The sequence below is a fragment of the Malus sylvestris genome, chromosome 14, assembly GCF_916048215.2.
Source record: "Malus sylvestris chromosome 14, drMalSylv7.2, whole genome shotgun sequence".
Lineage (NCBI taxonomy): Eukaryota > Viridiplantae > Streptophyta > Magnoliopsida > Rosales > Rosaceae > Malus > Malus sylvestris.
The window spans coordinates 14,033,046-14,105,134 of record NC_062273.1 but is presented as its reverse complement, the minus strand read 5'-3'; the positions used below and the strand labels follow the sequence as shown (position 1 = coordinate 14,105,134).

General features: G+C 36.3%; 1 protein-coding gene and 2 long non-coding RNA genes across 3 annotated transcripts; 2 read left to right on the top strand and 1 right to left on the bottom strand.

The window, feature by feature from the left end:
- The first annotated feature begins 45,480 nt into the window (after positions 1–45,480).
- On the top strand, positions 45,481–49,646 carry LOC126599814 (remorin 1.4-like). Its single transcript, XM_050266265.1, has 5 exons — positions 45,481–45,773; positions 46,957–46,980; positions 47,111–47,180; positions 47,348–47,429; positions 49,198–49,646. The coding sequence occupies exons 1-5, from the start codon at positions 45,713–45,715 to the stop codon at positions 49,396–49,398; spliced, it is 438 nt and encodes a 145-aa protein (XP_050122222.1). The 5' UTR covers positions 45,481–45,712; the 3' UTR covers positions 49,399–49,646.
- A 971-nt stretch (positions 49,647–50,617) lies between these two features.
- On the top strand, positions 50,618–54,735 carry LOC126599816 (uncharacterized). The gene is made up of 3 exons (XR_007615241.1): positions 50,618–52,591; positions 52,758–53,898; positions 54,011–54,735. It is a non-coding gene; the product is annotated as an uncharacterized LOC126599816 (long non-coding RNA).
- A 6,337-nt stretch (positions 54,736–61,072) lies between these two features.
- On the bottom strand, positions 61,073–61,967 carry LOC126599818 (uncharacterized). Its single transcript, XR_007615243.1, has 3 exons — positions 61,762–61,967; positions 61,480–61,645; positions 61,073–61,384 (listed from the first exon to the last, which is right to left on the bottom strand). It is a non-coding gene; the product is annotated as an uncharacterized LOC126599818 (long non-coding RNA).
- Between the last annotated feature and the right edge of the window lie 10,122 nt (positions 61,968–72,089).

Sequence of the window (72,089 nt, the reverse complement as noted above, 5' to 3'; positions counted from 1 at the left end):
TGAGGAATGGAAGAAACAAAATCGAAGAACCATTAGAGTTATCTAGCAATGGCTTGATGATAATGTGTATCATCACGTTTTGAATGAGAGCAATGCACTTTTGTTGTGGAAGAAGCTTGAAAGCTTATATGAAGAAAGACAACGGGCAACAAAGTTTTTTTTTATGAAAAGACTTGTCAATTTAAAGCTTAAAGAAGGCCACTCCGTCAACAAACACTTGAACAAGATGCAAAACATCGTCAATCAGTTATTTTCAATGAATATGGTGTTAGATGATGAACTACAAGCTCTCCTGCTTCTCAGTTCTCTTCCAGACAGTTGAGAAACCTTGGCCATTTCTATCATCAACTTTACTCCATATGGAGTCTTCCCAATGAATCAAGTCATTGCTAGTTTGCTGAATGAAGAAATGAGAAGAAAACCCATAGATTCTTCGCACTCAGAAGCTTTGGTTGTAGAAAAGAGAGGAAGGAATAAAAATAGAAGTGCTTATCATCAATCTTATGGGAGGTCGAAAGCAAATCGAGGCCATGAAAGGACGTGGTATGTCATTATTGTGGTCTAAAAGGTCACTACGTAAGAGAATGCATAAAACTCAAGAAAGAGAAGAAGAATGAAGAAAAACACAAAGAGAAAAATACTGCTGCTATATCCTCATATGGTATATTATTATTCTCTTCAAGTGTGAAAAATCATGCTTGAATATGTCTTATGAAGATACCACTTGGACAGTAGACTCTGGAGCCTTTTTTCATGCTACTCATTCTTTTCATCATATAAAGCTAGTGATTTTGGCTTAGTGAAGATGGGAAATAAGGATACATCAAAAATTGCAGGGATTGGTGAAGTGATTCTAGAAACTGATCGGGGCAGCAAACTCATGCTCAAGAAGGTTAGATATGTGCCAGACTTACACCTAAATTTAATTTCTATCAGAAAGTTCGATGATGTTGGATATGAGAATAGGTTTTCAAATGGGAGATGGAAGCTCAAAAAGGGATCCCTCGTAATTGTAAGAGAAGAAAATGTTGCACTCTGTACATAACCCATGCTCAACTATGGAAATGGGAGATGAATGCAATGGAAAATGACTCTTCGGTCGATCTATGGCACAAGCAACTGGGCCATATAAGTGAGAAGGGTTTGCAGATTCTTGACAAGAGAGAAATCCTTCCTGAAATTAAAGGTACGCACATAAACAGTTGCATTCATTGTTGAATTGGCAAGCAGCATAAAGTTTCTTTTCAAAGAAATCATGAAAGAAAATCAAATATTTTAGACAGGTTTTATTTGGATGTGTGTGGCCCATTGAAAGTTAAATCCTTGGATGGTGCTTCTTATTTTGTCACTTTTATAGATGATTATTCACGAAAAGTTTGGGCATATACTTTAAAAATAAAAGACCAGGTGCTGTCAACATTAAAAACTTTCATGAAATGGGGGAAAGTGAGACAAGAGTGAAACTAAAATACATTCGCACCAACAATGGCGGTGAGTACTTGGGGCCATTTGATGAGTATTGTAAAATTCATGGCATTAGATAGGAGCAATCTATTCCAAAAGCTCCACAACACAATGGTGTTGCGGAAAGGATGAATCTCACCATTGTGGAAAAAATAAGATGTTTGTTGTCTCATGGGAAATTGCCCAAAACGTTTTGGGGGGATGTATGAGAGCATCATGTTATTCGATTAATTTGTCTCCTTCATCACCCTTAAATGGAGATATTCCAGGGAAGGTATGAAGTAAGAAATATGTCTCATATGGACACTTGAAGACATTTGGTTGCAGAGTATATGTGCATATACCTAAGAAAGAGAGATCAAAGCTTGATGACAAGGCCAAGCTGAAGGAATATTTTGTGAAAACATGTTCATTTAAGCAACATCTATAAGCATGCAATTAACAATTAAAGGCGGAATCATGCTTGCATGCACTTAAAAACAAAACTTTAACCATGAAATTCAAAGCCTAGTAGATTGGTGAACCAAAACTCAACTCAAAACATAGTGAGTTGAAATTTATACCTTTATAGATTCCTCTTTGCATAAGCAAAGGCTAATCACCCAAAGAGAGGGCCTTCATTCCTTGCATCTTAAATCTATGGATTTGGATGGAAGAATAGGTATCTCCAAGTTCCCAAAATTGAGAACCTCTAAGTCTCTTCACCAAGGAGAGATTGGAGAAGAAAAGAGTGACCTTGGAGTAGTGGGATTGCAAGATGCACCCCTCAAGGTGGCCGGCCTCTTTAGAGAGAAATGGAGAGACAAGTTCTCACCAATTTTCTCCAAAACAAACCCTTAATGAATTTTGGCTATAAAGTCATATTTATACCTTTATTCATTTGAGTGGCAGACTTGTAAATAAGTCCAAGTTCACTACCCTAAACAATATGGCCGGACATTAGGATATTTTGGACTACTTGGGCCTTTGTGAATCATTATTCATTAAGTTGTCATACAACTTAAGTTAATGGGCTTGACGTTCGAAGCCCATTGGGCCTTAAGGTCCAAAACTATCCCAAGGGCTTTCACGAACTTATTCGTTTGATTAATTAACATATTAATTAATCCTTGCCATAAATAAATGATTAAACCATTTAATCATTCTTACTCATCTTCATTGTTTCTTCAATCTCCTTACACGGTGTGCGATCCATTAGGTTCCTTTTAGCGAGGCAGTGGGCGATTAAAACCATTTTACATCGATTGTGAATTGAAACTTAATTTCAATTCTCCCTTTAGTGATTACACACGTTTAGGGCTTCCACAAACCATGAGTGACACCTTGCAGCATATCATGGTTACCCAAGCTAATCAGAAGAGGTAGAGAAAACCTATTCAGTTTGGGATTACAAATGCAATACGGTCTTTCTCTAATCTAATACTCCTGACCACATTGTTTGGTTTGATAGTTTATTTATTCATGTCTACTATCCAATGTGATTCGTGTGCTTATATGATTTCCTTGAATGTGATTTAGAACGACTTTTCTAAATCTCATTCATACTCTGGCCAGAGATTCTAAATCATATCATAAAGTATTCTCCCTCAAACGGTTTGAAGGTTAGAGATCCCTTGTTGCGCATTCACTTGCCTCCATGACTAAGTGGCTTAACCCCAACGATGTCGTGGACACCCCAATGGGGTGACTTTGACATAATCAAAGATCAAGGACTTAACCACAAGACAACTGTGATGCCTCAGGTCAAATGACTAATTTGCATTATCCCAAACATGAGTTCTCATGTGACATGAGTATGAGAACTCTTCGTTGATCGCGTTCAGTGAACTCATTCTCTACTGAGCACCTACGTACTTGTCTTGATGTCACACACACCAATGACTCGAGACTAGTCACTCTCCCTGAGAGAAGACATAGCACGTACCGATCTTGACGGACTGTCAATGCCCAATTGGCAATCCTATGATCAGGAACATTTAGGATGTGTCTACGAAAGAATGGTCTTATGAATCTAACTTCATTAGATTACATTCTTCCAATCACATATTCCTTGGACTTTATTGTTTAAGCATATAACATTTATATGAGACGGCTCAAACAATAATCTTTGCCCTTTATAGTTAAACTAGATTAGTTTAACATATAAATGTCCGTAAAGTATCATCATATGATTGGCTTTAGGGCACATTTCCAACAATCTCCCACTTGCACTAGAGCCAATCAGCTTAGTCATCAGTGATGATACCTCTTCTGTAGTCATTTCATAAATGGCTGAATAGTAGGCCTAGGCAATGGATATCTATATGTTATCCATAGAAGCAACCTTGAGAATAACGACGTCACCATTATACATGATTCTCAATCATGTGGTTCAGTCTCTCATATGAGTTCGGATCTTGATGAGACCTTGATTCCCAGGCTTGAGCTATCGCCCCATTAGTGTCATAGTGTCAGTACACTAGATACACTTTCTGGTTGGAACCGAATAGAGAGTTCACTAAATGAACTTTCCCATCCAAACAACATTGTTGCAAACTTCTATATGGCAATATATTTTGCATTCATAATGGAACACACTAAAGTCATTACTTTAATGTTTCCATCCAAATATCTCTTTAGTCATAATAAAGAGATATCTGTTTATCTCTTCATTCATAATGAAGAAACATCCAATGATGGATTAGATTCATAATCTAATACATTTACGCTTCCATTACGTTACTCTAATTCTTCCTCGATCTTTGAGGAATTTATCCTTTAGTATTTCTTAAATACTTAAGGACTCACTTGACAGTTGCCATGGTTCTGATCCTGGGCTTGCACTGATATCATCTTGTACCGTTCTAGGTACAACTCATATCAATGTTTTTCATACAATATGAAATACATAAATCACCTTTATGCGTATGCATAAAGGATTCTATTTACGCATTATTTCTTTGGGAGTCAAAGGGTACGTTCCCTTTGAGAAGGGCAACTTGCTAGTCACACTAGAGCCATCCTTCTAATTGAAGTTTATCATCATATGAGAAACTTCCTAGCAACTTTTGTCTATTATTAGGGATTGATATAATCAAATTATATCTTGAAATCTATCAATATAGATTTCCATCCCATGTATATAGACTATGTCTCCCATATACATTCTATCGTTATAGAATGCTTAAAGTCATAACTTTAACGAAGAAATATTCTTTTCTTTTCCAAAATTAATATATCATATATATATTCATATATATCACATATATATTTATATATATATATATATATACAAATTTAGGAATATGATTAACTCCCACTAATCTTTTGTAAACCTAGTAAACAAAAGATTCATTTACATCTTTATGAGAAATCAAACGATTTGACCTTTCTCTCATAAGACGCTTATAGCTCCCACTAGCTTGCTAAGATCCATGATGGATGGATCTATACAACTTACATGTCTTGTGATTCAAAGTTTTAGACATATATTATCAAGACTATCTTAATAATGGTTTCATAAAACCCATATTATGTCCAAACATTGAATCACCATTTAGTTGTAGCTAGCAATCTTTGAATTAATTGAAACCATGACTATCTCAAAGATGGTTTCTTCAAAGTCAACCATTCTCTTTGATTGTAGTGATCTTAAGCTACCAATTAGCTTATAAAGGTTTCATTATTTCGGGTCAAATGGTACTTTACCATTTCCTTGAGTATATATCATATATATACACTCAATGTAGTCATAAGGATTTTCATTCTCATTTCTTTCGAATTAAGAGGTGTAACTCTATGACATAGTCATAAAGTTCAAACCATTCAACTGAGACGGTTTATAAATCCTTCTCGACTACCTTGGAGCTTTTGGTATAGGAACTAGGTTGTTTATATTTGTTGATTACTTTCTTGTCTCTCTAAGAACACATTCTTTGAGTTCTATCTCTCGTTCATTTGCTTTTAGGCAAAACACATTGTAGGATTACAATGAACTACCCAACAAAACAACATTTGTTAGTTGGTATATAGAAGCGATATCCAAAAGTTAATTTAAGGATATCCTACAAGATTGTTATCAAACAAATATTGCTTATTAGCACACAACCCCAAATCTTAACATGTTTTAAGATTTGTTTTTCTTTCCAACTACATCTTATGGAGTCATGAAAAATTTGGAAGATCTTCTAATTGACAATCATATTGTTTTAGAAGTATATATCCTATATATGGGTAATAGATAACATCCAACGAACTAAATCTTATTCGAGTTCGTTCTTCTCCTAATGGAGAAATCCATCATCTTTTGATGCTATTTTCCTTGATATCTTTCAAGGAAACTCATCTAAAGTGTTACCTTTCCTTGGATCAAATCTAAGGAAGTAAATACTTTAGATGTCTTACTCATCAACTTACATTTCTTGAATTCTTTGAAACATTTTGCAAAGTATTCGGACTTGTGTTTATTCAAAATAAACTATAGTCCAACCGAGAGTGATCTTCGGTGAATGTCATCCAACATGAGTAGTATTATGTTGTGGACAAGTGCCACTAACATCTAAGTGAATTAACCTCAACAACTTTGTGATTCTTTCTTCTTTCCAAAAGAATAAAGATTCAAACATTTCGCCTCTATACAATTTTAACAAGAAGGTATTGGATCCGGATCTAACGATCCAAAGCGTCCATCTATGACCAACTCGTAATTTATGTTTTAGAGGTATCACAACTTTAGTTGGGATTAGTCACTACCTTGCAACCTTTTGGGTTTTAAGCATCATTATATTCTAAACAGTTAACACTACCATATCATCTCTACTATAGAGACAATCAATTAGATTACCATAATCCAATCATTGATTAATAAAGAACATTGTTTTGTCAAACAAAACATTTATCCATTTCACATAGTGACGGAATTTAGTTCCTTAAAATTGGAATATAAAGACAATCTATGTTTTTCCAATTTCTTTGGTAGTTCATATGAGGAAGTAAGTACCATCTGCTTTCGCAGAGATCTACATTTGATTCACGTTTCGAATGTGAAGTACTTTCTCTTCTCTCATTAATCTTCTACTTCTTATTAGTCACACTTTTACAACGATTGTAAAACATAGTTACTAATACAGAATCAAGCATTCAAGTAGAAGAACCAACTGTTTTGAACTATTCAAGAACAATTTACAACACCTTCGAAAGGTGTGTTCTTGACACTTACAAGACATTTCTTGTAAATACCCTTTCCAATGTCCATCCTTTCATAAAGAAAGTTTGTTCCCTTGGAGTTAATTCTTATCTTCTTCATTTGACTTTCACCTTTGACTACATTAGTCATGGTCCCTAAACTCCCACTATCTCTCTTGAAACTTATTTCAATTGTGTTGTACACATCAAACATTTTGGAGAGCATGTGGTTATTGTTCACTACATAGTTTACAATAAACTTAGTGAACCATTAGTGTAGGGAAACAAAGGTGAAGTCCTTGCCTAGTTTCCGTCTCGCTAAGTGGTTTATCACTTCAACACTCAATGATTCAAAATCATCATAAGTCCATGTTAATGGACTATTTTTGTCAACCAATCATTATGTTCTAAACATAATTACAAATTTTCAAGAGTTGTACAAGGCAACTCTCATTTCTTCATACAACAATTTGTAAGTGAAGAATCATAGCACTTAAAGTGTCCATGCCTTTGTGCTTTCTTCTCAAGTTCCTTGTTCATGTAACAAAGAAACAAGCACTAAGTGTTTGCATTGACTAAGAGTTGTTCAAAGCAACTCCTATTTCTTCATACAACAATTTGAAATTGAAGAATTATGACATTTAAAATTGTTGTCCTCTTTATGATAGACTTTTCTAACATATTCTTCTAATGATACATTATCAATAGGAAGATTGTGAGGATGAGACTACTTAGGTACATTTACAAGCCATTAAAGACAATCTATGGTTTTGTAGTACTAAGTCCGGAAACTAAACTTTCGGCTTTTATTTGTCAAGTGTTGGATAGCGTTTGCAAATATATTGGTAAACAAATACATAACGAATATAAATTGATTGATTTTAGGCCATTTGATTCGGGTCTTTAAATCAAATAGCACCACCCACTATTTTTGGCAAATTCCATATCCCTCATTGGAATTCGAGAGTTTTGGATGAAACTCCTAGTAGGTTATGGGAGGCTCACTATTACCAAGCCCACCTCACAATGATATGATATTGGCTAGCATTAATAATAATGAGAGAGTACGCTTACTCATTTGCAACTAATGCAAGTACCCATCTTATTTGGCCTCTAGAGAATGTAACCTCACAATGATATGATATTGGTTCCATTGCACTTAGTTAAGTCATTCCCACCATGCTTAGTTCATGAAGGGGTTCAAGAATAGCCTCACAATGATATGATATCGGCTATCCTCGTTGCCTACACCAACCTCATCATATGTTTATGGATTCCTCCTGAGTATAAGCATGCACTTTGTACTCCCCCATGATAGGGTGAAGCCGGTGTACAAGTCATAAACGATTGGATCCCACCACGGTGGAAGGCCTACGAAAGAGTGTTCTAAGCACTCTCACGCTTATCAACTTAATAATGGTTTGGTTGAGGGTTTTAGGTCTCATCACATATAAACATACATTTTAATATCTATTAAAACTATTTTGGTCCTATTACAACTATTGGTCCATATGATTGTTTTTAGTTGTATATAATACTCCCACTATGCTTATAAAATGGTTTTTAAAGCAAGAGTACATGATACTACTAACATAATCTTTGCATTCATTTGATGGACTATATAGTTGCCTTAGGGCCTTAGGATGACTATGAACCTTTGTTTGGATTCAACACGAGCCTTGTGTTGAATCTCGGTCTAGGGATGGTGATTGATTTTAGTTACGCGTTTAAACACATTAAGGCGTGTTGTCTTAGGGGCGTTGGACCCAACTACTTCATTTTCATGCATATCATATAAAGCAAGAAAGAAGTACTTCAAAGTAAAGGTGAGCTTATGCTCATTACAACATTTGCATAAAACAAAGTACTTTAAAGTAAAGAAGAGCTTATGCCCTTTTACAACATTTGATCAAATCAAATTACAACCAAAATCTAATCTACATATTCCCATGGTTCAAACAAATTTGAAACGGCCTTTCACATAGCTCAATTATTTTAGGCTTAGGTTCATAATCACCCTTTAATTAATTAACACTTTAACTAATTAAATTGAATGCAACATTTTCATTTGGTTTTTTTGTATCCATAAAATTGATTTAAATGGAGCTAAACAAAATGAAAATCCAATTCTCATTTAAAGAGACAAAACAATTTTGTTCTCTACTTAATTTGGGCCAATATGCAATAACCACAACTTTTGGGCCATAAAGCAATTAACCTCAACTTTTGGGCTATATTGCAAAACTTTTGGGGTCACTTTGTAAAGACACAAAAGTCCACTACTTCATGTAATTACAACTAGAACCCAAAATTTTAATAATGTAAAAACTTCATTAAAGGAGCAAAACAATTTGTCCTTTAGCGTTTTTGGACCTAAACGTAAAAACGTAAACTTTTGGGTCAAAGTGCAAATACACAAAAGTATCAAAACTTTATGTAATTGCATAAAAGGCCCCAAAAGTACCCCCACTAGGGGTTGGCCGGTTTTGGAAGAAGATAGAGTGATGTGTGTGTTGATTTGTGAGTTTTAGACATAAAGCAACAATTGGTGCAAGTGGTGTGTGTGAAAGGGAATTAATCCTTACACACCCATCACCATTTCCATCACCATTCAAATAAATATCTTATGCAATAAATCATTTGAAAAACATAAAACATAAACTTTATGAAATAAATCAAAACTTTGAATCAAAACACAAACATTTTTGTTCTTGGCAAAAATGTCAAGAACAATGAAGAACACTCATGAAAAAACTCAAAATTTTCCATGAACATTTTTCACCCAAAAACATTCCAAAACCATTCAAACTTTAGGGAAATAACATCTAACCAAACTAGGGTACATAGGGGTTCCAAAAGTCACTTGAAAACACTTTTAACAAGTCAAACAAGAACCCAAAAATCCACCCTTTGGATTTGGCCGAAAATCCCCAAAGTCATGGCACCAAATTTTAGCTCCAATATTCATGCTCATATGAACTACATCTACAACATTTGAGATGGCAAATTTTCTAACAAAATTTACATTTAAAGAAACAAGAATAAAGCTTGTAACATATTACAACTTTTAAATCACAAACTATGAATTACAAAACACAAAAGGATTCACCAACTACTAAACCTGGTTCTGATACCACTTGAAGGAATATTTTGTGAAAACATGTTCATTTAAGCAACATCTATAAGCATGCAATTAACAATTAAAGGCGGAATCATGCTTGCATGCACTTAAAAACAAAACTTTAACCATGAAATTCAAAGCCTAGTAGATTGGTGAACCAAAACTCAACTCAAAACATAGTGAGTTGAAATTTATACCTTTGTAGATTCCTCTTTGGATAAGCAAAGGCTAATCACCCAAAGAGAGGGCCTTCATTCCTTGCATCTTAAATCTATGGATTTGGATGGAAGAATAGGTTTCTCCAAGTTCCCAAAATTGAGAACCTCTAAGTCTCTTCACCAAGGAGAGATTGGAGAAGAAATGAGTGACCTTGGAGTAGTGGGATTGCAAGATGCACCCCTCAAGGTGGCCGGCCTCTTTAGAGAGAAATGGAGAGACAAGTTCTCACCAATTTTCTCCAAAACAAACCCTTAATGAATTTTGGCTATAAAGTCATATTTATACCTTTATTCATTTGAGTGGCAAACTTGTAAATAAGTCCAAGTTCACTACCCTAAACAATATGGCCGGACATTAGGATATTTTGGACTACTTGGGCCTTTGTGAATCATTATTCATTAAGTTGTCATACAACTTAAGTTAATGGGCTTGACGTTCGAAGCCCATTGGGCCTTAAGGTCCAAAACTATCCCGAGGGCTTTCACGAACTTATTCGTTTGATTAATTAACATATTAATTAATCCTTGCCATAAATAAATGATTAAACCATTTAATCATTCTTACTCATCTCCATTGTTTCTTCAATCTCCTCCTTACACGGTGTGCGATCCATTAGGTTCCTTTTAGCGAGGCAGTGGGCGATTAAAACCATTTTACATCGATTGTGAATTGAAACTTAATTTCAATTCTCCCTTTAGTGATTACACACGTTTAGGGCTTCCACAAACCATGAGTGACACCTTGCAGCATATCATGGTTACCCAAGCTAATCAGAAGAGGTAGAGAAAACCTATTCAGTTTGGGATTACAAATGCAATACGGTCTTTCTCTAATCTAATACTCCTGACCACATTGTTTGGTTTGATAGTTTATTTATTCATGTCTACTATCCAATGTGATTCGTGTGCTTATATGATTTCCTTGAATGTGATTTAGAACGACTTTTCTAAATCTCATTCATACTCTGGCCAGAGATTCTAAATCATATCATAAAGTATTCTCCCTCAAACGGTTTGAAGGTTAGAGATCCCTTGTTGCGCATTCACTTGCCTCCATGACTAAGTGGCTTAACCCCAACGATGCCGTGGACACCCCGATGGGGTGACTTTGACATAATCAAAGATCAAGGACTTAACCACAAGACAACTGTGATGCCTCAGGTCAAATGACTAATTTGCATTATCCCAAACATGAGTTCTCATGTGACATGAGTATGAGAACTCTTCGTTGATCGCGTTCAGTGAACTCATTCTCTACTGAGCACCTACGTACTTGTCTTGATGTCACACACACCAATGACTCGAGACTAGTCACTCTCCCTGAGAGAAGACATAGCACGTACCGATCTTGACGGATTGTCAATGCCCAATTGGCAATCCTATGATCAGGAACATTTAGGATGTGTCTACGAAAGAATGGTCTCATGAATCTAACTTCATTAGATTACATTCTTCCAATCACATATTCCTTGGACTTTATCGTTTAAGCATATAACATTTATATGAGACGGCTCAAACAATAATCTTTGCCCTTTATAGTTAAACTAGATTAGTTTAACATATAAATGTCCGTAAAGTATCATCATATGATTGGCTTTAGGGCACATTTCCAACACAAGCAATGTGTATTCTTGTGTTATGGAGATGAAAATTTTGGTTATAGATTATAGGATCCTATAAGCAAGAAAGTGGTTCGAAGTTGAGATGTCATTTTCTTTTAAGACCAAACAATTGAAGATTTTGGGACGAATGAAAAATGTGATCAGCATTATTTTGATAGTCTGATTGATTTTGATCCAATTTCTCATGTTGCAGCTTAGGATGTTGATGGGGAAGCTGAAGCAGAAGTTACATATAATGATCATGATGGCCAAGAGAATGCACAGGCAGATTCTAATACAAAAGAGAGTCAAGAAAAAGAACGGCCCACGCTTGGACAAGTTGTAAACTGTCCATTTGCTACTCACTTCAAGCTAAGCTACTGTCAAAGCCCTTCAATAAAGGAAGAGAATGAAGAATTGAAGAAAATTCCCTATGCTTCAGCCATAGGGAGTTTAATGTACGCAATGGTATGTACTAAGCCAGATCTTGCATGTGATATGAGTGGTGAGCAGGTGATAGGAGCATATTTATGCGACTTAGTTAGCTTGTTTTCTTGCATTTATGTTGTTAGTTCTTAGTTATTTTAGTATTTTAAGCTATTTTCGTGTGTTTGTAGGTCCAAAGGGTTAATGTGGCAAAGAAATGTATTTTGGAGCCTTTTGGAGCAGTTTTGGGCATGGAATGGATAGCATAGGCTTGGAGCAAAGGGTATGGATGAAATTGAAGACCTAAAGATACTAGGATTCCTAATTGAAGAAGGATTCCTAGTTGAAGAAGGATTCCCAGAAGAATGAGGATTCTTAGAAGAATGAGGATTCCTACTCAAAGAAGGAATGTTAGCCAAGGTTTTCTACTTTGGTTTTGACCTTTCCTAATCCTAATTTATCAAGGTTCCAGCTGCAAAGGAGTGTCCTAAATATGTTAGGACACTTAATTACATCTTTCTATTTCCTTTTCATCCTTTGCCGCAACTTCCCATTTCCTTTTCATCCTTTTTTCCCTTTTCCCTTTCCCTTTGTCCTTGCCGCAACTTTCCTTTCCCTTTCTCTCTGGATTTATGATTTTACTTAGCCTTTTCCTTGTGGATTTAGAGTTAAAATCCTTCTAAAATAATGAAAACTTTATTTCCCTTTTCCTTTATTTTCTGCTGCACCCTAGCTTTAATTCCTTAGGGTTTTGACTTACTTTGCTATATAAATAACATATTGCTGCACACTTTAGGGCTCTCTTCTCTTCTCCTCAGCCATTCCATCCACCTATCTACCTATCCATCCTCTATCACCCATAACCACAGATTCTCTACACACCCCTAACCCTCTCTACATAACCTGCCGCAACCCTTAGACCATCCATTCACCACTCACACCCTTGTGCCACATATTTGCAAGGAAGGAGGATTGCTTCGAGTTGTGCTAGCCATTCAATTTGGATTGCTGAAGCATTCTAAGTGTATTCTACTTTGGTTTTCAATGTTTAATTTCAATTGTTTATGTTTAATTGCAAGTATAAGGAACTAAACCCCTTTTGGCTAGGGAGAATTTCAAAGCCATGAACATATTTGCAATATGAATTGATTACTTCTAGTTGTGATTTCATAAATTATGAATGCAATTTACTTAACTGTTTGATTCAAAACTTATTCTTGTATGTTGATTAAGGGTCGACACTTAGTTTGCATGCATGAATTTGATGCTAGAATATAAGGGAGTTTCACCTAATCGTTATGAACTTATATTCACAAGTAGTGGAGGTTGCTGGTCACGATCGTGTTAAGTAAATTCCTGGAATAAGTATCATGCGCTTTCATAGTTACGAGTGCCTTGTCAATGCTTATGATTTTCATAGAGCTTAATGATCTTTGATTGTATCTCTATTATGCGCTTTCATGTAGGGAACTTTTGAAGAATAATTTGATTGCGATGCACTATTTCCATCCAATTCAATGATATAAGGTAAATCCGAGGGTTAATGCGTGCGCTTTCACGGTTAATCTGAGGCGTTGAGATTTATGGTTTATTGAAAGAAACAACTGGAGATTGATTTTGTATGCAAGTGTGTCATGTGTGGAGAAGGAGCCTCTAGCTAGCCCATCACCCATATTTTCCCCAATTTCATGCAAATCTGTCTAGTTCTAGTTTCTGTTTTGTTTTTACTTTATTTTGGTCCAAAATCCAATCCCCCTTTACTTTAGTGTGTCTAATTAGTTAGAATCTATTTTAATTTGTGTTTTTAAATGTTTTGAGTCAAGTAAAAGTCAATTTTCGTCCAAAGTCATTCCTAGTGTCTAGTTTGAGTCTATTTGGTTGTTTTAAGCTGTTTTGAGTTTTGTGAGTCTTGGTAAGTGTTTTTAAGTTTATTTTTTGTGTTTTTAAGTCAGTTTAGAGTAGATTAGCAATCCCTCCTAATCCCCGGCCTAGAACGATTCCAACTTGCATCTTTACTACAATCGTCAACAAGAAGGTTTAATTTGTGTGTTAGTTTATAACACATCAGTAGGTTTCTTGCAAATCCTAGAAAGAAGAATTGGGCAGCAGTCAAATGGATTCTAAGGTACCTTAGAGGTACTTCAAAGTTATGTTTGTGTTTTGGAAGTATGAGCATGTTCTCAAAGGCTTCACTGATGCATATTTGGCAAGAGACAGAGACACGAAAAGATCAACTTCGGGCTATTTATTCACTTTTGCATAGGGCGCGGTGTCTTCGCAATCTAAATTGCAAAAATGTGTGACCTTGTCTACTATGGAGGCAGAGTACATTGTTAATGTAGAATGTTGCTAGGAGATGTTGTGGTTGAAGAGATATTTCAAAGAACTTGGTCTACACCAGAAAAAGTTTGGCATCTACTATGACAATCAAAGTGCCATCCATCTTAATAAGAATCCAAGCTTTCACTACAAGTCTAAACATATTGATCTCATGTATCATTGTATTAGAGATGTGCTTGAGAAAAAATTGTTGCAATTGGACAAAGTCCATACCAATGACAACAAGTCTGATGTGTTGACGAAGGCTCTTCCTAAAAGGAAAAATGAGCATTGCACAACAGTAAGAGGTTTGTGTTTCTTCAACATGAGTTGGGAAGGGGGAGATTGTTAGAATTCCCTTATCATGAAATTAAATATCCATCTTTAATGCACAACTATCTAAGAAGAAATATCTTTGGACAAAGAAAGGTTTTTCTAGTTTCAAGAACTGGGTAAATGTAAAGCAGCCCCAATATTAATTGCTTTGTCTATCCCCTTCCATAGTTTTCTAGAAGGGAGTTGATTATGAATATTTATGTGTTTAAGCTTGTAGCTTTTCCACAGAGAGAAACAAAACAGAAAAATAGTGAGTTCATCCAAGATTGTGTGCATGATATTGACTCATTCAGCCTCTAAATTTTTAGAAAGATTAGTGCTTGTAATCCCATTTTTAATAGTAGAAGTATTTCGGACTTTGTCCTATGGTTTTTCCCTTCACATCAGAGGGGTTTTTTTTTTCCATAAAATTCTGGTGTCTTTTATTCATCATTAATTTCTATTTAGCTGTGTTTTGCTTTCTGTAATTTACACCAGCAACAATCTTTCATTTTCGCTGCAGCAATATCAACATGTTCTACCCATATATATGCTTCCATGAGTGCCGACACGCTCCATAGTCACTGAGTCAATGCTCTCATTGTTGGTTATGCAAACCCAGGTTACTTGTCTGACCCGCACAAGGCACGTTCTCAAATGGGTTACATTTTTACCGTTGAAGACACCGCAATATGTTAGAGGTCAACCAAATAAACCTTAGTTACAACTTTATCGAACCATGCTGAAATTCTCGCCCTACACGAAGCTATGCGTGAGTACTTCAGGCTGAGAGCTGTTGTCGAGCATATTCAAACAAAATCTCTGTCTATTTAAATGAACATTTCTCTTTCTCTACATAAAGGCGATTCTTTCTAATACCTTAATCAAGAAAGGATACATCCGAAGTCACTGTTGAAGTCTACTTTCCAGAAGCTTGTTCGAGGAATTGGTATGCATAAACTTTCTGATTTGCAACATAGTTAGTTCTCTTTAGAATTATGTCAAACTCAAGGAAAGTATCCTGAATCAAAGTCACTAGACTTTAATGTAATCTTTTTCCTTATGATTAGGAACATTTTTCCCTTTGAGTTTTTGCCATGTAACTAGGTTTTAATGAGAAACCCATACTAGGCTAGTTATACCCTTGTGTATGTCCAGTAGACGTTTAAACTAACTTTACATTCAACTCACCATTTTCCTTATACTATGGATTTTTGTCCAATAGTTGGGTTTTTTTTAGACTTATTTCCATATGCAAGTGTTTCTTGTTTGAGACTAGCATGTTACTCTATCAGTGTTAATGAGATGACTTCATCAACTATCTTTGTTGAATTTGGTATTCTATCTACTTGATTATTTACACACTCAAGGGGATTGTTGTGAAAATTATTAGCACATGTATGATTATGTAAATTCTAGTTAGATTCAATTTAAGATTACTCAATATCCTAGTGATTATTTCGTATTAAACTTTGTATTTACTTGGAGGACAAGTTAATCTTTTCTCATGGTTTACATAAATAAAGGTAGAAAACATATCTCTATGCATTCTATCATTTATGTATGCCTCTCTCTCTCCCTCTCTCCCCCTCCCTCCCTCCCTCCTTCCCCCTCCCTCTCCCTTTAAAAGAATTGGCCACAACAGTTACTACTACTTCTTATTCTATTTTACCAAATGGAAAACCTAGATGTTACATTAAGCCTTCCAAAGGTAGACAAGTTGATTCTTTATACCTATCTCCAAAAGAGATGTCAATTTTTTAAAAATAAAATTTAAATTTAATAGCCTATGTGGCACTTTGACATATTTTAAAGTTTTGTTTTCCACCCAATATGTCAAATTAAACTATTATAATAAATGTTTTAAAACAAAGAAACAATAATGAAGTGCATTTAATCTAAGTGTTGTTTTATTGGCACCCAACAATTTTATAAATACACCCCACACTTAAAATTATTCATTTAAATTCCAATTTTAACCCTACTTCTACTGAAGCCACCCACCTATTCAAAACAACAATAACATTTCACCTAATTGACATCTCGCTCACCCTCAGCCACTTCGTCGATCCATGCTACACACTCCATTCCCTCACCTTCCCCTCCCCTTTCCCTCCCTGTAGTTATGCGAGGCCTTTAGCAGTTTCTACAAACTGCAATTTCAGACGCCATACTCAAGGATGTCTACTTGATGGCTATAGGCAGGAAAACATATGGAAAGTGTTTCTGTAATATAAGGTCGGCATATGTTTGGGTAAATAAAATTATCAAGACCATTCTTGTAACAATTGAATTATTGAGATCAATGGAATTCGTTAATGATGGTGCATGTTGTTTGGCTGTTGAGAAGGGAATACGTGATGCATTTGTGGGTATTGGGTTTGTTATTTTTTCTCTTTTTCTTTTTCAAATTTAAATAAGGGTAAAAGAGGTAGTTCAACAAGAATTCAAAAAACTGGGGTGTATTCATAAGATTGTGGGGTGTTAATAAAAAGATGGGTTCTTTAGATATAAACCCATGCAACACTTATTTTCTTGACAAAAACCCATCTCATTTTAAACATCCAAATAAAACCCAAATTTGAAGTAGACGGCCATGTAAACAAATAAATACCTATTATTTTCAAACTATTTACAATTGTGCCACAACACTCTAATTATGTTAATGAATTTAATTATTCACCATAATTGTGAGAAATAAGTGCCTTATTATTATGAAATTATCTACTTTATACTTCTCTTACCATCATATGTTTAATTTCTTTTATTTGTTTGACAATCATTGTAGGTAAATTATTTTGCATGTATGTATTAGACACATTTTGTTAAATTATACATATGCATACAAATAATATATCTATATTTTTATGTAAAATAATATGTAATTAATTAATCTGAATCAATTGGCTAAAAACATTTATTTATTTTGTAGGTGAATTATTTTTCATGTGATATTACATATATACTACCCACATGTTGTCATTATTATATAGAGTGTGCAATCAATCGACATTCTTTTATTTTGTAGGTAAATTATTTTGCATGTAGCTAAATTGTTTTATATATTTTTTTTTTTTTTGCAAAATATTGGTATTTAATTAATTTTGAATAAAACATATTTATTTATTTTGTAGGTAAATTATTAGGAAAACTAATAAAAAGGGCTTGAAAACTTTGAGTTTTAATGATGAGGACAAAATATAGGGTAAAGTGAATAGTACCAGAATTGACTTTTTAGTTTTTAGTGTAAAAATGTGGTTTTTCGTTAAATTGAACAGTACCAGGTGCTTTTCGTTAAAGTTCTCATTATTATTTTGCATGGATCATTACATAATTTACTAGGAACTTATATTGTTATATATGTTGTGCAAAATAATTTACCTAAGTTACATTTAAAATATTGATAATTTTGAATAAAATAACTTTTTTATATTGTGGGATATACTAATTTACCTGTTAGCATCATGTGAAAACAACTATACAAGGAACATTGGTATCATGTAAATTTTTGCTATTAAATACATAGGAATCATGACATTTAAATTTTTTTTCCAAATCCCCATAAGGTATTTGAACATGTAATTGAATGAAATAATGTACAATAAATGTAGATAATAAGTGAGAGACACAAAGTTATTCAGGGTAATTTAGACATCCAAAAATACAAATTTTGCCAAGTCAAACTTAATTATGGATATTGCTTAGTTGGAGCCTAGTCATTGGGTTTTTGTTTGAGAAACTTATCATGATGGGTTTTAATTAAAGAAAATTGAATTTTAAGAGGTGTACTCATATTTTCAGTAAAAAAAAACCCTTAATCTAAACTACATATTAACAGAACCCTTTTTGTCAACCAAAAAAATGTGAAAAGACTATTTAATCTTCTACCACAAAAAAAAAAAATCAAGGGTAAGAATGTAATTTCACAAAACAAAATTTTGTTGTTTTTTTATTAAGCATCTACAAGCAATGTTCTAAAACGCAGTCTACACGGTGCCTAGTCGCTCAGCGGCAGTGCTCAGCCACGATTAACCCGAAAATGTTTAATAAATCGGCTAAGCTATTCGGCGGCACACTACTACAATATATGCTATCACTGTCGGAGCAAAAACCGACGAGAAATCCGATTTCTGTCGCAATTTTGGCAAAAATGCGACATAAAACAATGTAATGTCGCATTTTCAAAGCGACACCATTGCTAGCGTCACGAAAGGGCTTTAGCGTCGGTTTCGTGGCTTAAACCGACACTAAACAGCGTCGCTTTAAAGCAACACTAAAATTCATGTCGGTTTAAAGCAACGCATACTTACACGTTACATCGCTTTAAGGCGACGTTCATTAGCAATTTAATTGTAAAATATAAATCCTACTATCGCTTTTAAACGACACTGAAATAATATTAAATCAATTTAATACCCCATAAACCGACGTCAAATAACAATTAAATAAATAAAATATGCAAACGAATAACGGTCTTAACTGACACCACCTTTGTTAATAATAATAAAAAAAAACCGACAAACCGCATTCTTCTTCAATTCATTGTAACAGAAAAAATTTATATAATTATATTAATAAATTCCAAGGCCAAAATAAACATTAATGAAAATAATTAAAAAGAAAAATAGTGCCAAAATACACAAATATTGTACATACATTAATGAAAATAATTAACAATAAAAATAGTGCCAAAATACACAAATATTGTACATCTAACGTTCCACTTAATATACAAAAACTCATCCATCATAACAACTGCTAAATCCGACATTACAAACATAACATAAAAAAACAAAAAAGATAGAACGATTAAAGTGTCATATTTAACCGACAAGAAAGCGAACCAAATAAACTACGGAACCGAATCTGCGCCTGAACGTGGCACAGATCCTTCTCGTTCTTGAGGTCCTATATTTGATGCCAACATCCTCGACAAGTCCACATCAGATCCAACACCCGCAAGCATTTCATCAAACCCCCCAGCTGGAAATTCAAGACAAGGAGCAGCCATCTCGGGTCGATATACTGGCACTTGATAAGGCGGCTCCTGCATGTAAGGCATGGGAGGCTGTTGCATGCATGGCATAGGCGGCTGCTGCATGTATGGCGTGGGCTGCATAGGCATCGAATGCATAGGATACGGAGGTTGCTGATTATAGCCAGCATACAGATATGCAGGGGGTGGCTGACTTTGACCCAACTGTTGAGGAGGAGAAGGCTGACTCTGGCCTGACTGTTGAGTTCCCGGGCTATATGGTGGTTGTGGTTGTGGTTGTGGCTGAAATCTTTGGAAAAGCCACGCAAACATCTGACTTTGCTTGTTCTCTAGGTCCGAAATCCGTTTATTGTTATTTTCGTCCCTCAATTTCAACTCATTATTTTGAGTCATCAGCAATGCCATTGCACTGTTAGATGACCTCTTGGAGGAAATTGATGTAGAAGACGAAGAAGACGCATAGGACACCATATCAGGAGTCACCCCATGACCGTATCCTCTGGCTCTATTATACCTCTCAGGACCCATTGTATCAACATACACTTGGGTCCTAAGATCTTCATTATCCTCTTGCCCCGACTGAATCAAAGTTTGCAGATTACTCTCCATTGTTGCCTAGCATTACAATTTTTAAAAATAAAAATTCAATCGTAAAACAGAAAAATAAGCTATAGATAATAAAAATTAATAACAATGAAATACTAACACACTAAAATAAATTACCCCTGTACGCTCCGATTCTTCATCAATCCAAGTTTCATTTTTTCGTGTATGACATTCACGAAAAAAGGTTACAGGATCGGCTTCTTTCCCATGCTTCTTCCACTTTACCAAAAATAAAATTTCACACAAACAATTTTAGACAAACCTCATTAAAATTAATATTTATAACAACTATAGAATATTTAAAATAACATTTCTTCAAATTGTACAATCCATACATATTCTTGCCGCTTTCTTGCAAAAGATTTTGTACCAGTAGTATGGTTCATTGTTTTCCTTTGCCGGTTAATCTTGTTTTTTTCAGCAACATCCTGAAAATAAAAATAAAAAAATTATTACACAAATTTATAGTTATAACGAAATAAACTACATCGATTACCTTTGTTTTATCTCCACTCCAGTATGCCAACAAAGTACCCCACTGGGTAGGATTCACATCAGGAGGAGGTTGGCGACGCTCCTCTGTTGCTCTCTCGGTATAATACTTTTTTTTTAACTTATTTCTAAACTCTTTATGTGCATGCTCAGTAACCTTAAGCGTCATAAAGCGGATCAAAGGAATTTTTGGTATATCTGCATCTTCAAAAACAATATTTCCCTACATCCATAAAAAAAAAAAAAAAAAAAAAAAAATCAACCAAGTCAAATATTATAACAATCATTGAATTAATCTTTTATTTTCTAATAAAAATAAAAATACCTATACCTTAATTCTATTCCAGAAAGCTTCCTTATCTACATCCTTAATCTTACGCCAATGCTTCGCCAATGGGAGATTTCTGTAGTCTCTAACCTCCGATGCCACATATTTTGAAAATGCACTAGAATTATCACTAATGCATTTTCCGGACATATCAAACGAACAAAGCTGTTTCGTCCATTTGGGAACTGAAGGTCTTCGCCTCCGTTGAGATGTTCCTTGTTCATACAAAAACCACAATTAAAACACACCAAAAAAGTAGGAAACATATGTAAATTTTCAGTTTATAAGAATAATAGAAGATTAAACAAACAAAAAAAAAACGAAACTAATAATAATATGGAAAAATAACCAGCTTCGACCTCTTCCTCTTCCACATGAAGTTCCTCATAACGTTGATGATCACTATTACTATCCATAGCAAAAGTAAAGGATTCACGGAAGAAATGCGGAATACAGAAGATGGAGAAGGAGAGGGAGTGAAATGAGGGAGTGAAATAGGAGAGTGAAAAGGAAACACACGGAAATAGGTCGTAGAAGCTTAAATATGCAAAAAAACTTAGCGTCGAAATATGCAAACATTACGTCGCTTCAAACCGACACAACCTCTGACACACTTTTGACTGCAAGGATACTGGCGTCCAAATAGGGTCATGTTGCGTCGTTTAAAATCGACGTTAGTCTGACAGATATGCCTAGCATCGAAATAGAAGGCAATTGCGTCGATTTGAACCGACGTTCTTCTGACAGACAGTCATTGCAGTGGCCTCGGAATTGGACGTGCGAATGAACCGAGGCATCGAAATAATAAACCCTTGCGTCGAAATAACAAGTGGTTGCGTCGGTTTAAACCGACGCATAAAACGAAGCTTCGAAATAATACGTGGTTGCGTTGAAATAATAAGTAGTTGCGTCAGTTCAAACCGACGCCACTACTTATTATTTCGACGCAACCATTTATTATTTCGATGCCTCGGTTCATTCGCACGTCCAATTCCACCCTAATTCTTCCAATCCATTTCCCCGTGCAAAAAAAACCGGGAAAATTCCCGCCCAACATAAAAAAAAAAAAAAATAGTTTAACTAAAAAAAAAATGGAAACGCAGGAGAAAAAAAAAAACAAAAGTTTAACCCAAAATTAAAATTTAACTTACGTTATTTCATATAATATTTTAATATATAAAATTTGACTTATACATAATACTTAATAAAAAAGAGCAATGTAATTTTAAGAATTCCTCATGTTGATATAGATGCCTTAAATTTGAATTTTAAGAATTCCTCATGTTGATATAGATGCCTTAAAATTTAACTTATGTAATTTTAGGATCATTTTGATATAGATGCCTTGAATTTGAATTTTTTTAATCAAACATTCTTCTGTTAATTTTTAATTAAAAATTTGATTTTTATTGTAAATAATTGACCAACTAGTTCATAAAATAATATGATAAATATTCTAAAATCACCACAAACATCCTATCTTATCTTATCATCATTCGTTTAAAATGAATTTTTCTTATGCAAATAATTTGTTGTATTAAATTATAAAAACATATAAACATCATATTAACATACAATTATGAAATATAACATGCACAAATATTAAATATAACGTACCAATTTGTATTAATCTGGCTATAACACAAGATTTTGTGATATCCACTAGTGTAAATATTTCAAATTAAAGATTGCATTCCTTCACTGTATTCATATAGGGTGAAGGAGTGTACATATAAAAAATCATCAAAATCAGAGTTAAAATAACCATTAAATCGTGATTTTTCGTTAATAACCGTCGAATAAGTTTTTCCCGTTACTTTGTCTCAGAATGTTTTTTTTTTTTTGCAATTTTTGGCGTATGCGATCTTGAATTATATACAAACATGTTTGACGGTTCGATCGTTGAAATTAGTTTCGTAGAATTCGTATTCCATCAAAACGATAGATTCACTAACACTTAAAGAGTTTATTCATAGTTTCATTAAGTATAACACAAGATTTTGTGATATCCACTAGTGTAAATATTTCAAATTGAAGATTGCATTCATTCACTGTATTCATATAGGGTGAAGGAGTGTACATATAAAAAATCATCAAAATCGGAGTTAAAATAACCGTTAAATCGTGATTTTTTGTTAATAACCATCGAATAGGTTTTTCCCGTTACTTTGTCTCAGAATGTTTTTTTTTTTGCAATTTTTGGCGTACGCGATCTCGAATTATATACAAACATGTTTGACGGTTTGATCGTTGAAATTATTTTCGTAGAATTCGTATTCCATCAAAACGATAGATTCACTAACCCTACTAGAGTTTATTTATATTTTCATTAAGTATAACATAAGATTTTGTCGTATCCACTAGTATAAATATTTTAAATTGAAGATCGAAATCATTCACTATATTCATATAGGGTATAAAATTGTTAAATAAAAGATCAAATAATTTTATATATATAATTATTATAGTTTTTAGAAGTATAAAATTGTTAAATAAAAAGAAAAATAGTGTAATTAACAACTCAAAAGTTTCGTGAACTGTAAATAAAAAGAAACATATAATTGACAATAGGTATTTACCTTGCGTCGAAATAGACTGACATTGCGTCGAAATAGGCTAACATTGCGTCGGATTAAACCGACGTAACGTGACAGTATGTGTCGAAATAGACTAACATTGCGTCGAAATAGGCTAATATTGCGTCGGATTAAACCGACGTAACGTGACAGTCTGTGTCGAAATAGACTGATATTGTGTCGGATTAAACCGACATAACATTACAGTCTGTCGAAATAAGCTTTCATTGCATCGAAATAATCCGAGGTTGAGTCGGTTAAAACCGACGCTAACTGAATGAAAAGGCTCTTCCAATCCTCGTGCGTCCAAAATATTTCAATTAAACCGACGCAGATGACATATGCCGTCGGTTAAAACCGACGCTAACTGAATGAAAAGGCTCTTCCAATCCTCATGCGTCCAAAATATTTCAATTAAACCGACGCAGATGACATATGCCGTCGGTTAAAAGCGACAAGAAACAAGCTAAAATATATATATATATATAACCCAATATTTAAAAAAAAGGTTTAACTTATATATAATACTTAATAAAAAAGCAGAAATAAAATTTTATAATAAGATATCATAACATACGAAATGAAAGATAGTATAATTAATACATAAAATAATTGGCTACACAATTATTCCCCATCATCATCTGTTAGCTCATCGTCGACATTGGCATGATTAACGAACTCGGTAGGCAATGCTAATGATTCAAGAAAAGGAGTCTCTTCCACGCCAACCCTTGTATGGAAATTTTCATTATCAAGAATTCGATCATCCAAGTTCGGTATGGGTTCGAACAACTACGTGCCAATCTTTTTCAATTGTGTCCTCCACGTAAAATGCTTGTAATGCTTGTGATGCTAGTATGAAAGGATCCTCTTTAAATCCCAATTGATTGAAATTCACCATAGTAAATCTATATTGATCGGTCTTCATTCCTCGTGGACTTTCACTATTAACCCATTCGCACTTGAATAACATCACAGCTCGACCCCTATCTCCTGCCTCAGTAGGACCACAATATTTAACCTCGAACATATCTACAACTCTGCCATAACAATTCACTTGCCCAATTGCTCCAGGAACATTTGCAGGTACAAAGACACCACAATTTTGATTCTTATGCTTATCATCCACAAATTTTATACGAAATCTAAACCCATGAACAATGTGACTTTTATACCTACTCACAACCCTACTAGGATAATTAGCTAGCCATTGCAAGTCTTGAGATATCAACGTGTCATTAGCATTATAGCTTGAATTCATATGTAATAAGTATGAAGATAAAAATTGACAGAATAACTATAACATGTTATAATTAAAATGCAAAACAATAAATAAATAATGTGATTGTTATATCAACTCATATGTTGCTTGAACCATTCTGGAAATTCTTTCTTGCTTAGCTCCTTAATTTGTCGCATAGTTAACCTTTCTCGACGATGTTTAGTTTTCAAGAATTCCTCATGTTGGCTACACAATTATGTCCAAATTTAGATAATTAATTTTTCAAAGTTAAGAAAATCAATAAAACATTAAGACGTATGATTAAACGTTCTTACCTTCTAAATGGGTTCACTTCATCACAATTATTTAGAATGTATCTATGGCACTGATCAAGAACATTTAGATCGAGCTCCACATTTTCTCCTGAACCCATATAACATCCTTTGGAGTCAAAAATTGATAGCCCACCAGATACTCCACGTCCAATACCATCTTCATTTCGTCCTCTACGGGTACGACGAGACTCGGCACCTTTAAGATACATGGAACAGAAGGATAAGCACTCATCCACCAAATATGCTTCAGCAATAGAACCTTCAGGACGACCCTTATTACGAACATAGCGCTTCAACGTTTGCAAATACCTATAATTATAAACGAAACACAAACAATTATAATTATAAATTAAAGTTATGACTACAATTGTAAAAAATTTATTAATTACCATTCAATTAGATACATCCATCTATAGGGAACAGGCCCTGCAAGAGCTGCTTCATCTGCCAAGTGAACTGGAAGGTGCACCATTATATCAAAAAATGCAGGAGGGAATATTTTTTCAAGTTGACATAATGTCAAGGCAATTCTTGAACTCAGCTCCTTGAATCCTTCCTCAGACTCCTTCTTACTACACAACTGTCTGAAAATTGCACTCAACTCTAATAAAACCATAGTAACAGCTTTAGGCAAAACCGGGCGTATTGCAAGCGGGAGCAACTGCTGCATTAAAACATGGCAATCATGACTTTTCAACCCATGTATTTTTCGTTCATTCACGTGCACACATCGCGATAAATTTGATGAATATCCATCGGGGACCCGAATAGTAGACAACACGTTGCAAAACGCAGCTTTTTCTTCTCTTTTCAACATGAACAAAGCTGGAGGTAGAAATGTTCTATTTCCTTCTCTACGTGGGTGTTGACTGCGTCTTATGTTCAAGACTTCAAGATCTGCACGTGCAGCCAATCCGTCTTTAGACTTTTCTATACCTAGCAATGTTCCCACCACACTGTCACATATATTTTTCTCGATATGCATAACATCAAGATTGTGTCTAATCAACATATGCCTCCAATAAGGTAGTTCATAAAAAATAGATTTCTTCTTCCACTGACTGTTACCACTTGTACTGCTCGAAATTCTTTTTCTGCATTGCCCAACTGAAGCATTTTTCTTTGGTTTTCCAAAAGTAAATCTCAATGTACAAAGTTCTTCGAGACATTGTAAACCAGTCCACTGCCTTGGTGCACTACGATGCTCTCAACGACCATTAAAAACTGTGGTTTGCCTTCGAAACCTATGATTATCTTCAAGAAAGCGTCGATGCCCCATATAACAAATTTTACGACTCGCCGGCAAGTAAATAGATTCTTTATCATGCATGCAATGTGGACAGGCTTTATAGCCATGTGTACTCCATCCTGACAACATTCCATAAGCTAGAAAACCACTTATAGTCCATAAGACAGCAGCCTTCATCGTGAAACTTTGGTTGGAATACGCATCATAAGTTAGAGTTCCCACCTCCCACAACTCATTCAACTCGTCAATCAGTGGACGCATGTATACATCAATCTCTTTACCAGGACTGCGCGGTCCTGGTATTAAAAGAGACAACAACAAATTTAGTTGCTTCATGCACATCCAAGGCGGCAAATTGTAAACAGAAAGCACCACAGGCCATGTGCTATGGTCATTCCTCATTTTTCCAAAATGATTAAATCCATCACTGGCCAACCCTAATCGGACATGTCGAATTTCTGACGCAAAATCTGGATATAAATTATCCAAATGCTTCCATGCTGGAGAATCTGAAGGATGTCTCATAAAATCATCTTTAGGACATTCAATTGCATGCCACCTCATATGTTCAGTCGTATGCTTCGACATAAAAAATCGTTGCAATCGTGGTTTTAAAGGAAAATACCACATAACCTTAGCTGCGATCTTTTTTCTCGACCTATCCGCTGCGTTGGTAATTTTATATCTTGATTCACCACAAACTGAGCACAAGGTCAAATCCGAAGTATCTTTCCAATAGATCATGCAATCATTGGGACATGCATCAATTTTCACATACGTCAGACCCAAGTCATTTATAAGTTTTTTTGCCTTATAACAAGATTCAGGCAAACAATCCCCTTCAGGCAACATTCTTTTAATTAACTCCAGTAAAGTTGTGAAGATGTCGTCTGACATTCCCGCTAAACACTTGATCTGATACAGTCTTACAACTGCTTTTAATTTCTTAAACTCCTTACACCCTGGCCACAAATCTTGATCTGCCTCTTCAAGTAACCTAAAAAAAGTCTCCACCTCTTCTGGACGTCCTTCCCCAATAGACGGTTCAGTAGATGGCCCAACACCTTCTTCTGTTAATGGTTGGACAAATACATCATTAAGAAAGTCATGCATGCCAATCACCTCATCTCCTGTTTCTTCTTCTCCAATTGCCACATTTTGCTCTCCAATGTTTTGCTCGCCATGATGTCGCCAGCAAGCATTTTTATAATCTTTATCCATATCATACAATATGAGATGTTCAATAATAGTGTTCCTAACAAAAGTATATCGATTACAACATCTTTTGCAAGGACATCTAAACTTATCAGGACCAACACCATTTGCAACTGCTTGATCCAAAAACAAATTAATTCCAGCTGTATACGCTTCAAAATTTCGGGGTATCGTCAACAAACTCTTGTCCATGTTTTACCAGTTTACGAGGGTAAAATATTACGCTGACACTAAGATGCCTACAATCTTGCAATCCCTATCATGTAGGCATAACTATTAGAATTTTCAATTTCTATCTTTCAACCCTCGAACTCTATCACGATTGCAATCTTTTAATTTTCAACACCTACTATAGTAAAAACAAATTAAAATAACAACAAAAAGTTATCAAAATTATGCTCATCTAATCCATTCTAGTAAATAACAACCAAAAGTTATCAAAATAACAATAAATTAAAATAACAATTATAGTGCATAAGTTATATTTAATATTGTTAATTTAACATAAATGCTTATAAATATTATTCATTCCATTTTCTCATAACAATTCAAATTGTAAACAAAATTAATTTAACGTAATATATTCTTATATTACTAAAAATGATAAGTTTATGTTATATTAATATTGTTAATTTAACATAAATGCTTATAAATATTATTCATTTCATTTTCTCATAACCATTCAAATTGCAAAAAAATAATTAATTTAACATAATATATTTTTATATTACTAAATATTATAAGTTTATGTTATATTTAATATTGTTAATTTAACATAAATGCTTATAAATATTATTCATTCCATTTTCTCATAAAAATTCAAATTGCAAAAAAAAAATTCTTTAACATAATATATTCTTATGTTACTAAATATTATAAGTTTATGTTATATTTAATATTTTTAATTTAACATAAATGCTTATAAATATTATTCATTCCATTTTCTCATAACAATTCAAATTGCAAAAAAAAAAAAAAATTTAATATAATATATTCTTATATAACTAAATATTATAATTTTATGTTATATTTAAGATTGTTAATTTAACATAAATGCTTATAATTATTATTCATTCCATTTTCTCATAAAAATTCAAATTATTCTCATCTAATCCATTCTAGTAAATAACAACAAAAAATTATCAAAATAACAACAAATTAAAATAACAATTAGAGTGCAAAAAAAAATTAATTTAACATAATATATTCTTACATTACTCAATATTATAAGTTTATTTTATATTTAATATTGTTAATTTAACATAAATGCTTATAAATAATATTCATTCCATTTTCTCTTAACAATTCAAATTATTCTCATCTAATCCATTCTAGTAAATAACAACAAAAAATTATCAAAATAACAACAAATTAAAATAACAATTAGAGTGCAAAAAAAATTAATTTAACATAATATATTCTTAAATTACTCAATATTATAAGTTTATGTTATATTTAATGTTGTTAATTTAACATAAACGCTTATAAATAATATTCATTCCATTTTCTCATAACAATTCAAGTGACAAAATTAATTAATTCACCTAAATATGAATTAATTTAACAAAAATAATAGAAATTTATCTAACTACTTAAATTACAATTTTTAAATAAATAAACTTGTGTATTATACAATTTAAAAATTAAAGAATTTAGTGACAGAAACCTGAATTATAGAAGAATTCCGCCGTCGATTAATTCTTTATGTACTCAACCAGCTCAAATAAATTCCCTACAAAAATAAATTGTATCCAAAAATTAAACATAAGAGGAGAAAATAAAAATACTACAAGCAAGAAAAACTTACCTTTGTGAAGAATGAACTTGGAAGAACTCTGAAGGTGAAAGAGAGAGAACAGCAGAAGGTTTGTAAACCGTGAGAATGAGATAAATGCAAGAGAAGAAGAAGAAAAAACGGGGGAGGGTATATAAAGACCATCAATCTGTCGCTTACAACCGACACCGGATTTCAAAATATTTAAAAAAATAAAATATATGTCGCTCAGAACCGACGCAGGATTTAAAATATATAAAAAAATCAATTAGTGTCGCTTCTATATGCGACACCCATACTTTATGTCGCTTAAAAGCGACACTGTTTTATTTAAAGCAACGCCAGTATTTAAAATTATTAAAATGTGTGTCGGTTATAAGCGACATTAAATGTTTACGTCGGTTTAAAAGCGACGCAGGCTTTCTAAATCCGACGTCATATTCAGTGGGTGTCGCAACTCTCTTGTGCGCCACTATATTATATTAAACCGACGCAACAACTGACACTATAGGGCCCTTTTGTAGTAGTGGCATAAAGCGGTCGCTTGGGCGGACTAGGCGAAGGTTGGACGGTCTGGGCGGCCTGGGAAAAAATAAATGCCTACCCAGAAGAAGGTGAACGCTGGACAGTCTATGCGTTTTGCTTCTCGCATCTTGTCTCCATGAGTTTCACTGTATCCCTCTCGGTGTGTTAGAAGATGAGTTGATGACAGTTGATGAGACGAGAGAGAATGAGAGGGAAAGGGAGGGGTATAGATTGGCAATTGCAGATATGGCTGACGGTGGAAATGGCTTAGCAGTAGCAGCTTTAGTTAGGTTTTCTTCTTTAAAGAGGTGAGTCGGTGATTGGATGGCCACTTGACCTATGCATACAAGCATCCATAATATTTTTAGGAAAATTTCAAAGTCCAGATATGGTTGATGTGAAAGTACTAATATACCCCTAATGAGTGAAAAGTTATAAACTTCCTCATGTTCTTAACCATGAAAAAACTAGAACAGCCAATAGCTTTTTGCACTAGCTCGCCCTTTCCCGAAAAGCTGGTTACCAGCAAGATCAATGAACGCCTTAAATGCTGATAAATGGAGTCAGGTCTCAACTGATGAGCTATTGTTAACTCTATCCTTATTGCCTAGGAAACAAGAATGAAAGCCTATTCATTTCAGAGGCCATTCAGTAAACTTTTGAACCTTAACAGTAGCTTCTGCCTTCGAGACCTCATCTTCATTGCTGGAGGCATTATGTAACTTATCAAAAATAAAAAGGGTAACCATTAAAGCAAATGACACATCTATTCCAGGATTAAAAGGAAATAGATGGGCAAGGTGCTCAGCAGACACAATAAACAATACCGCATTACACTTGTAGTTCAAACAAAATAAATAAAAGGAGGGGAAAAGGAGGCGACATCCAAGGATTTCGAGGAATAAAATTTGATGCATTAATGATATATTAGTACTTTTATATCAAATTTAGGTTATTATTATCCGAAACTTCAAAGGGTGGTTATAATTTTATATGGGCTCCAAATTTTGGTTACTTTTCCAAATTTTCCGTATTTTTATTCAAATAGGATAATAAATGGATTAGATGAGTTTTAGTGTTCTTCTTTCTTTCTTTAATTTTTTTTTTTTTTCTGTTAGGATCCATTACGCCCATTTATAAATGGAGTGGATTGTCCATGGATACTCGGTGACAATTTTGTTAATTAAAACGAGGAATACAAGTCCAGCCTTGCATTTTATTACTAAGAATAAAATGCCCAACACAACTTCTGGACTTCGAAAATGATACAAAACTAACAATTATTTATTGTTTATTTATATACTATATAGTAAATTTGATTAATTTATATGATATATAATAAAATTATATAAATCCATTTAGTCCGCTTAGGCGCTAGGTCTCAACTTGCCGTCCTACTAGCGTTTAGCGCCTTTTAGAACCTTACTTACAGGTAGACTTGGCATTCGTGTCGTGTTTTCCGTGTTCGTGTCGTTTTCGTGTCATACCCGATATCTTAACGGGTCGTGTCGTGTAACACCCGTTAAAATAAACGGGTAAAATGACCCGACCCGAAATCAACCCGATAATATTAACAGGTAATATGACCCGACCCGTTACCCGTTAAGGAAAATATATTTTAAACCAATAAATAATCAAATGAAAAACATAATACTAAATAAGTATATACATTCCATATTATCACATCCAAAACATAAAAACGCAATTTTGTTTTAAGTATATTTTCGCTTACCTAAAGTCTTTAATAGTTTTTTAATTAATGTAGAAGTGTAAAAAAATATATAAACACTCGTAATGACAAGCTTTATAACTTTCATGAAGAGTTTAACTTCGAAATTCGCCACTATAATCATATAAATCATATATCAAAACTTAACCGTTGATTGTTGTTTACATTTATGCTTCATTGTTCTCATCAAATTTCGTTTTTTTAGATTTTCTTTTTTGAAAACATGATCTATTAGAGGGTGCAGGTAGATGAACGGTTTGGATCGTTGGATCGTTGATATTATATTTAGAGTTCTACGGTTTGTGAAAATATTGCTTGATGTTTATAAAGTTTCTACAAATTATATGACATTAACTCATATTTCAGTTAATCGTAAATATCGAAACGTGAAATCATCTTCTTACATCCACCAGATGATCATGTTTTAAAAAAAAAAAAAAATTTAAATGAAATTCAGTCAGAAGAATAAAGTGTAAATAACAATTGACGGTTAAATAAATTTAAGGTTTCACTACTACAAAATTATCTATTGTTGGCGGTCCAAAAACTTTTTTCAACGATCCAACCGTCAAACTTATTTGTACACATTCCAAGATTGCATACGTAAAAAATCTTTAAAAAACAAACATTCAGAGATTACGTAACGGAACAAAAGTTTTCGACGGTTATAAACGAAAAATCACAATTTAACGGTTATTTTAGCTCCGATCTTGATGATTTTTTACAAATACACTCCTCGACCCTATAAGAATGTAATGAATAAATTTGATCTTTAATTTAAAGTATTTACACTAGTGGATACCACAAAAACTTATTTTATACTTAATAGAAGTATAATATTAACTCTAAGTGTTTGTTTAATCTACCGTTTTGTCGCAATATGCATTCTACGAAACTTTTTTCAACGATCCAACCGTCAAAATTATTTGTACACATTTCGAGATCGCATACGTAAAAAATCGTAAAAAACAAACATTCAGAGATTAAGTAACGGAACAAAAGTTTTCGACGGTTATAAACGAAAAATCACAATTTAACGGTAATTTGAGCTCCGATTTTGATGATTTTATACAAAAACACTCCTCGACCCTATAAGAATGTAATGAATAAATTTGATCTTTAATTTAAAGTATTTACACTAGTGGATACCACAAAAACTTATTTTATACTTAATAGAAGTATAATATTAACTCTAAGTGTTTGTTTAATCTACCGTTTTGATGCAATATGCATTCTACGAAGCTTTTTCAACGATCCAACCGTCAAAATTATTTGTACATGTTTCAAGATCGCATACGTAAAAAATCGTAAAAAACAAACATTCAGATATTACGTAATGGAACAAAAGTTTTCGACGGTTATAAACGAAAAATCACAATTTAACGGTTATTTTATCTCTGATTTTGATGATTTTTTACAGATACACTCCTCGACCCTATAAGAATGTAATGAATAAATTTGATCTTTAATTTAAAGTATTTACACTAGTGGATACCACAAAAACTTATTTTATACTTAATAGAAGTATAATATTAACTCTAAGTGTTTGTTTAATGTACTGTTTTGACGCAATATGCATTCTACAAAACTTTTTTCAACGATCCAACCGTCAAACTTATTTGTACACATTCCAAGATTGCATACGTAAAAAATCATAAAAAACAAACATTCAGAGATTACGTAACGAAACAAAAGTTTTCGACGGTTATAAACGAAAAATCACAATTTAACGGATATTTTAGCTCCGATTTTGATGATTTTTTACAGATACACTCCTCGACCCTATAAGAATGTAATGAATAAATTTGATCTTTAATTTAAAGTATTTACACTAGTGGATACCACAAAAACTTATTTTATACTTAATATAAGTATAATATTAACTCTAAGTGTTTGCTTAATCTACCGTTTTGACGCAATATGCATTCTATGAAACTTTTTTCAACGATCTAACCATCAAAATTATTTGTACACATTCCGAGATCGCATACGTAAAAAATCGTAAAAAACAAACATTCAGAGATTATGTAATGGAACAAAAGTTTTCGGTGGTTATAAACGAAAAATCACAATTTAACGGTTATTTTATCTCTGATTTTGATGATTTTTTACAGATACACTCCTCGACCCTATAAGAATGTAATGAATAAATTTGATCTTTAATTTAAAGTATTTGCACTAGTGGATACCACAAAAACTTATTTTATACTTAATCGAAGTATAATATTAACTCTAAGTGTTTGTTTAATCTACCGTTTTGATGCAACATGCATTCTACGAAGCTTTTTTCAACGATCCAACCGTCAAAATTATTTGTACACGTTCCAAGATCGCATACGTAAAAAATCGTAAAAAACAAACATTAAGAGATTACGTAATGGAACAAAAGTTTTCGACGGTTATAAACGAAAAATCACAATTTAACGGTTATTTTATCTCTGATTTTGATGATTTTTTACAGATGCACTCCTCGACCCTATAAGAATGTAATGAATAAATTTGATCTTTAATTTAAAGTATTTACACTAGTGGATACCACAAAAACTTATTTTATACTTAATAGAAGTATAATATTAACTCTAAGTGTTTGTTTAATGTACTGTTTTGACGCAATATGCATTCTACAAAACTTTTTTCAACGATCCAACCGTCAAACTTAATTGTACACATTCCGAGATCGCATACGTAAAAAATCATAAAAAACAAACATTCAGAGATTAAGTAACGGAACAAAAGTTTTCGACGGTTATAAACGAAAAATCACAATTTAAAGGTTATTTTAGCTCTGATTTTGATGATTTTTTTACAGATACACTCCTCGACCCTATAAGAATGTAATGAATAAATTTGATCTTTAATTTAATGTATTTACACTAGTGGATACCACAAAAACTTATTTTATACTTAATAGAAGTATAATATTAACTCTAAGTGTTTGCTTAATCTACCGTTTTAACGCAATATGCATTCTATGAAACTTTTTTCAACGATCTAACCGTCAAACGTATTTGTACACATTCCAAGATCGCATATGTAAAAAATCGTAAAAAACAAACATTCAGAGATTACGTAATGGAACAAAAGTTTTCGGCGGTTATAAACGAAAAATCATAATTTAACGGTTATTTTATCTCTGATTTTGATGATTTTTTACAGATACACTCCTCGACCCTATAAGAATGTAATGAATAAATTTGATCTTTAATTTAAAGCATTTACATTTTTTTATATATGAGTGATTGTATATATATATTTTTACATTTTTTACACTTCTACAATAATTATTATTAATTTTATTAATTTTGCCCTCAAATAAAAAACATTATTCATGAGGGTTTGAAGGATTTAAAAAATCTAAACGATAATATAAGTGTAACAATTATCTATTCGTGGAGGAATAATGATAAATCACGAGTGTTTATATATTCTTCACATTTTTCATACTTGTATGTATGTCTTCTTAGTTCTTGCATATACAAATACTATACCAGTATATTTTAATTTTGAACAAGAATATGTTATGTAAAATTTATCCTAGTAATGATAATAAAGAACTCTCATAATAAAAATAAATAATGACTAAAACTTTTTTTTAATTTTTTTATAATTTATATAGAACAGTAATACAAAACTATATATTTAATATAGAATATATTGTATATATTAATATGACTATTGTATTTTATAATAAATCTTTTAGTAATTAAACTTTAAAATTATTAAAATAATTTTTTTCTTAACGGGTCGAAACGGGTTACCCACGTGTATACCTGTTAAGAACCCGTTATTAACGGGTTTTTAACGGGTCACCCGATAGTGACCCGATAAGTTATCGTGTTGACCCGAAACCCGTTATTTTCGTGTCGTTTTCGTGTCGTGTTATCGTGTCATGTCAAAAACTGCCAAGCCTACTTACAGGTGATTTAAACATCTCTATTTTTAAAAAATTTTAAAATAAATAAACCTCTCTCCCACTCTCACATTCTCTCTCTTACTCCATTCCTCTCTCCTTCAATTTTTAAAAACAATATACTAGTAATTAATTAAAAAAGGATTTGAAATAGCTATCTATTTTGGGAGGAAGGATGAGGGCTACCAATCTATGTCATGTCATATCAGATTTGGCTTTTCGGTTGGAAAACATTGTTACTACCTTTTTTAATTGTTAGTGCTGATTTATTGGGCATCTCCCTTGAAGATGCTATTATATTTTCATTCTTTGCCTTGGACCATTTATTGGCGATCATAATAATTTGGCGAATACTTCTAAATCCCATATTGGTCTGCTTATTTCGACAGGAGGCATTCATATATCAAATTCATGCTTTGCAGATGATTGTCTCTTTTCCAGCTCAGGTAAATCTGTTCTTATTAACTCTAGTATTTGTAAGATGCCTAATCACGTTATGTGATGTCTTTCCTGTTCAAAAAAGTTACTTAAAAATTAACGCTATGGCACGTACTTTTTTCTGGGGAAAAGAATTTGGTTCTCATCCTCCTCTTGGTTGAAGTAATGTCTGTTGTCCTAAAAAATTAGGAGGTCTTAGTATTAGGAATATTGAACATTTTAATTATGCAGCTCTGGCTAAGCTAGGATGGAAATACTTACTGGTCCTAATAATTGGTGGGTTAGAATTATAAAGAAAAAATATTTAAAACATATATACCTCTTTTTTTTTTTTTTTTTTAAGTATGTCGTAAGCAAGTAAAACTCCGCCGTGTAAGTTTATCTTACATTGCCGGTCCCAAGCCCGGATAAAGGAGGAGGGGGAGGGCGTCAGGTAGTCGACAACCGGCACTCCATGATCACGTCGAATCCTTATGAAAATGAATTCAGAACGAAATCGCGCTAAAGCTAGGGCGTCACTCGTAAGTGGCGCGCTGTGTGGCCCGAGCACAGTGATAAGTGAGTAAGGGTCGCTGTATCTCCATCGGCACCCGGATGCAGTGTTAAATGAGCAAGGGGGCTATAGAAACTTCTTTTCGAACGACTCCACTCAAAGTTGTTTGGGAGCATATGCTCCTATCAACTTTACACGGGACATACAAAAGAAGTACTTTGATCCTATTAGACGGGGAAGGGTGAAGAAGATAGGACAAAAGGGTAGAGTTCAAGAGAGCAAAATGCGTTTAGGAACGTGGAATATAGGAACCTTGACGGGAAAATCTATGGAAGTAGTAGAAGTTATGGTGAGGAGAAGGATAAATATTATGTGCCTACAAGAAACTAAGTGGGTTGGTCGTAAGCCAAGGATCTAGAAAACTCAGGGTTTAAACTATGGTATTCGGGCACAAATAGAACGAGAAACGGTGTTGGCATCATCGTGGACAAGACCTTGACACAAGATGTTGTAGTGGCAATCAAGATTGTAATAGGACAAGAACTTATCAATGTGATTAGTGCGTACGCACCTCAAGTAGGGTTGGATACGAGTTCGAAGGAGAAATTTTGGGAAGACCTTGGAGACTTGGTGCAAGGAATTGCTCAGACGGATAAGTTATTTATAGGAGGAGATTTAAATGGACACGTGGGTAGGGAGACAGGCAACTATGGAGGTTTTCATGGTGGCCATGGTTTTGGGGAGAGAAACGAGGATGGGGAAGCTATCTTGGATTTTGCAATGGCATATGATCTCTTCTTAGCCAACACCTTCTTTAAGAAGAGAGAAGAACATGTGATCACCTACAAGAGTGGGTCGTCAAAAACACAAATAGATTTTTTTCTAATGAGGAAAGGGGATCGTATAACTTGTAAGGATTGCAAAGTTATACCAGGAGAGAGCGTGGCTAATCAACATCGCTTGTTGGTGATGGATGTACATATCAAAAGAGTGAGAAAAAAGAACAAGACTTGGAAGTGCCCAAGGACTAGATGGTGGAATCTAAAAGAAGAAAAACAAGCCATTTTCAAAGAGAAAGTAATCACCCAGTGTGTGTGGGATAGAGAGGGGGAAGCTAACCAAATGTGGGATTCCATGGCTAGTTGTATCCGAAAAGTAGCAAAAGAGGTATTAGGAGAGTCCAAGGGCTTTGCCCCACACCAAAAGGAATCTTGGTGGTGGAATGAGGAGGTACAAACAAAGGTGAAGGCTAAGAAGGAATGTTGTAAAGCCTTATACAAGGATAGGACCGATGAAAATGGTGAAAGGTATAGAAAAGCGAAGCAAGAGGCGAAGAAAGCTCTGAGAGAAGCTAAGTTAGCGGCTTATGACGATATGTATAAGCGACTAGATACCAAAGAAGGAGAGTTGGATATCTATAAACTAGCTAGAGCAAGGGAAAAGAAGACAAGGGACCTAAACCAAGTGAGGTGCATCAAGGATGAGGATGGAAAGGTTCTTGCTACAGAGAATGCGGTTAAAGACAGATGGAAAGGTTATTTTCATAATCTTTTCAATGAAGGACATGAAAGGAGTGCTTCTTTAGGGGAGTTGAGTAACTCAGAAGAGTGTAGAAACTACTCTTTTTATCGTAGAATCCGGAAGGAAGAAGTGGTTGTAGCTTTGAAGAAGATGAAGCATAGAAAAGCAATAGGCCCAGATGATATACCAATCGAAGTGTGGAAAGTTTTGGGAGAGACAGGTATAACATGGCTCACTGACCTTTTCAATAGGATTTTGAAAACGAAGAAGATGCCAAATGAGTGGCGAATGAGCACTTTGGTGCCTATCTACAAGAATAAGGGCGATGTACAAAATTGCATGAACTATAGGGGTATTAAGCTAATGAGTCATACAATGAAGCTTTGGGAGAGAGTCATTGAGCATAGATTGAGGCAAGAGACACGGGTTTCGGACAACCAATTCGGGTTCATGCCAGGGCGCTCAACCATGGAGGCAATCTATCTCTTACGAAGATTGATGGAAAGATATAGAGATGGGAAAAAGGATTTACACATGGTCTTTATAGATTTGGAAAAAGCGTATGATAGGGTCCCAAGAGACATTCTTTGGAGGATTTTAGAGAAGAAAGGAGTACAAGTAGCATATATCCAAGCTATACAGGATATGTATGAAGGAGCAAAGACTGCCGTAAGAACTCATGAAGGACAAACCGAAAGCTTTCCCATAACTGTAGGATTACATCAAGGCTCATCCTTAAGTCCTTACCTTTTTGCGTTGGTAATGGATGAGTTAACAGGACATATTCAAGATGATATTCCTTGGTGTATGCTTTTCGCAGACGATATAGTGTTGATAGATGAAACTCAGGAAGGGGTAAATGCAAAGCTTAACCTTTGGAGAGAAGTGTTGGAATCTAAAGGTCTTCGCCTAAGCCGATCAAAGACAGAATATATGGAGTGCAAGTTCAGTGCAAATGGAGGCCAAAACGAGTTAGAGGTGAGGATCGGAGATCAAGAAATACCAAAGAGCGACCGTTTTCGTTACCTAGGATCTATCTTGCAAAAGAACGGAGAATTAGATGAAGATCTCAACCATAGAATACAAGCTGGATGGATGAAGTGGAAGAGTGCATCCGGCGTGTTGTGTGACCGCTGTATGCCTCTGAAGCTCAAGGGAAAATTTTATAGGACGGCAATAAGGTCGGCGATGCTGTATGGCACAAAATGTTGGGCAGTGAAGCATCAACACGTACACAAAATGGGTGTAGCGGAGATGAGGATGCTTCGTTGGATGTGTGGGCACACGAGAAAGGATAAGATTAGGAATGAGGATATCCGGGGTAAAGTAGGAGTAGCCGAAATTGAAGGAAAGATGAGAGAAAATCGGTTACGGTGGTTTGGACATGTGCAAAGAAGGCCTACTGACGCTCCGATTAGAAGATGCGACTATAGGACAGAGGTTCAGGGCCGAAGGGGTAGAGGAAGACCTAGGAAAACTTTGGAAGAGACCCTAAGAAAAGACTTAGAGTACTTGGATCTAACGGATGACATGACACAGGACAGAACACAATGGCGTTCTAAGATTCATATAGCCGATCCCACTCAGTGACTTGGATTTTCCAAGTCTCCAACCGAGAAGTTTTCCTCACTCGGGAAATTAAGGGAACATTACCTCAACCTACATGCTCCACTCACAAAGCTTCAACATACAAGCTTCAACAAAAGAAAATTCAAAGAACTTAGCGAAGAAGGCTTTGGTGTATTTAACATAATACGTTGAAATGACGGAAAGCTTATTTATTGATATCCCCGATAAGTTACAAATATGTACATATACTTGAGTCAAAATAAACAAACAAGAGGGAACCTTCACAAAGGTTGCTTAGGAGAAGTCTCAGCAGTCGGTAGAGCCCCAGAAAGAGAAGGCACCGGAGGGGGATCATTCGGAGCCTCAGTACTGGACAAAACCCTAGAAGGAGGAGGCATCAGAGGTTGATCATTTGGAGCTTCATTACGCGGTACAGCCCCAGAAGACGAAGGCAATAAATGCCTTTGGAACAAACCCACAAATCTCTGATGATCAAGTAAAACCTGACCATCAGATTCCTTCATCTGGTCAAGCTTCCTCTTCATGTTTGTAGCATAGTCATGTGCGAGCCGGTGCAACTGTTTATTCTCATGCTTAAGCCCTCTAATTTCCTGTTTGAGACTCATCACTTCAGCCGCCAATGATTCAACTTAGCGGGTTCGAGCAAATAGGTGTTGGGCCATATTAGACACAGAACCTGCACACTGAACACTGAGAGCCAGGGAATCCTTAACAGCCAACTCATCGGACCGTTTGGAAAGTAGTTTGTTATCTTTGGGAGTGAGAAGGTTCCTGGCCACTACCGCAGCGGTCATATCATTCTTCATCACGGAATCCCCAACGGTAAGAGGACCAGTAGGGGAGGCGAAGGATGGGCGCCATATGTTGTCTGGAGAAGGCGGGGCTGCCTCTTCAACAAGGTTCAAGTCAAAACGACGGTCGGAGGGGCCAGACATTTTCAAAGGTGTTGAAGAGAGAAGAGGTCGGACAAATCAAGATCTTAGAAGTGCAAGAATGGAGCTTCTACTGGTGGATATTCAAGTGTGCTTAGGAACTTAATGTCAGCCCCTGTAAAAATCTGCACTCGACGAAGCTTCAGAAATCGAAGAGGCGCCTGCTTAGAAATCGAAGAGGCGTTTGCTTTCTCAAAAGCTGGGCTACTCAGAGACCACGAGGGTCGATCTCAGAAATCGAAGAGGCGTTTGCTTTCTCAAAAGCTGGGCTGCTCAAAGACCACGAATGCCGATCTCAGAAATCGAAGAGGCTTGCTTTCTCAAAAGCTGGGCTGCTAAGAGACCACGAGGGCCGATCTCAGAAATCGAAAAGGCACCTACTTTTCCAGCCTTGTCAGCACCTGTCACACGCACACTCAGTTTTGGGAAATTATGGGCATTCTGTCGAAGATTTCTGGCGAAGTAGAAAGCACATGAATCGTACTGTTCAATCACCCACTTCCCACACGCAACAGTAACTCATGGGTACCACAGATAACTTTGCCAAAGTTCTCTGACAAAGTTGAGACACGTGAAGCTTGCAGCTCCCGCTACATCGCTCTGACCAAGAAGGGTAAAAGAATTGCAAAGAAACAACACTAACAAAGTTTAGACACATAAATTTTGAAGATCTAGCTACCATATTATTACCCACAAGGGTAAAGGAACAGTACCACTGCTGGATAATTGGAAAGTCCCGGTGTGTCAACCTCTGTGCTTCGTGGCAAGGTAGACTAGCAAACATGCCCAACCTTTACTCACATTCGAGAAAACACTCCCAACAGGATTGCTTGCTCCAAAATCGAAGAGGCACCGCCCTCCGAATCTCGAGAGCCAGACTCCCAACATGATTACTTTCTAAAAATCCGAAGAGAGGGTAAAGGAACAGTACCACTGCTGGATAATTGGAAAGTCCCTGTGTGTCAACCTTTGTGCTTCGTGGCAAGGTAGACTAGCAAACATGCCCAACCTTTACTCACATTCGAGAAAACACTCCTAACAAGATTGCTTGCTCCAAAATCGAAGAGGCACCGCCCTCCGAATCTCGAGAGCCAGACTCCCAACATGATTACTTTCTCAAAAATCGAAGAGAGGGTAAAGGAACAGTACCACTGCTGGATAATTGGAAAGTCCCTGTGTGTCAACCTCTGTGCTTCGTGGTAAGGTAGACTAGCAAACATGCCCAACCTTTACTCACATTCGAGAAAACACTCCCAACAAGATTGCTTGCTCCAAAATCGAAGAGGCACCGCCCTCCGAATCTCGAGAGCCAGACTCCCAACATGATTACTTTCTCAAAAATCGAAGAGACACCGCTCTCCGAATCTCGAGAGCCAGACCCCCAGCAGGATTGCTTTCTCAAAAATCGAAGAGGCATCGTTCTCTGAATCTCGAGAGCCAGATCCCCGACAGGATTGCTTGTTCGAAAACCGAAGAGGCACCATTTTCCCAACTTCAAGAGCTGGATCTCCTTGGATAAAGCTTGTCTGTAATCTTCACACGCAACATCAGCTTTCCAGATACCACAGACCACTTTTTCAAAGTGCTTTGACAGAGTTAAAACATGTGAAGCTGGCAGCTCCCACTACCGTGCTATGACCAAGCAGGGTAAAGGAATAGCATTATTACTTGATGTTAGGGAGACTCCTATATATGTCGACCTCCATCCCTAACGGACAGGCAGACCTGCAAAAATGCTCAACCCTTTCTCTTATCTGAGAGGGCACTCCCAACGAAGCCTTTCGAAATATTCAGCTTTCTTTCCCCCCGATAATACCTCTGTAAACAAGCTATACTAGAGCAAGAATATCTCATATCATCAGGGTTAAAAGCAAGAGTATCCCATATCATGCTTTTTCCCTGTCTTTTCCTTTGGCCTTGTTCTTACCTGCAAGACAAGGAGAAAGAGAGCAATCAGTCATCACTTGGAATCAAGCTTCCAGCCAGGAACTGACTGCCTGGAACCCCTTACCTGATTACTTACCTGGCATTGCTCTCGAGTACTCATCTTCAACATCTTATGCTTCTAGGGAAGATACCGCATCTGCCTGAGGAACAAATAGGGCAAGTGAGAAGGATACAAGGAAGCATGTGGAGACAAGCGTAACAGGACACGTGCCGATACATCCACTACTCTGTCAAAAGCAAAAGTATCCCATATCAGTAGGGTTGAACGTACTCTATATTTGATGGACTTGTTTTGACCCTCAAATTCTTCAGTCGGCCTTATACTCTGGAGGAAACCAGAAAACCCTCCAGCCCTGTTCAAGAATAAGCCTGTGGAAAGTTACTTCTTCAAAAGCAAAAGTATCCCATATCATCTCTTCTCATTTTTCTTCTCTTTATCCTTCATGCTGCCTGCAAGATAGGGAGAATGTGAACAATCAGCCGGAGCTCTGATTGCTTACCTTGTCTGTCACCTCTTTCAGCAGATCCCCTAGCCCGGCGACTTGGGGGACTCCTACTACATGGTTTGTATCGCGCTTGACCAAGCCTGAAACTACAACTAAGCTTCAAGTGAAATTGATACATTACCTTGTGCATCTCCACCAGTTACAGATACCACCCCTGGATGGAGGAAGAGTACTTCCAGAGAAGATGCCACATCTACCTATGAGACAGATAAGGCAAGTCAAGATGATACCATACTCCGGTACTTAGAAGTTTCGTGGTTACGAGATCATTCTCCCACAATATTTCCTAATGTCATTTGTACTAAATCATTCACTTGTACTCACTAAAGGAGAGCTTGAACCTATGTACTTGTGTAAACCCTTCACAATTAATGAGTACTCCTCTATTCCGTGGACGTAGCCAATCTGGGTGAACCACGTACATCTTGTGTTTGCTTTCCTATCTCTATCCATTTATATACTTATCCACACTAATGACCGGAGCAATCTAGCGAAGATCACAAAAAGTGACCGTTTTCGCTACCTAGGATCTATCTTGCAAGAGAACGGAGAATTAGATAGAGATCTCAACCATAGAATACAAGCTGGATGGATGAAGTGTAAGAGTGCATCCGGCGTGTTGTGTGACCGTCGTAGGCCACTGAAGCTCAAAGGAAAATTTTATAGGACGGCAATAAGGCCAGCGATGTTGTATGGCACAGAATGTTGGGCGGTGAAGCATCAACACGTACACAAAATGGGTGTAGCGGAGATGAGGATGCTTCGTGGGATGTATGGGCACACGATAAAGGATAAGATTGGGAATGAGGATATCCGAGGTAAAGTAGGAGTAGCCAAAATTGAAGGAAATATGAGAGAAAATCGGTTCCGGTGGTTTGGACATGTGCAAAGAAGGCCTACTGACGCTCCGGTTCGAAAATGTGACTACGGGACAGAGGTTCAGGGCCGAAGGGGTAGAGGAAGACCTAGGAAAACTTTGGAAGAGACCCTAAGAAAAGACTTGAGTACTTGGATCTAACGGAGGACATGACACAAAACCGAGCGCAATGGCGTTCTAGGATTCATATAGCCGACCCCACTTAGACCTAGTTTGGGAGTGAGGTGCTTAAAAAAAAGCACCCATGAAAAAAAGCTGTGAGGGTTTTAGGTGTTTGGTAAACTGAAAAAAAAGGGCTTATTTTGGAAGCTGCTGTGAGAATAAGCTGAAATCAAAGGAAAAAACTGAAGCTGCTATTTGCAGCTTTGGAAAACTGGCTTTTTTTCAAAGCACACGGAGCTACAGTGCTTCTTTAATGAAAAGACCCACTATTAGATTGCTTTTTTTTCCAAAAGCAATTTTACAAAAAAGTTTACCAAACACTCTGCTGATTTATTTCACAGCCGCTTATTCTCACAGCACAGCCGCTTATTCTCACAGCAGTTTTTTTTCAAAGCATAGCAATACCAAACCAGCCCTTAGTGGGAAAAGGCTTTGTTGTTGTTGTTGTTGTTGATGTTGTAAGCAAGTAAACTCAGAGGCTTGGAAAGGAATTATGGAAGTTGGTTCTACTTTACTCAACGGAATGGGATGGATTGTTGGTGATGGTAAGTAGTATATAAAATTTCGGACCTTTAATTTAATTGCGTTTTTCCTTTTCCCTTAATTTCTAGTAGTATTGATTACTCAAAAATGAAACGGTTGCAGATTATATTGAATTAGGACATTGGAATATAATGAAACTAAGAACTATTGTACCAGAGGGGAGTTGGGGCTGCTGTAGGCGTAATCATATGGGAAGGAGGAAGTTTCAGGGGGGCAGCGGCATTGCCTCGGTCAAGCGAGTGGAACTTCTTGCTGTTAGGCAGGCTTGCAACTTGCGAAGACTCTTGGGTGCGTTTAGAGCAACTCCCCCGGCCTATTGGTGCAATTACTGTAATTCATCGGGTCACCGTGTCATGGCCTGTTCTCATCGTCCTGCTGCTCCATTCGCTGGCTTTCATGCTGCTTCTAGCTATGGTGCGGATCCTACTTGGTTCCTTGATACTGGAGCCACTCATCAGATGACCAACCCTGGCAGTTCAAGACCTCCATCCTTATACTAGTAACATTTTTTCTCATAGCGGTACTGTCTCTCTGTCTCTAAGTTTATAAACATCGTTCTACGTATGGGTACTTATTTTTTCATGGTCTTATATCTTGGAGCTCATCTAAACAACTTACGGTTTCAAGTTCCAGCCCCGAATTGGAATACTGTGCTCTTGCTCATGCGTGTGCGGAATCCATCTAGTTATGTTTAGAGACTTGTCTACATTTAATTCCACCTATTGGAAATGCGCAAAGAATGCTAAATAATTCCATCTACCCAGAGTCCAAAATTTAGGAAAACGCAATTTTTAGAGTTTGCATGTACCTCCAGAAGAAGTTGATGGTTTAGATTAATTTTAGGTCTCTTAATTTCAAACTAAATATTCTAAATTGTTTTCTTATTATCTTCTCTCAGATCACCCATAACAAAAGAAGAAGAGAAAGAAAGCAGAGCTAATAATGAAGCGCCTGAGAAATTATTTTCTTAGGCCGTCGGGTTTCTCTTCATTGTTTCTCTGATCTAAATTAATTTACTACAAAGGTGGGTAACACACATTGGGGTGCATCTAACTTTTAAGTTCATAGCACACTCTTTAGAATACGACCCATAATCTGGTTGCCTTGGCCAAAATCTCCATGGCGAGCCCAGCGCCAACAACACCAGAAAAAGAAAAGGCTGTTCCTGCAAAAGTTGAAAGTAATCTCTCTCTCTCTCTCTCTTTCTCTCTCTCTCTCTCTCTCATATTCAATGCTTAATGTGTTTTATCGTTAGATTTGATTTTCATAACAGTTTGAATAATTTATTTCTCTCTCATATTCAATGCTTAATGTGTTTTAACGGTTAGATTTGATTTTCATAACAGTTTGAATAATTTATTTTTAATTTCAATCATTCATTTACCGTATCAATCAATGTTGTAGCATTGAAATTAGTTTTTCCTTATGCTCCTATTTTCTTAGAGATTTTTCTTATTTTAATTCCTAATTTATGTATGAATGTTATAATGTTGTTTTTCAAAAAATAAACTATTGTATATTGGCCATCTGAGGAGAAATTCTTGATATGCCACTGTGTTATGTCCCTTTACCTCAAATTTAAGTGCAAAACTAGAGTTACAAGTTTCTATAAAATTTTAAAGCTCCTGTGATACAATGCAAAACCATTTGTTATATAGGTAGTTTCAAAACATTTCTATCTTTTCTTTTGCCCCTTTTTTTAGTTTTTTATTGTAATTAAGAGCGAGTCTATATGACAAACAAGGGAAATAGATCAAGAATGATAAAAGTGGTGATAAAATTTAGGAATAAAACGTTAATCTATATGTGTAGTTTTTTTTTTCTTTTCATTTCTACAATTTTTTTTGTCACTTTATTCTTCTTTTTCTTTTTATATGATCCGTCACGAGTCGGGTGGTGCATATACATGTAAGTTGGTATATGATAGCACTACATTAAGAAGTTGTTGAGAGTATCCATCCTACTTGGGAAAGAAAGAACCTTGTATATGGTTATAAGTAATTGATTTATATTTCATATCTTGCCAATTGATTTTAAGGTGGAACTCAACTACCTTCATAATATCAGAGCATGTTGTTCGGCATGTAAAGCTCAATGGGACACATACTTCACGTCATCTAATTTGTGTTGTTCACGTGCTATGCTTGAAAATTCGTCACACATTAGGGGCATCTTGAGAGTATATTATTCCACATCAAAGAAAGAAATTACCTTGCATGTGCTCATAAATAATTGAACTGCTCCCTACGTTGTCAATTAATTTTATGATGGAACATATTTCATTTAGTAGGTAGCTAGGTCATCATGTATCATGAACACAACTTCTAATTATGGATTTTTTTTTTTTTTTTCTGTTTACGCAGAGGATGCAGGTTTGATTAGAAAAGGTAATTGGTCGGGCACACTTTGAAGTTTCTTATTTTATTCCTGCTTTACGTAGTGATTTGATTATTTAATTAACGAACAGTTTATTCCCTCAACTTCGTACTTATATCATTTCTTGTGCTTGCACAACAGTTTTGTCAATCAAGTCATTGGGTTTAATCAAAGCATGGGAAGAAAGCGAGAAAACAAAAGTAGATAACAAGTAAAACATTCAAAACCATTTCAGCTTTTTAGCACATTTGCTAATTTGATAGGAGAAACATGGCACATTTATACAACGTAATTAATATAGATTATTATCCATTCATTAACAGCTAAACTTTTAAAATCCATTGTTTAACTTAACTAATTATTCAAATTGTTGAACAGAGCAAAGAAAAAGTTTTCTAATGTTGTGGCTTGGGAGCTAAGCAAGCAAGCAACCATTGATGCACGTCAAAAGAAATATGAGGTAATTGATAGGACTATTTTGAATTAGAGAAATTTCCTATACCATTTTCTTTATCATGCACATTCATATTTATGTTTTGTCTCTTCATTTATAAGTGAGAGGTCTTAAGTTTGATTTTCACCAAAGACGAGTTTGAACTACATTACTACTAGCCTATTGTGAGGCTAAGCCCACTTCTCCTCCTCTCCTTAGTGTAGATAATATTATTTGTTCAAAAAATATATATTGATGTTTTATCCTTATTAGATTAATAAAGTAAATTTAATGGATAGAAATAAACACATGTATAGAAGGAGAAAATTGTGTGCAAAAATCACTTCTCTTGATAAGGATTGCACGATACTGTGGTTACCCGTACGGTGTTAGAGATGCAACGGTAGTTATAGTAGGTTTGCCCACTGGGTGACGAAATTATAGGGTCTTCTTGGACAGACCATCACATTCCTATGACCCACACATAAAAATCCTATCTAAGAACCATAATAATTATTTTACTCTTAAATGGTAGGGATGCTCAGTATAATATTAATTGTCATTAGATAAGTTTAAATTTTGAAATTTACATTGTAAATAAATTAAAGCATACTTATTAACGATAATCAATATAGTGGTGGTATTCACTAACAGTTTAGATTAGTGAACAAAAACGCACTCAGGCACACCTGTTGCATTATGACCCCACTCACTTCTCTTTTGATCCCACCAAATGAATCTTGACCGGACATAGCCCATTGTGCGGGCGCCCGCACCAAAAGTCTCTAATATCGGGTGCCAACTGCCCAACCCTACTTTGGATTGAACACATATTTAAAAGCTTGTTAGTCACCAAATGAGCTAACTTATGAGAATATTTTTTTTTTTTTTTTTAAGGAAGACTATATATTATTGACTTGAAACTGAAGGTTACATCATATCTTGGACAATGAGATTCTAAATAAGGTCAGGGGATCCTTGAACCAAACTATCACATTGCCAATTGAAGTAGCAAACTGAGCCAATCTATGAGCTATTCCATTATATGTTCTAGAGACGTGTAGAAACTTAGCAGGGTGTAGAGTTTTCGCAATCTGAAAAGCATCCTCTGCTAATAAACCCTAAGCCACATCAGATATGAATACATTGTAAGCATAGAATTCACAAACACCAAGACCAAAGCATGAATTACAACCTCGAGAGAATTAATCAATTATGTGTATAAGAAAACTAGGAAGAAAAGCATACCTGCAGCACCACCAGAACTCGAAGCCATAGTAGCAAGCTCTCAGTGATCCTTCTCTTCTCTTGCAGATTATCAAAGGCTCGACTTACAGATAGGTTTTAGTCCAGTACGAGCGTGTGTTCTGTGAGAAGAGAGGTCACCATATATATACATATAGACTTTACCAAACAAGACTAGGATTCCCTATCAAAATCCATATAGGAAACAAATCCTTGTTTCCGTGTCCTATAAAACTGATCTTAATGCTATACAAAATCCTTCTTTGTCAACGATCACCATTCCTTTCATCAACAAGACTTTCCATCAAATTGAATACCTATAAGCGGTCCTAAAACTTCTCTATCTCATGCTCATATTCTTGCATACATAACATAACAAATGAAATTTAATGCCACATCAGTTGGAACTCGAGAAATTTTAAGTCCATAATTTAGTCTTCTTATGAGTTTTGAGGTTTTATATATGCTTCATTATATCTTAGTAGTATATATATTAACTACGAAGGATGCTGATTATCGTTGCTTTCTAAATATGTCTAATGTTTGGCAGCAAAAACTAGAAAAGAAGAAGGCTTTGTACGTTGAAAAGATGCAAAACAAACTAGCTGAAATCCATAAGGCAGCAGAAGAGAAGAGGGCGATGGTTGTAGAGGGGAAAAGGATAGAACATAATAAGGTGGGCAAGAAGGCTGACGATTTCCGTGAAGTAGGGCTTGTACCAAAGAAAATCCTACCATGTTTTAACTATTGAATCAATTTTTAGTTTCCTAAGAGTAGTTCCACCCGTTTTAAGAGGGCAAGAGCAAGGCAAGGGCTAGAGCATGTGAATTGCTCTTGCAATTCACTCTGAATAGTATTTGCATTTGTGCAACTCCACCCATTGAGCAAGGGCAAAGGGTGATTACTATTCACAAATTATTTTTTTATGCCTTGTAAATGTGTTTAAGTGTGAACTTTGTAAGTTTTTTCTTTTAAAATAAACTCCATATTTAACTCCAATTTCAAATGAAGAGCAAAGCATAGCATTACAACATAGTACAATATTAAAATATTATTATTCTCAGTAGCCTATAACCTAGGGCATCCAAAGCGTGGTCCTAGTAGTTGCTAAAGATTGAACCACATTTGTGCTTGTAGTAGTTGAAAAAAGAATTGTGAAACAACATAATAATTTAATTAATCAAATGATTACTTTTAATCACCGAAAGGTCCAAATAAGAACATGTTAATTATATTTGAAATTTATTAATAGTAAAATGTTGTTACCTTATTGGCTAGATTATTGTCACTTCCATAAATTGCTTCTGCCTTTGTGACGGCTTCTTGCCAAGATTTCAACTCTTTATGTGGATGTTTGTACCTACTCGACAGAGATTGCTTGGTCTGGGATGTGCTTCGAATCTTCTCGACAAATTGTGCATGAATCTTCTTCAACATTTGTTGCACCACTTTCCCTCTTCAATTTGGCCCACTAGTGGTGGTTTTTGAGTTAAAGGGCATGCTTTAAGCCTTTACCCTTGCTATCCATCTAGAGTAGTTTCGGTTGTATGCCATTAGGTCCCTATAGACAAGGGGACAAGTGAATCATCATCAATGCTTGAAGATGCTCTAATACTAGTTTATTTTAGCATATAACATGTGACAATATGGTATTGGGCATAACAGTTATGTGTTACACCATGTACCTTAAAATATTGTATTTTATTCTTAAACCATGTGAATTGACCAAATTACCCTTGGATGGGTGTCTTGAGAAATTTTTAAGCCTTGACTCGAACTTCAATTTCTTATACTTTCTTAGTCTTCATAAATATTCATGTCATTCGAATGAGATCGGAAACAAAATTTAAATCAACATGAAGGTCAATTTGTAAATTTACAACTATGGAAAGACAAATTTGTAATTCACTTTAAGTATTTTGAAGTGGGGTTATACCCACTCTCGGCCTCTCATCCCTCACTTCATGTTGCTCTCTATCTAAACTCTCTCCCTCTTTGCAACTCACTCTCTCTAGCACCAAGAAAAACCCTCACCACTCACGATTCCGACCAAAACTCAACCCCAATACTGTAGATTTGGAATCCTTGAGACCTTGGGAGTTCGAATATGGTCATGCATGCATCAACGGGGCATCATAGAGTGCTCTACCATTGAAGCCGATAGCCCAAGCACTTAAACTCAAACCCAGGTAAGGTTTTCTATCTTATCTTCGAATCCCTGAGTCATGTATGTGATGTGATTTTGGTGGTGAATGCGAGGGTTCAAACATCTATTATTCCTTTGTGCATGCGTCCCCGCACCGGCGACTAACTTCGGTGTAAAACCGTTGAGTTCGAAGCCACTTGAGGTGACATTCTCTGTGTTTTAATTCGTGTGGACTTGAGGATGAATTGTAGGTGCTTTCGAGTTGAGATCGAAGACCCTACCTGTGCATGCACTGTGTTTCCGTTTTCCAAAATCCAGCGAGCTACTCAAAGCCAAACTCATCGAATCCCAGGTGGATTCGACCTCTCCTTCTCCTAAAATAGCATTGGGTAAGTTCCTAAGCTTCTTTAAACAAAAGGTGAGTGGACCATAATTTATATTAATACTACCAATAAGAAAACCATTGACTTTCTGAACATACTATCCATCTGTTTTGAAAACGTATATAATACTACATATAGGTTTTGATAAAACTCTAACATGCCAAAAATGTTCGTAGCAATAAAATCATCTCTAGAAGTGGTATCGAAGTGCTTGAAGGCAAAACTCAATAATCTCATAACTCAAATCAATGGTATAGTCAACTAGGGGTATCATAATCACCCGAAGGCATAACATGTCCATCACCTGGAGGTGAAGCTGTAAGAAACTGGGCTACTCTACAGGGAAGCTGCTTGAACTAGAGAGGATTGGATCACTTCCAACCGATGCACCTAAACACAAATAGAAAGCATTTAATAAAACTCTACCAAAACAATGGAATTTAGGAAAACGGACAACAAATTTGGATTTGGCACGTTAAAAAACCTAAGGAGGAGGAGGGACCTTGGGTTCCCCCACATGCCACCATGGGACGGCGGCACGAGAGACCACACACTGCCACATGCCGAGATAGGTCGTTGGAAAATTCACGGGCGGCGAAGCACAGTACCTCCAGTGGAAGCGCATGTGCTCCAAGTGTCGGCCAGGGCATCTCCCACGCGTGGACCCACACGCGACCCACGCACTAACCATGGAAATTTGTATCAGGCTTGGGTCGGGTCTGGGTCTGATCTGGGCTTGGGTTGCTGGGTTGGGCCTGGGTTGGATCCAGTTTAGATTCGTGTTCTGGGTGAGTTGGGTTGGACCAAGTTAGGGTTAATGGGCCAAGGGTTATAGGATTGGGCTTTAGTTATTGGGTTTGCATTGCCTAAAGGTTTGGCAAAACTAGTGTCGGACAGCTTCATTAGTCACGGCTAGTGCTAGTGTGTGATGTTATATGTTTCTTCACTGGCGTAACCGAGAGTCGTACAGCTTCACTTTCAGATGATGGGGCCTACCATGTTTCTTCACTAGCGTAACCCAATGTCATACAGCTTCACCTTCAAGTGATGGACAAATACTGCCTTCGGGCGACTATGATACCCCTAGTGAGTACATCTTTGATGAGATTTATGGATTTGCCTTCGGGCGGTGATATCACCATTATTGAGCATTGTTTTACACGTACATGTTTGTAGGAACATTTTCATGGCATGCTAGAGTTTTAAAAAAACCTACTATGTAGTACTATATATGTGTTTCCAAAACAGGGGGTTAGTATGTTCAGAAAGAAAATGGTTTTCTTATTGTTAGTATTAGTATTATAAACTTTGGTCCACTCATCCTTTTGTTTTGTGCCCCCTTCAAGAGTTAGAATTAAGGCATTCAATCTCGGCGTCAGGGCACTTTCGCATAGGTATCTTCGAGTCTCCTCTATGTAAGACCCGTTTCTTTGTCCGTACGTTTTTATGGTAATTCTTTCACATTATTCTTGATTAGTTGTATGCTCTGAACACGGTTCTACACCCCCTTAAATTAATGAATATTGGTTAAGAAATATGTTGAATTCAAGGAGGTCTTAATCGATTTCTGGAATTTAATAGCTATTGCTGGCGACAAACGGTGATGAATGGCAATAAATGGCAGTGAACGGTGACAGCCACCGTTAGAATTGACGACGTAGACTGCTATTCTATTAGAGTTAACAGAATCAGCTAAAGGTATATTCTGTTGACCCTTATAATATTTTCTGACGACCGATGCGTGGCACCAGCAAAGACATGTTCGCCAACAATGATGAAACGATGATGGCGCGTGGCCGAAGCACAACAATGTGTGGCGGCGTGTGCAGGACCCGAGACTTATCCTAAGGTTTTTGTATGTTCTGAGTCACGTGCTGCCCTCCGTTTGTGCAAATTCAAAGCCTAAATGGAAGCTATGGATTAAATTTCATAAATTGACCATTAAAGCTCATTTTAAGCTATATGTCAAATTCACAAGTTTAGTACATATTAAAAAGGAACCAGGCAATGAGCTTAACGAGGAAGGACGCTCTACTTACCTGTGAGTGACCTACTTGAAAACTAAATGTTTTTAAATAAACTATTATTATATGTTGATGCATATTAATATTATTACAAAAGTGGCTTATTGTGTCGGTGGTTGGTGTCGATTTTATATAAAATACTGGCGGATAAGACATTTCCGACACCCTCCTTACATGGTGTCAGAATTGTTGTCAGGTATAAGCGACATAAACTGTCTACGTTGCTTATAACTGACCTAGCTTTTAATATTTTTAAATGGTGGTGTCGTATAAAAAGAAAACATTGTCGCTTTCAACCAAAATAAAGTTAGTGTTGGTAAAAACGAAACACATGTCGCTTCTACCCGACACTAATAAATATTTTTTAAATATTTTAAAACTTCATGTCGATTGTAGCCGACAGGTTGGTGTTTCTATTTTTTTAAATACTTATCTTGCATGACAAAAGGCTCCCTCTTTCAAAAAGAGGATGCTAGTCTCCCTCTTTCAAAAGGCTCACCTCCCTCATTTATCTCTCCCTTCTTCCAAGAACACCCTAAAACCGCAGCTCTTCTCTGCACATTTTCTCAAACCCTAACCTTTGTTTCTGCAAACCAAACCTTAATCTTCCATAATCAACCCATAAGACCTCACAGCCATGAATTTACTGCATCACCAGAAGGGTAGCAGCACCAATCTTGGTGCAGACGCACTCAGAGGTAAACTTCTCACCCTGCCTTGCCTGTTCATGTACTCAGGTTCACGGATTGAAATATGCCATACAAGATAAAACATCTTCAACTCCTCATGCTTGTGTTGTTTCTTTTGCAGGGACCTGAGATTTGTATTTAAAAAAAAAAAAAAAAGACGATGCAACCACTAGTACAGCCCCAAATCGCCTCTCAAGGAAAAACCACTATGGAGTTGTCTTCGTTCTAGATCCATCATTTAAAGGTATAACAACAAAATCTATTCTAATTGGATGATTTGGAGGTGAAAGGTAGGAAGAATAAGTGGAACTCTTGATGTTTTTACAACCTTTCGCGTAGTTATTAATGTGTGAATGCTAAGCAGTCTAATGCATGACTACTAAAGCTATCATCTCCATTGAGCTCCTCTTTTATGTTCTTGTTCAATAAGATCAACAGTTCGAAAATCCATATAAAAATTCATGCTAAAGAGCAAGGACACTGGAAATCTCAAATCCATAATTTTTGAAAGGTATAAAACCTGAGTTTAATCTATAGAGATTAGAGCTCTAATGTTAAAGTAGTAATGTATTGGAGCACTGATCTGATGGCAAGCATGACAGCATGGAGCTGCCAGTATTATATATGGCAGCATGGAGCTACATAATCTGTGGTCTTTAACAAAGGCAAGCACAGGAACGCATCATGGCAGCTGCTAGTATTATATGCAAGCATGGAGCTGATTAGTATTATATGTAATTGTTAGTTTTTTTATCTTCATCTTGTAACCGGTTCTCTAATAGCTCTTATATATGTGTTATTTGTACTTCCTTATTTATATGAAATAGAATACATTTTAACAAGAAATTCTACACCAAAGACCCCAGTTGAATTTTTGAATAAATTAAATCTGTGAAGTTTGCATCTCATGTACCATCTGTGTAGGAATGCATGATAATTATTTTATTTATTTAGATGTTGGGTAATTTCGGTTAGGACTGACAATAGATTGAGTATTTTATTTGTTAGCTGCCACGTGATGTCGGTATGATCGCCATCATGTCAGAATTTATTTTATATTACTTTACTTCTTGGTGGTGGATTAAGGAAACTAACCGACATCAATACCCTTTTCGTGACGTTAGCAATGGTGTTGGTTCCCCTATTTGACATTGCATGACTTGATGTGGATTTTTACCATAAATCTGACACTAATTAGTGTTTCTTGTCGGTTTTCACACCGCCAGATATAGTCTCTTTTGTAGTAGTGTTGTTAGTCTTCGATGAGTCTTAAGTATGATTAGTTTAAATGATATCTTAAGACTATTGGTGATTTATTTTCACCACATGATTATCATACATGATGTATAGCTAGCTACGGCTGTAGGTTCATTGCAGGTACTGATATTTCTAGTAGAGGTTTGATTCGCTAGTGGAGGCTAGTCATAGATCAAGTAGATGCAATTTCACCTGCTTGCTATACAACTTGATTTACTTTGATTGTGTGATTGATACTATTTTCTTTGATATGACGAGCTTGTGATATGAATCGGGTTACTATTAATTATGGTAGTACTATATGTATGTAGTTTTGACTATATTGTGATTTCAGAACGGGGGTTATTATTTTCGAATGATTTTAACTAGATAAACTTGATCCACTCACACTTTGTTTTTCAACCCCTTAGGACATAGCAAGAACAAAAAGATAACCCTGGGAGTGGTGAGTGGGCTTGGCAGTGAGGCTTTCACCTTTGGATTTGGTGATGATTCCTTTACTATAGTTTTATCTAGTTTGTAATAATCGCGTAATTGTACTTTTGATTATGCACCACACTACACTTTATTGTGTTAACTGTTGTGTGAACTACTTTCTGCTCTGGATTGATGTTATAATAGTGAGATTATATCCCTGAACATGTGTCCACAAGTGGCGAAGTTGAATTGGTTTTGTTTTGTAGACGACTTTGATTATTAATAATGAACTTTTCATTCAAATTTATTCGCATCATAATTATTTTACAATGGCTTCGTCATTAAGTTGGCTTTGTGATGTCCTCTTATGATGGGGTCATATTGTCAATTTAGTGATGGCCAACACATTACGACTTCGTAACTTGTGATTATTGGGCTCAGGGTATGTCATTATGTAACCATACAAAAACATGTAATGTGAGGTCCATTTTTGTCTAATGAAGTCCATACTTACTAATCCATGTGAAGCTCCGTTTTCTTTTCTTTACTGGACATAGCAGAATTTGCTAAGGCTATGTTTAGTTGAGGGATTGAGAACAGGTTAGTAAGGAATAGATCACAAAATGTAGAATAAATCTCATGACTCGTGAGAGAGATATGCAATTTTCTACATAGAATGTGTTATTTGTAAATCTCATTTACATATACATTTGCAATGACTGTATGTAATGCATTCATAATTCCTCATATGTAAACTATTGCAAGGTATTTCTTCCTCACGAGACCTAAATTATTGGGACCTATATAAATTCCTCACTCAAAAGTACCCTAAGTTGCTGTGTTTTCTTTTACGCATGGAACATTTATAATTGCCGCACGCAGAAACAACTGGGTAGCTTTAAGATAGTGTCATATTTCTGTTACTTGAAAGACAATGCTTCTCTCTTTCTTAATTACTACTATAAAAAAAGGCATAATGGGGGTGAAATAATGTACACCTCAAACACATTAGAATCCACCAATTCTCGTCTCTTTCTCTACTGCTGCAGCCTCTCTCTCCCTATAATTCTTTAGTTAAATAGGTCTACAACACGTTATCAGCACACTCTTGCTAAAACTAAAGAATTGAACGTTCATGGAGGAGGTTCTTCTATAACTATTATTCAAAGGCTTTGTTTCTTTTTTCAGCCAATCAGGTTCTTCTAAAACACAAATTTGATATTTTATAAACTCCTGATAGCATGAAAACATTCATCATAATGCATGAACCCCCAGTTTACTGTTATATAGTTTTACAATTATATATACATATTGTATACTGCATATATTTGTCAATATATAAGAATGTTCATGCGTACGCAAGAAATATTTCCATTTTGATTATGCAATTTCTGTTTTATTGTAATGAAGTTGCTATGTTTGAAACATGTGAGTCAAAGAAAGCCAAAGAGAATAAAAGCACGAACTAGGGTTTTGAAAATCCTAACACCTAGAAAAAAAAAAAAAAAAAAAAAGAAACTCATGATTGAGCCATGACTTGGAGCCGCGCCTAGCTGCTTTGAAGCTAAGCCATGCCGAGCAAAGCATCAAGAGATTGAAGCCACACAATCTGATCCTAGACAACCTTACTGACCTCTTCACGACATCATTGCCGAAGTCTACCTTCTAGAAGCTTCTCTGAGGAATTGGTATGCGTAACTATCTCATATGCAATGTTTGTAGCTCTCATTTAGAAGTTTTGTCAAACTTAGGGGGAGTATCCAAAAGTATACTCACTTGATCTTAATGTACTTTTTCTCCCTACGATTAGAAGCATTTTTCCCACTGGATTTTAACTACCAAACTAGGTTTTGACGAGGCACTTATCCTGAGCTGGTCATGTCCTTGTGAGCTTGCTACTTGCATCTAGAAGACATATAGTTTTAACTTAATACAATTTCTCACGTTTCTCCTTAGTCTATGGGTTTTTATCCCACTTTGGGTTTTACTATAGTGAGATTTTGTGAGTTTTATCTTTTATGCATTCTTCCATTGATTTGAGACTTGCGTTCGATCATTGTGTCGGCAACTCCATCAACTGAGCTTACTTCATCGTGAAGAGTATTTGCACACTCAAGGGGGTCTGTTGCAGTCCTAATAGTTTAGAAATGTGATCGTGTAAATCCTAGGAAATCCTTATGGGATTATACTATATCTTATCTTCAGATATTATCATATTAGAGTTGTAATCCTATTATGGTAAGGAATTTACCTTCCCTACTACTATAAATAAAGACACAATGTGATGAGAAATCACACCCCAGAATTGGGTATAAGGGCACAATGGGGTGAGAAATCACACCTCAGAATTCACCCAATTCTCTTTATGCTTGTCGCACCCTCTCTCTCAATCTTTCTATTATTCTTTAGTTAAATAGGCCTACAACAACGAGATAATTTTGGGATTGAATTACAAATTCTCTTCGGCAACTACAAATTATTATTTGTATGTTCGAAAAGTTAAAATAGTTGACATGTAAATACATCAATATTAAAATGTGTAGGTGTACAAAAGTAAAAAAAAAAAAAAAATATTTATCAAAAGTTGAAAATAAATAAGGTTTCAATCAAACAACATTAGTAATTAGAAATCGCACCCTAATTTTCACTTTTTTCATAGATAGGACGAAGTTTCGAACTTAAATTATTTAGCTTTGAAAATGCAACACCATTGCACTATGTGCAAAGTGATACTAATAATATTATTTGCAAACTTTAAGATAAATTCTCCCTAAATGTACATGATTTATGCACAAACTTTTCCCGCTTTATATTTAAAAATAATTTTTAGAAACCTGAATGTTGTTTGACAAAATAACTGACTGTAAGCGTCAAAAGTACTAAATATGTGTAACATTTTGGTCTATGTATCCAATATTACGTCATCGGTCCATGCAATTGAGGTCGTTGAATGAAAAGAGTTTTAGGCCGTTCGTTGGCATCAGAAATTAAGCAATTTTTCTTTACAATACTATTGAGTTTAAGGTGATTTTGTGAAAAATCAAGGGTAATTCTATTAACACCTCACAATCTTATGAATACACCCCATAATTTTATTTTTTTAGTTAAATTTCCGTTTTTTACTCTGACTTGAATTAAGTTCTGATGTCCAAAATAAACCCCATCCACCCCCTTATGCCAGTTGCCAACCACCAGTGTCCGGGCAAAAAATCCCAGCCACTCGCCACTTGTGCTATCTCTCTCTCTCTCTCTCTCTCTCTCTCTCTCTCTCTCTCTCTCTCTCTCTATATATATATATATATATATATATATATCCAATCACTAGCCACTCGCCAGTAGGTAATAGGGAATTGGGAGATGGGGTGTGTGAATCAAGATTGTTGGGCAATTCTCGGTCAGTTAAAGAGTCGGTCTTAGTTGTCAACTTCCACAACGTGGGGGATTTTTGGCTGTGCTGATATCGATGACGGATACCTCTTATATTGGTGGCCTATGACCATCGAGTTAGCGCTTTTGCCGTCGTTTGTTAATGGGGATGGGGTGGCTTCAGAAAAAAGGAGGACAAAGCTAGAATTTTTGGGGCACATTTTAGATGTGGGGTGTTAATAAAACAACCCAAAATCAATAATAAGTTACAATATTAACAATAGATCAACAATATTTATGTTAATTATAAATAGGTCAATCATGTATTGTGATACTTAAATGCATTTAAAATAAACAAAAATTACAAAATGTGCCGCTACAACTAACCCTCCCTTTCTTATAGTTTTATATTTGAAATAAGTCATTACGGATCAGACACTGCAATGCAGTGTCAGTTTCCTGATTCAGTTTTTTACATTTACATTCAAATATTGCAACGCAGTGTCCATTTACTGATTTCATTTTTTCCATCACTCACTCGCCTCCTACATGTTTCTTTGTACATTTGGATTCAGACACTGCAATGTAGTATCCGTTTCCTGGTTCTGCTTTTTACTTTTGGATTCAGGCGCTGCGTTGTAGTGTCCGTTTCCTGGTTCTATTTTTTCTATCACTCACATGTCTCTTACACTTCACACCTCATGCGACTCCTGATTTCTACATTTAGATTCAGACACTGTAATGCAGTGTTAGTTTCCTGGCTCTGTTTTTATATTCAAACACTATGATGTAATGTCCGTTTCCTAGTTCTGTTTTTTTACATTTGGATTCGGACACTGCAATGGAGTGTTCTTTTCCTAGTTCTATTTTTTACATTTGGATTCGAACATAGCAATGCAGTGTCCGTTCCTGGTTTCATTTTTTTTAGTTGAGCACACTCCTCCATGTAAACGAAGGGTAAGATAGAGTGATATAATATACTATTCCTAGGATTCATTTCTTCTCAAGACCAGTTCTATCGGAATAGAAATCCAAAGGCCAAAGATTCTTCCTCCGCCTTTCTTCCCTCTCAAGTTCTCTTTCTCCTTCACACCTCTACACCTCACCGTTGTTAACAAATCCCAACTTCAATAGTAGGTCATTTGTGCTCTAAGTCTGATTTATTTTTTCGTTATCCCTTACTGTTTAAGCTTTTTATTTGTCTTCTCTTTCTTCTTCTTCTTCATCTTTGAGATTTCTCTCCCTATAATTCTTCCATAGTTATGAAAAATTCTCTGCAACCAAAAGAAATTGGTTTGCACGACCCCTCTCTTTGTTGTTTCGTTAACATCAGTTGAGATTTTGAGGTTGAGGGACTTGCAATTGAGGGATGTGGTGGTGCTGGGGCTGATTTTGAAGAGGGTAAGGTGAGGGACCTACAATTGGTGGTTGTGGGTTGGGTGGGTTGTGGCGGTGTTGGGGTTGATTTTGAGGTGGGGTTGAATTTAATTTGGAATTTGGGGAGTTAGTGGTTTGAGGTTGAGAGCTTCGATGTGAGGGAGAAAGAGAAGAGTCACTACTAGGAATAACTTCTTAGGCGACGAAGGGGAAAGCGTCGCGCAAAGGGCAAAACCGTCGCCGAAAACATTGGGCGGCGAAAACAGTGTCGTGCAAATTCCATCGCACAAAGCTTGTGACGTCAGGCATTGCGCGATGGAATTGGTGGTTATTGCGCGTACCAAGCAACGAAACTAGGTTTCGACCCCTACACTCTTGTGCGAATGACACACGGGTTCGACCTAAAAACTTTTGCGCTACGGATATAGAGGTCGTCGCAGTAAGATTTTAAAATTAGTTTTTTAAATAATTTATGATTTATTTTTAAATTAGTTTTATAAATAATTTATTATTTAATTTATTTTTCGTTTATGTAAAAATGAATTTAATGAAATTACAAATAGAAAATGTAAAGAAGAATATTGAATTGAAAAGTTATTGCAAAGGAACATACGATGTAAAAAAGTATTTTTAAATTCGAAAAAAATTTAAAACAAAACTAAAAAAAAAGAATTTCGCAATGTCACAATCGCTGACTGGTGGTGTTCTTACTATGTCGAGGAGCTGGGAGCTCGTAGCTGCTGTGGCGGGGTGCTGGGAGGTCGTTTTTGGAGGTGGTTCAACGTCAGCGAATTGAATGCCCGAGATTTGAAGTGTGTGACGTATTTGGTGCATCAAATTGTTTTGGGCCGCAATCTGCTCCTTCAAGCCCATTACTTCAGATGTCAGCGTTTGGACCTTTTCAATTCTTTGCCTGAAGGATCCTAAGCCCTAGGTGAACATTCCCATGCTGACGACCGAGGGTCTAATCAAGTGTGTCGGTCATGATCTAAAACCCAGCATCCTCAGGGGGGAACACTTCCTCGATCAGGGTCTTTAGGGGAATCTGGGAGGCCTGGCCCTTCTCCACCATAGTGGACTAGAAAAATGAAAAAAAAAAAAAACAAAGTAATTTGAATATACATGTAATTAATATTAATACAAATTGAATATTATAAAATTGAAATAACTTACATGAAGCTGCTCCGTTAGCTCATCCCCGGGCCAAACGTACACCTCCTTAAAATAAATATATGGTTACCTTACGTCGCTCCTCAAACCTATAAGAGAAGTGTCGCGACCCAGATCGGTGAAGAAGTTTCTTCTTCGACAGATTGATCGAGTTTGCCTTCACTTTTTTCTATTGAATTAAAAAAACATATTAGTTTAGATATTTATAAAAAATGAATGAAAAAATGAATTTTTTTTAATTGTAATTTTTTATTAATATATTATTGAAATATAAATTACACGTACCAGGTATTTCTCATCTTGAAATTGACTGCATAGCCACTCACATTCATCGCGACGGTCCAACAACTCTATAGGGCACCTAACTTCTAGAGCGACCTCTGGACCATCATATAGCTCATAATGCTTGTGGAGGTCGCGCTTCCATTGAGTGAACCTACTGGAGCAAATGTAATTGATGTACTCCATTTGGTTGGAATCGATGTTGGAGAGCTCATAGTGATGCTACAAAACTCAACAAATAAATAGTAGTTAAAATTTATAATCTTTGTATACTATAATAAAAATTTAGTATTTGAGATTGAAAATACTTACCGATAATTCATAAAGCACGGAGTCCTTGAATTCTTGTGGCATAGCTCTCCATGACTCCCACCTGAGGGGGCAATGGTTCCTGATGATGTAGCCAATGTTGGTGGCCAATGCATTGTGCTGCTCCTTTGTTGCAGCCGCACAATGTCGAGGATCCCATGTAATGGTGATCTTCTGGGTCGTGGTGCGAGTGGTCTGTTTAGTCTTTTGTAGTCAACAAGGGCCCCTTGTTTTTTTTTTTTTTGACCTATCAAATAAACAAAGTAAACATTAGACGAATTCTATTTTCTACCGAAAATTCGGTAGAACCTCCCTAAAACAATAACATTTCCTAAAACCTGCAAACAATATACCAACAAAAACAACATCCACCCAACAATTCAAACAGTTTATACCAATTAGGAATGTTAAAACAAAATTTACAACTTGTTGATATGACTTCAATTTACTTAGTGCTACTTAACAATAATTAATGGACAGAGCAAGGTTACCTGTCTGGGACCCCTTTCCATGGACAGAGGAAGCCTCACCAAACGACTGAGATTCCTCAGAACTCCAGGGTCGTCGATGAGTCCGTCAAGCGCTTAGGACATGATGCATCACTAAAGAAGTCAATGAAGCAAGAGTCGTAGACACCGTTAGCCCCAAAGGGACCGGAGGGACACCCGTCGTGGCCATATCAGGTGTGGAGGTGGCAGCAGAATTACCTCTTGGAGACGGTGTATGATTACCCCTACTAGCTACCCGCCGATTTGTTATTAAGTTCGACATCTACAAAAACAATCAAGAATTTGTTTAGATATCATCTTATTATATGCATTTTATTTCACATATATAAGGTGAATGAAAACATGAGATAGGAATACAATTGAGTATTGCAATGAACATGTTTTTTCATTAAAAGAAAAAAAAAAACTAACTAACTAACTAACCCATCTACAATAATCTTTAAATGCATCCTATTATGAAGTTAAAACCTTGGGAGCTAATATTGACTTATTTATTTTAAAGATGCATTTTTATGTAGACTGTGTTCCTTTTGACAGATTGGTAATGTGATGGAGCACTAACTAATGAACTCACACCAACAAAAACATGTAGACAGTGTAACATTGGGAGCTAATATTTACTTATTTTGTTTATATGTTATGCTAACAAGAACTAAGATAGGTAAAATATGTATTGGAGCACTAAAAAATCAACTGACACCAACAAAAACATGATCCCAAGTTAGGTAAATATGTTTTGGAGCACTAAATAAATTAATGGTTATCTAGATGTACAAACTATGGAATTTGAAAGATAACTATGAGAAGAAACTAACAAAAAGTCTATGTGATGAGGTTTCTTTTCAGTGTAGGACAAATAGAAACTAATAAAAAGTCTATCTACAAGCTCATATCCCATTACTAATGTTTGGACAAACAAAAACTAACAAAAAGTCTATCTACATGCTCATATCCCATTACTAATGTTTGGACAGCTCGTTGCTAAATATGACTAGAAAAAGGACAAACAGACAGTCCCATTTTGACAAAGTGAGTGAGAATTTCATTCACCAAATGAAATAGGAACAAGGATGAAAATAAATAGGTCTAAAATGAGAGATAAACACACTCATTCTCTGTTGAACTCCTCTTTTCTTTCCATCCTTCTTTGTTATGTCTTACTTCATAACCTACATTGATCCCTGCCTGCAACCACCCCCTCATTGTCCTCCTCCTCCTCCTCCTCTCTCTCACATTCTCCCTTGTCTGCTCTTTGATCACCCCCACGTCAAAGAACACAAAATACACACAAAACCAAACCAACAACCTAAAGAGAAACTCATAAATTCAAACCCAAATAACCCAAATGGCTAAATCAAATCATTAATAAATCACCCAAATATGCATATAGAAACCCTATTTCCCCCACATCATGACACCAACACCTACAACGAACGCGCATCCATTATATTCGTTCTTATGACAACAAACACTTAACCACAAACCCGTAACTTCGTGTTAGAACCGTATTGTGTCACACCTTCTTCACATGTTGCTAGATAATTATTATCCTTATTTGTAATTGGAAGCAGTTATTAGATGGTGACTCAGCACGTGAGTCTCTTGTCTATTTTGGCTAATGGGTTTATAAGCCCTTTTTGTATCTCCTCTATGTTATGAAATGAATATGCTTTGACTTTTCTACCTAACTTAGCTGCTTTCCCTTTTATTTCTTCCTCTGTGAACTAGAGTCCTATCAATTGGTATCTAGAGCCCAGGTTTGCATCCATGGACAAGAGCAAAGCTTCTGTGACTGTGGCCAAGGTTTCCGAGGTGGAGCTCAACCTGGAATTTCAGCAGCAGCAAATACTCACTCAACTCTATGGTTTTCAAGAGGAGGTGAACATAATAAACCTCCGTCAAGATGATTTGTAGCATCATATGGCAAATCTGCAACAATCTCCGACCAATTTAAATGTCCATCATGCTTAGCAGAACCAATTTCAGCAAACCCTCATCGACGAGCTTCGTTCTCTCAAAAACCCACCAACAACCTAACCCGTCTCCTAGATTCTAATTGGTTCCATTTCGGTGTCGCTCATCTCTGGCCCATTTTCCACTGCCCATACCACCCTTCCTCTACCCCCTTGGGGCCTTTCCCCTTCTTCATCCACGTTTGTCGTTGGGCCCTCATCCTTTCCCTACGACACTACACCATTTCCCCTTCTTCCCCATCCGTCTGGTCGTCCAACCTCATCCCAAATGCAACCACCTTTCTTTGGCGGTTCTGTTGGGCACACCTTGGGTTACAACCCAAATTCAGCCCACCTCTTCCCACTCCTTCACTCGCTCTCTTCAGGGACTAGGCATTTGAAGATTGAGCTTCCACGTTTTTTCGGGGAAGACCCATATGGTTGGATAGCTATGGTCAAGGAATTTCTCGATTACCATGAAATAGAGGACCACCGCTAAGCCATTGTCGCTGGTTTGCATTTCGAAGGTGACGCCACTCATTGGCTTCGATGGTTCAAGATGCGTTTCCCTTTCTCCTCTTGGGCTACATTCACCACACAGTTGCTCAAATGTTTTGGACCTATAGAATCCTTGAATTTTCACATGGCTTTGTCTCACATAACCCAAACCGGGTCTATCGAGGATTATGTTGGTTGTTTTATCCGGCTTTCTTGTCGGACTCTAGATTGGTCAAATGAGCAATTGTCAGGGGCTTTTTTGGGAGGCCTTAAGAAAGACTTGCAAGACATATGGTGGCCCAACATCCTGTTTCCCTTGCCTATGCGATCGAACTGGCTCAGATTTACCAGACCAAACAAGGGCGTCACTCATATTTTCGCCCTAGCTTCTGGCTTTTCCCGTTCCTCCTTCACCACCTCTGAACCTCTTCCTCCTTCAACAGTCGCACCCTTCATGTCCTCTACTCTTTCCCGAACCTTACCACCAGCAACTACTACCCATTCCTCTAAGCCAGTCTTACGCCTCACTCAAGCTGAAATGAGAGCTCGTCGGGAATATGGGCTCTATTTTAACTATGATGAGCAGTATAAGTTGGGTCATCGTTGTCGCCAATCCCATATTCTCATGTTGTTAGTGGATGAGGAATTCTCTGATCTACAACCGGAATTGGAGTCCTCTATCCAACCTGACCCTGCCATAGTGGAACAACATGCGCAACCACTTACTCTCAACGTCATCTTGGCCACGAAGCGTTCTCGAATGCGTGCTATGCGCTTGGAATTTGTCATCCACCATACTCCGGTTCAAGTTTTCATAGACTCTAGGGTGACCAGAGTTTTCTTAATCCTCATGTGGCTCTCTATTTGGGCCTTTACATCGATTCTTCCTGCAGTGAAATGGTGATGGTGGCAACAGGCCGTCACTTTCATACGTAGGTTATGGCTCGCAAGGTGCCGATTCGGCTTCAGGGGTATGACTTCCATGCGAACTTTCACCTCTTTGTGGTCATCAGGTGCGACATGGTTTTTGGCGTTGATTGGTTGGAAACATTGGGTCTCATTGGCTGGAACTTCCTTCTCAAAATCATGGAGTTCACGGTGCAAGGCATTAATTATTGTCTGGTGGGTCCTTCCACCCCTTTGGCAAGTTCCATAACCCCCTTGTCTTCTGGGGCGTATTCCCTTAGGGATACTGTGCGTATTATGACTCAACTCTCCCATTTACCTACTGGGTTATGTACTCCATCTCCATTACCTGAGGTTCTACATGACTTTCTCCTCCTATATTCTAATCTTTTTGACGCACCCACAACCCTACCCCCCCCACAGGATCATTGATCACCAGATTTATCTACTTCCTAGCACAGGTCCAGTGAATGTGTGGCCTTATCGTTATGGCCATGCTCAGAAAGCCGAACTAGAAAGACAGGTCGATTAGATGTTAGTTGCTAGGATTATCCAACTAAGTCTCAGCCCTTTTTCTTTGCCGACCCTCTTAGTTGCCAAAGAGGACAATATGTGGCAATTTTATATGGATTATCAGGTTTTGAATTACGTAACCATCAAAGATCGTTTTTTGGTTTCTATTATTGACCAATGGCTGGCTGAGTTACAGGGTGTTGTTATCTTTTCGAATGTCGACTTGTATTCGGGGTATCACCAGATATGAATGCACGAGCCTGATATTCCTAAAACCACTTTTCGAACGCCTAAAAGGCATTACGAGTTCACGGTTATGCCATTCGGCCTTACCAATGCACCGACAACATTCCAGTCCTTAATAAATTCCATTTTGAAGCCCTTGCTGGGTAAGAAGGTGATAGTTTTTTTTATGACATATTGGTTTTCAGTGCATCTGTTGAACAACATGTCTCCTACTTAGCTACGGTGTTTGAGCTCATACGTACTCACCAATTGAAATTGAAGCCTTCAAAGTGTCTTTTTGGCCAAGCTTCGATTGCATATTTGGGACATCTGATATCTACAACGGAAGTGGCAACGGATTCCTCTAAGATTTCTGTTATCTCAGATTGGCCGACACTAACCACTGTTTGGGCCCTTCGTGGGTTTTTGGGTCTCGCGGGCTACTATCGTAATTTTTTTCATCATTTTGGCATCATAGCTCGCCTACTTACAAACTTATTATGCACGGACAATTTCTAGTGGTCTCTCGATGCCGATCAGGCTTTCTCGTCCCTTAAACGGGCATTGTCATCCACACCGGTACTCACTTTTTTGGATTTCACCAAACCCTTTACAATTGAGTGCGATGCATCCGATAGCGGTATTGGCATTGTATTATCATAGGAAGGCCACCCAATTAAGTTCCTGAGCAAACCATTGGCTCCTAAACACCAGGCTCTTTCGGTGTATGATAAAGAGATGTTGGTGGGGGGTTTTTGCTGTCCAAAAATGGAGTTCTTATTTGATTGGCCATCAATTCCGAATCTTGACGGACCACCAGACTTTGAAATATTTTCTTGATCAGCGCATCACCACTCTAACTCAACAAAGGTGGTTGTTGAAGTTACTTGGCTATAATTAGTCGTTGGAATATAGGCTTGGGGCTTCGAACGCCGCAGATGCTCTTTCCCGTCGTGCTGAGGTTCTTGAGTTAATGGGTTAGTCTCAGCCTCTGTTTGATTGTATCACTGCGATACAAGTGGATTATACCGATGATCCTCAAGCTTTTTCTCTTATGGCTGAGTTGCAGCAGGACCCGAAAAGTCATGCTTTATTTAAACTTCATGGAGATCTCTTATATTACAATAAGGGGTTTTTTGTCGTTGCCTCTTCCCCTTGGCGAGCTCGCCTCCCTACTGAATTCCCCTTAGCGAGCTCGCCTTCCTAAGGGATATTCGGGTTTTTTACGCACATACAAGAGGTTGACACTCAATTTCAATTGGCCAGGCATTAAAACAAATGTTAAACAGTATGTGGTTACTTGTGACAATTGCCAGTGTACAACCTATGAGACGATCAAACCATCAAGGCCGTTGCAACCTATGTGTATTCCCATCCAAGTATGGAAGGACATTGCAATGGATTTCATTGAAGGACTTCCGTCTGTCCATGGACGTAATGTGATTTTGGTGGTAGTAGATTGGCTATCCAAGTATGGTCATTTCATTCTGGTCAAACACCCATACTCTGCATCCAAGATAACTAAGATCTTTATTCAGGAGGTCCTTCATCTTCATGGCATGCCAGCTTCCATTGTTAGAGATCATGATCCCATTTTTATTAGATCTTTTTAGATTGCTTTCTTTAAGCAGCAACACACCGCTCTCTGCAAGAGCTCGGCATACCATCCACAATCTGATGGTCAAACCAAAGTACTTAATCGCACCCTCGAGCACTATCTATGCAGTTTTGTTGGTAACAAACCCAAGGATAGGATACAGTGGCTTCCTCGAGCACTACCTATTAGGCTGTAATACAAATCACTCTGTTTTAGGCAGTTTATGGCTACCCTCCGCCAACAGTGGCCTCCTATCTTCCAGGTTCTTCATTGGTTCATCTAATAGATGTCACCTTTGGGGATCAGGATGCACTGCTCAAGAAGTTGTGGAAGAACCTGCAACTAGCCGAACACCGGATTTGCCAGCACGCAAATAAAAATCATTCGGAGAGAACATTTTCAGTCGAAGATTGGGTTTTTCTCAAACTTCAACCCTATCGCCAGACTTCTGTGTCTAAAACATATTGCCTTAAACTGGCTCCTCGCTACTATGGATCGTTCAAGGTGCTGGCTCGAGTTGACCAAGTGGCCTATACTTTGGATATACCTCCTCAATCTCGAATTCATCTGACCTTCCGTGTGTCTTTGCTGAAACCCAAGGTGGGTGCTCATACAGTTGCATCACCAACTCTACCACCAGTTTCCTCGGATGGTGCTTTCATATGGAACACGGAAAAGATCTTTCAGCGTGGAATGTTCAAGCAGGACAATCGCGCCATCACCAGTTGGCTAATTAAATGGGAAGGAATTTCAGAGCATGATGCAACGTGGGAGGATGCCGACTCTATCTTAACTCGTTTTCCTGAGTTTGCCGCCTGAAGACAGGTTGGTTTAAGGGGGGTGCCATGTTAGAACCGTATCGAGTCACACCTTCTTTACCTGTTGCTAGATAATTATTATCCTTATTTGTAATTGGAAGTAGTTATTAAATAATTATTATCCTTATTTGTCTGTTTTGGCTAATGAGTTTATAAGCCCCTTTTGTATCTCCTCTATGTTATTAAATGAATATGCTTTAACTTTTTTACCTAACTTAGCTATCTTCCCTTTTACTTCTTCCTCTGTGAACTGGAGTCCTATCACTTCGTTTTGATAGTACCCAAATTCCCACACCATCTGCATTCCAACCGCTCAAACAAATCCCAAACCATAACCAAATGCACTCTAGCAAACCAAAAATCAAAACCCACCTCAAAGATTTTGTTGGTTGAATGTGAAAATTTATAACTTCTAATTACAAACAGTGACATTGACATAAGCCATTGTAAATCGGTTCCCAAAATACAATTAGAAATTCATAAAAATAAAATCAGAAATTCGTAACAGTTCAAATGTAAAGTGAGACAGCTTTGAAATTACCTAAACTCAAAAGCCCTAAATTGGGCAAGCTGAATTGAATTTGGGAATTGATGGATAGAAGAAGGAGCTGAATTAGTGAAACAGAAAAGAAAAAAACCAATAATTGTAACATTTGGAAAATAAACATGTAACTGAGAAAACAACTACAAAACTCGAAGTTAAAACCCTTTCCTACTAATTTCTCAAAACTAAAACCCTAATTAAAAATAAAAATTCCCTAAGTTGTAAATCTGTAATTCGAACCCTAATTCAAAAGCCCTACATCATGAGCAACTACAATTCCCAATTTGAACCCAATTCCACCCCTAAATACCTAACCCAAGATTCCCAATTCCAACCCTAAATCCCTAACCAATGTTTCCCAATTCCAACCTTAAATCCCTAAATGTTGTAACCAAAACAATTGAAGATCAAAATTCATAAAATTGCACCTATAAACAATCCAATTAAGAAAGATGAATTAAGGGAGACTGGGTGCTTACCTAGTAAAGTTATGTGCGGCAGCGAGGAGAGGGTGTGGCATAGGAGTGCGGAGAAAGCGAGACAGAGAGTGACAGAGAAACCAAGGGAGTGTGAGAGAATGAGACATTGAGATTGAGTCTGCGATAGAGAGAGATAGAGTGAGGAGGTTGACAGAATCAAGAGAGAGAGAGGAGCTTGAGTCTGAGAGTTCGAAATACAATTGATAGAGAGATTGAGTGAGTGAAATGAATTGAAGGCGTCGAAATACAAACGTGCCCAATTTTGGGAAAAAAAATCAAATTTTTACATGTTTGCGATGAACCAGTTTAAAAAAATGAATTTTTTAATATTTGCGCGACAAACATTTATAAAACGTCGTTGCGCATAACTGTAAATTTAATTTATTTTTTTGTTTAAATAAATATATATTTTTTTTTAAATTTAATTTTCTTGCAAATTTTAAAGGAAACTTTTGTTTGTATACAACATTTTTAAATACCATTCAATACATTTAATTAATATACATCACAATTTTTTATTAATCCTTGTCTAAACTAGAATAAAGATCATCACTATTGTCAGATTCAAACTCTCATTCCTCCTCGTCTGTAGGCATATCAACATCGTCGTTCGCATGCTCGGGTGCATTGTATCGCAGTAGATCCCCAAGGTCAATCATAATGGAGGCAATCGGTATTTCGATTTCAGGACCTCCAGCTACCTGATACAGTTTTTGTACAATAGTTATATCTCGTAGTGTATCTATACCAAATGTCATTGAAGTCTCCAATTGTTGGTCAACAACGTCACCATAATCATCATCGGTAGCAGGATCTCGGTCCAGAATATCATACACCCCTCTGTGCTCAATCTTCTAAACTACTTTCCATCCCCTCCCACCCTTAGGGTCATTTATATAGAAAATTTGTTTAGTCATCGTTGCCAAAATGTAGAGGTTGTTGTTATACCAACATCTGTTAGTGTTGATCGATAGCAAACCATCATCTTGCTTAACACCTCCAACCCGACGTGGGTTTGTATCAAACCAGCAACACTTAAAGAGGATAACTTGACATCAATCTTTGTAAAGCAATTGCACAACACTTGTCAGTTTTCAATAGAAATCAATATCTGCAATGTCGCCTGCACCCAGGACATGTACCCTACTATTTTGTGTCCATAGCTTGTCATCGCGATCAGCTGCTAAAAACTTGATGCCATTTACATGGCAACCGAAGTACAATTCTGCGCTTAGGGGCCCAATCGCCAAGTTGTACAATTCTTCAGTTTAAGCGGGTGAATTAATTTCCTTCAATTTCTTCACCTAAATAAATGAGAAAAAGTTGTCGTGTTAGTTTAACATTTACAATTATGTAACCCAAAACACGAACAACTTACATTTTCACAAAACCATCAAGGAAACAATTCACGATGCTTTTTGGCATATAAATGTGAAGGATGTTCTCGCTTCATCAACTCTTCATGCTCATCTAGGTACATAATTATCTCATCACAATTGTTAAGTACAAACCAATGTGCTATCTCCATGTCCATTTTGTCAAGCACCTCCCCTTTGATCGGTTCGCCAAATGGTTGTGCAATTTGGGCAAAAACAGAAATCTTTTCACTTCTCACACCACCGTCATCATCATTGCGTTGATGTCGATTAAACGTAGTCTCAACGTCTTGTAGGTACATTGCAAAAAATGTAAGCTACTTAAATTCGACCCATGCCTCCACGATTGATCCTTCGGGCTTTGCCCTATTCTGTACACTCTTTTTTAATTCACCCAGTAGCCTGCATCAATAAACAAATAATGTGTAAAATTAGTCAAATTGTACTTACATCACGAACTAAAGTATTTATGATGATTATATACCTTTCTATCGGATACATCCATCGATAGTTGATGGGCCAGCTAGAAATGCCTCATCCGGCAAGTTAATTATCACGTGGATCATGCTTGTAAAGAAACCTGGAGGAAATATTTGTTCAAACTT

Coding starts and splice junctions, on each gene's coding strand:
- LOC126599814 (XM_050266265.1), top strand. CDS start 45,713: ATGGCGAGCCCAGCGCCAACAACACCAGAAAAAGAAAAGGCTGTTCCT. Junction 46,981..47,110: donor TGCAGGTTTGATTAGAAAAG/GTAATTGGTCGG, acceptor CTTGCACAACAG/TTTTGTCAATCAAGTCATTG. Junction 47,430..49,197: donor CACGTCAAAAGAAATATGAG/GTAATTGATAGG, acceptor AATGTTTGGCAG/CAAAAACTAGAAAAGAAGAA.